Consider the following 72089-nt stretch of genomic DNA (forward strand, 5'->3'; position numbering starts at 1 on the left):
GCAGCCCACCTCCAGCATTGGAGGTCTGGATCCAGGTTCTGGGTCCTTGAGTCGGCTCATTTCTGCATCATTTACTGGATCTTGTCTGGTAAAATTCTAAGATGTAATACTGTTCACTACTGTTTTTATAGTCTTAACTTACTGCCTCAAAACCATAATGTTCTATTATGTTCATCAGATATTTATCCCCAACTGTAGCTGTTTCTTCCCGTCTTGAACAAGATTTATATCATACACTTTAGTTCAGTCAGTACAGCCCTCTATTCAGTTTCTGTGCTTCCTTTTCTTTCTTTCTTATATGACTTATATGCTGAAATCTGGTAGCTGGTCTAAATATTGCAAACCCTATATAACCTTTGACCAAACAAACTCTAACAACTAAGGAGTAACCAGACTCAAAACCAAGGTTGGAGATTCAGTTAACTGATGTTATGTAAGAACAGATTATATAGTTGTCTGGGAGAAATCCTTCCACATTGTCTTACTTCCCAAGTTATGTATCAGCCTTGTGTATAGATGATTATTCTGTCATTTTTTCTTACACCACTTGATAAATAGCTTTCAATCTTCAGTACATAGTGAGTGATGACATCTTGACATAAAATCATCAATCAGATTTTTTCTGTATTCTGACAAATATATTCCATCACTTTAAAAGCCTATTTTATTATCAAGGAAATAAAAATGAGAGGCAAATATATGTAGAGAATATGCCTTTCAGCATTCTTAATGAAATATTGGAAACAATTTAATTGTCCTATATAGTTAAATTATGATATAATCGTATGATGGAATTACCATGCAGTTGTTGAAGAAAACATATAGTCAAAGTACATGTATTGACTGCAAGGAAGTTGAAAAGTGAAAAAAAAAATAGTTTTGAAACATTTTGGTAAAACTATGATTCCCATTTTGGTAAAAAAAATGCTTCTGCACTCATAAAAAATTCAAGAAAGACATTCTCTTTGAACACAACACAAAATATTAATCGCAGTTATCACTGAGATTACTAATGACTTTTATATCTTCTGTCATATCCATATTTTCTAATATCTCTACTATGAACATGTTTAATCATGTAACAATATTTTTAACTCTTCTCTGAACTGGTGAACCATCAAGTGATAGTGTTTTCATGTTATCTGTGGACTGTAATAGTTTGTATTTTCAATTCTAGTCCCATCCTTAGTTATAATTTAGTTGCATTGACTTCAAAATTAAGGACTCACATATTTAGGGAAAAAAGAGACAGGTTAAATATATACCATATTTTGTAAAACTATTCACATTGGAAAATATGGTAAATGGCTATTTCAGAAGGAGAGTGTTGTACACTAATATGTGAAGAGTGGTTTGTTCTGGTTGTTATTATTTTGAGTGACTTTTTTCTTTGCTTCCCTTTCTTTTCTTATTTTTCAAAATATGCTACCCTTAAAAGGCTTTTAAAAGCAGAAGACAAATGAAATGTTATTGGTATTATAATGTGCCATTATTCCATGGAATTCTAAAAATGCTAGCATAAACAGAGTAGCCTGGGACAAGGAGCTTCCCAGCCTGCCCTTTTCCTGCAGGGTACTCAGTTACACACCATTAACTGACTCACAGTAAAAGACCTGATAGTAAAGGCAACTCAATTGTAAACCACTTGGCTGCGGGGACCACATCTTAGACAACTGAGGACCACTGAGTGCTCTGCATAGAGTAAGGGCACAGTATTTTTGTTGAAAGAAATAATAAAGACCTCAATAGCCTTACTGAGAAGTTTCAGGAGATTGACATTCACCTGGACCCACTGTTATCAAAAAATCACTTATGTATTCATTCTTTCCCCCCTAGTCTTCAACCCACCTCAATTAACTAGAACAGGCAACCAGTCCCCTGTAAGTTGCCCAGTTCCTACCCCTACCTCCACTCTGCCAATGTCTCCTGTATATCCAGAGCTTCTCTATTCCGCCCAAGACTGACTATCAGAGAAGGCTCAGCCCTCTATCTCCAATATATGATTGGGGCCTGTCTCACTCACAGGGACCCCTCAAGCTTTTCCAAACAATAAACCTCTTCTCAAGTTCCAGAATGTAACCTCAACAACCTATAGATATAAATAATTACATAAGTACCATGATGTCCTGTTCTGCTTCCTACCACCCATATTTTTAGGATCAGGCTATTATAAAACATATGCCTCTTCTAGAGAGACTAATAACATGGCACCCCTATAAAACTATATTTCACAAATATTTATTCAGCACGTTTTAGTGGTAGCAGGATTAATGCCAGCAAGGAATAATTTTTGTGAAGCTGCCATTGTTTTCTTAATTTCTTCTTGAGGGAACTGCCTATGTCAATAGGAATAAGACTTAGCAGTATTCTGAAAATAATACCCATATTTTTTTTTTATAAAGTGATGAACTTTTTGGCATCCTCTATAAGAAGTCAGACTTCAGGACCTCCATGAAAAAGGTACAGCTGACATAAAGAAATAAGATCCTGAAATAAAATGGCAAGACAGGAAAGAAACCAGATAAGAGGGTTGCAGAGAAAGTAAATACTCAATAACACTTATAATTAACTTTGGGAGAAGAAAAGATCAGAATTCACATTATAAAAACTTGAGACCGTGAGGGAAAGGACAAATTTGAGACATGGTCTCAAAGCACAGAGAAAAATGATAAAGAAATGAAAACCAAGGAAAATAGAGAACAGAGATCTAACCTAAGAATTATATTTTTCTCTCAGGAAGAAACTAAAACAATTGGAAAAAATCAAACCTATAATTAAGCAATCCTCTAAATTTTAAAAAGAGTCTTGGGGTCTCAGATTAAAACAGTTCACCTCATTCCAGGGAAAGCCAACTGAAAGAAATTCATCATTAGACGCAGCCTGGTAAATTTTTTAAATTAAAACAATAAAGAAAAAAAAATCTTATAAACTTCCAGTCTGATGGAGGTAAAGGGAGAAGGGAAAGTAACACAGATTGGTCTCATTTTTTAAAATTTCTTCTACAGTGCTAAATGAAAAAAAGAAATATCTACAGCTTTTGAACAAGAACAAATTTTATAACCAACCAAGTTGCTTTTCATGCGGAAGACAACAAAATGACATTCACAGATATGCACAGATTTTAAAAATATTTCACAAACATCCTTGCTCAAAAAACTCATAGAATATATGCTGGCCAAGAATAAGTCAACATAATAAACACTAATATCAGGAAATCATATATAGTAAGATTGATGAGTCCTTTCTGGAATTAAATTCCAAATTCAGGAATTTAGTTGGATTATCTGTACTCAGGAGGATTCTGCCCTCTAGGGGTAAAGCTTGATGAGTCTCTCTCTGAGTTCCTCTTCATTCATTTATTAAACAAATAATTTGTAAGCACCTCCTTTGTGCCAGACACTGTGTTGGGCTCTAAGACTATAGCAGTAAATCAGATAGTTGTAATCACTTCCTTAAAAAAACCTGCAGTCTAGTGTTTCACTTCTGTTCCATTCTCAGTAGAAAAGATCATTCTTGGGTCACATTCTTCATACTACATTAAGCAAGAATCTCTTCTCATATCTGCTGTCCACTTAAAATAAAAATAGGTGTTATCATGTTCCAGCAATGTTAGGATAGTTAAGTTATTTTATACTTGGGACACTGTGCCAGAAGAATTATTCTATGAAAGATCTTTGGTTTCCCCTCCACAGAAGCAGAACTGCACAGAGCAAAATAACAGTCATTTTCCTTGCCAGGAAACTCAAATAATGATTTTCTCCCACTTTAAAGATCATATTTAATGAACAGAGTCATTTGAACTTTTTAACTGGAAAAAAATGCAGATATTATTTGTCACAAAACACATTTTCATATTGCCTTACATCCAAGAGTCAGGTTGGTTTTTGTGTTGACTATACCTTAAAATTAACTCTTATAGCAACTAAGTACATGAAAATGTTATGGAGTTTATAGAGGGCCTTAACTGACCTTGGTTTCAGCAGGAAGGGCAACCAGTTGGACAAGGAAGAGTTCAAAGAGGTGGCCCCTTCAGGGGAGATGGGGCAGCAGCTTGCGGCTGGATTTCCAGGAGAAGGCAAGGGGCCCAGCGAGGCAGACGGAACATAGTACCAGGGCATCTGAAACGGTGACTGGGGCCTGCCAGCCACCATCACCCTGGAGATGTGCTACACCGTGGCCGACTCACAAGACTGCCAACAGGCGAGAGAAGAGGCTGACACAAGACAAGGTTGCTAGAAAGAGGGATGAAGCAGAAGTGAAGTCCTGGGAGCCTGGGGCAGAAGGGGCAGAAGAAGTGGTGTCTTCAGACAAATCTGGGACCCAGAGATCCGCGGTAGGAATCCCGCCCACAGCCCAGCAGGGCAACTGGTGACCATCCTCCGTGAGGGAGGTAGGGAGGTAGTTTAGAAACCGTCTTCTTTGTCAACCTGATTGGCGCATTAGGAACGGGGTCAAGGCTTCTGGAAAGGAGACGCACTGGTGGTGCAGAGGGAAATAGGAGAGCAAGGGCACGGGAAATAGGCAGGACTTGCAGAAGAGGCTCTAACCAGCACGGGCGCTGACAAAGTCATTTCAGGACATGCAGTTCTAGGTGGCAGTCTGAGTAGTTATGAACCTTGGACTCTAAGAATGAGAATCAAGGCGTTAAAAATCTCACAAAAGAAAGAATGGGGGGGGGAAGCCATCAGCGCAAGAGAAATGTCATCAAATTTCTGGGAAATGAAAGAAGAGAAGGACAAGTGTTGTCTGATGAAGCCCTAACCAAAAATACACAGAAAAGAGGCTGCACACAATGAGAAAGACAGACTGCCCCACGCACCCCAGAAAAGATTGTGCCTCACAAATATCAAGTAGCATGGAGGTGAGAATGGCATGCAGGACCTAAAACAGAAGAATTAATTGAAAATCTGTATATGAAACAAGGCACATACACACACAATACCCTGGAGCTCAGAACCCCTCTCACCAACTCCTTACCCCTACCCCCAGCCACAAAACAAAAAAGGAAGGAAAGAAGGAAAGGACGGAGGGAGGGAGGAAGGAAACAGAGAGGAGAGGAGAGGGGAGAGGAGGAGAGGAGGGGAGAGGAGTGGGGAAGGGAAGGGAGGCGGGGAGGGGAGGGAAGGGGAGATCTTTTAAAAAGATTGCAGGGCACGTCTAAGCAGAACCAGGTTGGATAGTGAGTATGGCCACCCTCAGAGCCAAGCCATGCACATGCTGATATTTGGAGGTGCCCAGTAGGCAGCAGGTCTAGAGAGAAATCAGTCAATCAAAGGATGGGGGCTCCAGGAAACAAATCCCAGGAGGAAAAATGTGGGGAAGGTGCCGTAGAGTTCCCACAATGCTTGGATATTATAGACACTTAAGAAACAATAAAGGCAGATATCATGACGTTGGAAGATAAAAATATACCAGGAGGTGTCAGTTTATTTATCTCTTGTAAAAATAAAATACAGTGTGTGTGTGTGAAAAAAAAAAAAAAGTATACCAGGAGGGAAATAAAATCATAGAACACAGCTAGGTTAGAGATTAGTCAATAATCTGAACTTTTCCATTTCAAATTGTAGGATCAATATACTGACAAAAGACTTAACTGGGACCATAGACCAGAGTGTTTATAGGATTAATCCTGACCATTTACAAAGCAAAATTACAGTTGACAAGAGTTGGAAGATGAAAAGGGGAGAGGAGAGGTGAAGTGTCTCTAGTACCCTTACCTTCCAAATGAGAGTTCTAGAGATTCTTTGACAGTTGTGGGAACAAAAAATGAAAATGTAAATATATTGTTTAAAGGTACATAGGTAACCTGAGAGGAACTAAGAAGAGCAACGTATGAACACTGAGAGGAGGGAGAAGAGAAGATGAAAGGAAAGTGGGGTAGATGAGCTTGATCACCACCTATTACAGCACAGAACCAATAGAAAACCTTGAAATGAATAAATGAGGAAAGAGTAGTATGTATACATAGTAGTATTACAAGTATTACATACAAATATATATATTTGATGGATGAAACTTCCTGGAAAAATTTAAATGGAAAATGATAAAAATGTTTAAGGCTTTAAGGCTATTTAAGGCTTTTGACACCCACCCCAATGAAGAATGGAACAGGCTGGGAAGTGAGAGGATAAGGACTTCTTCTTTTCCTTATACTTCCACATTTTTTGACTTTTTTACCTGGTGCATTTATTGCTTTGATAAAAAATAAAGAAATGTTTCTTTAATAAAAAGAAGTCATTTGTGTAGTAATAAGTTAGTTAGTTCTAGAAATAGGGGAGTAGCAGGAATGGAAAGGAGGGGGCAGATGTGATAGACATAATGAAGGAAGAATTATTTGGACTTGATTGATAATTAGTTTAACATGAAAGACATAGAAAGGGAGGATATAAAAATAGTCCCAAAGTTTTGAGACTGAATAATTAGAAGAATTTTAGAGCTACTACCCAAAACAGGGAATTTGGGAGGGCAAACTTGTCTGTGGGATGTGTGATGAATATAGCTTTAGACATTTGTGTATGAAAAGACAACGGTTTAAAAAAGTGAATTTAAATTTTTAAAATATTCCTTCATTTCAAGTATCAAAACCCAGAAGACAAATTCATTCTGCAGAAGGGAATTTTTTTTTCTCTATGTGCACCTCTGGCTGTATCTTTAAATGCTGTCAGGTTGAAAAATGAAGAGAAATATACATCATCCATAGAAAATATCCAAAGACTTTACAGGGGAAGGTGACGTGTTCCGTGCTCCATTGCAGGGTTGGGAGCAGGAGAGCAGGTGAGACTTAACTACCAAACATCTCAGGGGGAAAAGACAAACCAGTGCTTCAGAAAACACTGAACACCCTAAACCAGGGAAAACAAGATGATTCTAAGCCACCAAGTGACAGATGAGTAACCAAGTAGGGTATTAAATTTTAAATTCACTTTTTGTCTGAGTGTTGCGGGGAGGAAGATTGTGTAGGAACACCCTCTGCTGCTGAAAAATCAACAAGTTCCATTAAGTAGAAGTGCAGTTTTATGTGATGGAAGTAAATTTATGCCAACAGCACCACCCACTGTCACAAGATAGACTGCCACAGACTTGGTGGGAGATTCTTCAAAGCGCATGTGTACATACCCATGTTCAAGGCGGGAAAAACCTCCTCAGAGGTTTTTGATCATTAAAATTAAGTATACATTCAAAATCCGGTCATAAAATGTTTTTCCCCATTTATGTCAGCTAAATTAACTAAGGGTATATATCATTTGGAAGTTTCACTTATACGTAGGATGTAGAGCATCATTCCTACCCTAATAAAGGGAAAATACTGTGTATACCACAAAAACATTTTTTGGAAACCATCTGTGGTTGGCAGAAAAATGCCCCCACTCCCACTCAAAAAAAAAAAAAAATCCATGTCTTAATCCCGGGAATCTGTGAGTACATGACTTCATATGGCTAAAAGGTATTTGCAGATGTGACTTTGAAATGGAAAGAGCCCCTGGACTACCCAGGCAAGACCAGTGTAAACAACAAAGGTCCTTAAAAAAGTCGGAGACAGAGAAGATGTGAGGTCAGAAAGCAGAAATTGCAGTGAATTAATTGTTGGCTTTGGAGATGCAGGAAGGGCCCAAGAGCTAAGGAATCCAGGCATCCTCTAGAAGCTGGAATAGACAAGGAGATGGGTTCTCCTCTAGAGCCTCCAGATTGGAGCACAGTCCTGCCAATGCCTTTATTTTAGCCCAGTGAGAATGCTTTTGAATTTCCAACCCCTTGAACTGTCAGATAATAATTTGTGTTATTTTAAGCCACTGAGTTTGTGATGAATACGTGATGTCTATATATTAAAAATCAGATAGTGGCACTCCCCTGGCGGTCCAGTGGTTAAGACTCCATGCTTCCAATGCAGGGGGCACAGGTTCAATCTCCCTGGTTGGGGAACTAAGATCCTGTATGCCACAAGGCATGGCCAAAAAAATAAAAATAAAAAAAATAAATATCAGATAGATAGATATTTGAATTTGTAGTTTAAAAGTTTCCAAAAAAAAAAAGCTCATGACAGGCTTCACTGGAAAATGTACCAAACATACAAGGAAATTTTTCATACCAGTTCTACACAGACTTGCACAAGATAGAATAGAAATACTTCCCAACTCATTTTATGACAGTAGCATTACTCTGATACCAAAACTAGACAAAAACATATTTCAGTAAAAGAAAACTGCAGACCAGTGTCTCTCATAAACATAGAAACAAAAATTCTCAAAAATATATTAGCAAAACCAATCCAGTAATATAGAAAAGTGATAAAGCATTATGACAAAGTGCAGTTCATCCTGGGAATGCAAGATTGTTCAAGATTTGAAAATCAGTTGATGTAATTCACCTTATCAATAGAAAAAGAAGAAAACCCAAGAGTCTGGTTCAAGATGGCAACATAGGAGGATCCTGAATTTACCCTCTCTAACAGACACACCAAATCTACAGCTACATAGGGAACAATTTCCTCTGTAGGGTTAAAAGAAAAACACACCTAGCTGAGTGACTCCTACACATCAAACAAATGAGGAAAAACCCCACAGTGAAGCAGGTAGGAGAGGCTGAGACACAATCTCACCATAAACCCCACCCCAGAGCGACAACCCACAATGGGGACGGAACTCAAAACCCCAAGCTTCTCCCTGAGGAGCTAAGGGTTTGAACCATATACCAGGCACACCGATTTTTAACACCTACCCCTGACAAACCCTCAACATATCTGGCTTTTGAAAACCAGTAGGGCTCATATCCATGAGACCTACAAGACTACAGCAAACTGAGAAACAGTTCTTAACAGACTGGCACAGATCACCCACCCAGGGCCCAGCACAGAGGCAGCCAACTGAAGAGTGCCCACACTTTCTGTGAAAGAGACTTGTGTGAATATCTTAAAGTGTCAGCCTGAGGGGCAGGCATCTAACTGAAGACACCTCTAAAGGCCTCCTGAAATATTCTCCAAAGATAGAGGCCAGCAGGCACCATATCTCGCTCTCCCTGTGCCTCGCTCCAGGCCACTGGTATCTCCAGAAAAGAGCTTACACACTCATCTGGTGCTCCAAGTGTTGCGGCTGCTGCCCAGATGTGTCCACATCTAAATCGCCTGCTCTGGCGGCCAGCGCAGCTCACATTCACAGGTCCCGTGGAACTGTAACAAATGGAGAAAGAGCTCCTAACTGGCTACCTCCAGCGCACAGCAGAGATGCAAAAGACTGAGGCACCCAGTCTCTCTGTGAAAGAGGCCTGTTATACCTTCCTGGCTGCATCCTGAGGGGCAGGTTTCTAATTGAACACTCAGCTTAGGGCTAACTGTAATTCTCTCCAGAGACCCTGGAGGGCAGGCACTATCTTCGTGCTCTCCCTCTGCAACGCTCCAGGTTACCGGTATCTCCCACAGGGGAGCTTGGGCACATATCTGGTGCCCCAGTTTTTAGTCTGGTGCCCTGGTTTTTGTGGCTGCCGCCCAGGGGACACCCCTTGATCCCTTGGCTCTGGTGGTCAGCCGCTGCTTGCCTACCTGAGGCTGTAACAAATGTGGGGATAGTTCTTGGCCGACTGCCACTCTCAGGGCACTTCACAGACAGCAGACAAAAACACACCCCCAGTCTTTCTGTGTAAGAGACCTATTTGCTTATCTTGGAGCTTTGATAAGAGGGCAGGCTTCTGGTTTGGCACAATTATAGGGACCTGTAGAGGTGCTCTCTGGGGAAGGATGCCCGTGGGTGCCACCTTTGCACACTCACTCTGCCTCACTCCAGACTGCCAGTCTCTCCCAGGAAGGAGCTGGTGCACTTGGATGATGCAACAATTTTTGCAGCTACTGCTCAGGAGACATCTCGTGGTTACCTGGCTCTGGTGGCCAGCGGGGCTTGCACTCGTATGTCCCACAGGACTCTTACAAACAAATAATCCTTGACTGGTTACCCCTACTCAGGGCACAGCACAGAGACAGCAGACTGAAAGGAAGAAGTAAAACTGTCATTTTTTTGCAGATGACATGATACTAAAGAGAAAACCCTAAAGACTCCACCAAAAAACTGCTAGAATAAATGAATTCAGTAAAGTTACAGGATAAAAAAAAATAATATACATAAACCTGTTGCACTTCTATACACTTATAACAAACTATCAGGAAGAGAAATTAAGAAAACAATTCCATTTACTATTGCATCAAGAAGAATAAAATACTTAGGAATAAATTTAACCAAGGAGGTGAAAAACCTCTACACTGAAAACTATAAGACATTGATGAAAGAAATTCAAGAAGACACAATAAATGGAAAGATATTCCATGTTCATAGATTAGAATAATTAATATTGTTAAAATGTCCATATTACCCAAAGCAATCCACAGATTCAATGCAATCCCTATCAAAATTTCAATGGTATTTTTCACAGAAATAGAACAAACAATCCTAAAATTTGTATGTAACCACAAAAGACGCCGAATGGCCAAAGCAATCTGGAGAAAGAAAAACAAAGTTGGAGGCAACATGCTTTCTGATTTCAAACTGTATTACACAGTTACAGTAACCAAAACAGTCCGGTATTGGCATAAAAACAGACACATAGATCAACACAATAGAATCGAGACCAGAAATAAACCTAGGGATATATGGTCAATTAATGTTTGACAAAGGAGCCAAGAATATACAACGGGAAAAGAACAGTCTCTCCAATAAATAGTGCTGGGAAATTTACAGCCACATGTAAAAAAATGAAACTGGACCACTAAACTACACCATACACAAAAATTAACTCAGAACGGATTAAAGATTTGAATGTAAGACCTGAAACCACAAAACTCCTAGAAGAAAACATAGGTGGTCAGCTCCTTGACATCAGTCTTGGTGATGATTTTTTGGACACCAAAAGCAAAAGCAACAATAGCAAATATAAACATGTGGGGTTACATCAATCTAAAAGCTTCTGCACAGCAAAGGAAACCATCAACAAAATTAAAAGGCAACTTACAGAATGGGAGAAAATATTTGCAAATCATACGTCTGATAAGGGGTTAATATCCAAAATATATAAAGAATTCAAATAATAATAACAAAAAATAATCCAATGAAAAAATGGGCAGAGGGTCTGAATAGACATTTTCCTATAAAAGACATATGGATGGCCAAAACAGGTACATGATAAGGTGCTCAACATCACTAATCAGGAAAATGTAAATCAAAACCACAATGAGATGTCATCTTGCCCCTGTTAGAATGGCTATTATGAAAAAGACAAGAAATAACAAATGTTGACGAGAATGTGGAGAAAAGGGAACCCTTGTGTACTGTTGGTGGGAATGTAAATTTGTACAGCCCCCATGGAAAATAGCATGGAGGGTCCTCAAAAAATTAAAAATAAACTACCATATGATCCAGCAGTTCCACTTCTAGGTACTTATCCAAAGAAAATGAGGACACTAACTCAAAAAGATATAGGCACCCCCATGTTCATTATTTACAGTAGTCAAGATATAGAAGCAACCTAAGTATCCATCAATGAATGAATGGACAAAGAAAAAGTGATAGCTACACACACACACACACACACACACACACACACACACGCACAAAGAGTAGAATATTATTCATCCGTAAAAATGAACGTCTTGTCATTTGGGACAACGTGGATGGATCTTGAGGGAATTATGCTCAGTGAAGTAAGTCAGAGAGAGACAAATACTGCACGATCTCATTTACATGTACAATCTAAAAAGCAAACAAACAAATACTATTAGAAAAAGGGGTCAGATTTGTGGTTCTCAGAAGCAGGGGTGGGGAGTGGGGAATTGGAAGAAAGTGGACAAAAGGTACAAACTTCCAGTTATGAGATAAGTAAGTCCTGGGGATGTAACGTTCAACGTAACTATAGTTAACACTGCTGTCTGGCCTTTTGGAACTTGTTAGGAGAGAACCCTAAGAGTTCTCATCACCAGGAGAAACATTTTCTTCTTTCTTTTTTTTAATTTATATGAGATGATAGACATTAGCTAAACTTACTGTGATAATCATTTTTCAATATACATAAGTCAAGCCATTATGCTGTACGCCTTAAACCTATCAGTGTTGTATGTCAATTATATCTCAGTATGCGGGGTTGGGGGCAGTACAGGCAGTTGATTCTCCACTTGGCTCTGCATTACAATTGCCTATGGAGCTTTTGAAAAAAAAAAAAATAGCATGTCATATATACATACACATAATTTTCAAAGCTCTCATGGTTATTCTGATGACCAGCCAAGCTTGTGAAAAGAACAATATCACTAATTAAGAGTTTTCAGTAGGAGAGTAGTCCATTTATTCAAATGTCTTATTAATAGCAATCACTTGCTTTTAAAAAAACACATTTATAAGGGAGTAAGTGAAAAAAGGAAATTGACACCAATTCAAGAAGCAGTTTGAAAGCAGAAAACTGAAAGGTAAATATTAGAAGAGAGAAAGAAGCCGCTTCTCTCTTTTTGCCTCTATATCGCCTGCTTTTTTATCTCAAAGAAGGTAGTAGATGAAAACAGGAAAAACAAGTTGATAATAGGAAAGTGAAAAGTAACACTCTGAAATTTTAGGTTAGGTTTTAAAATCAGCTTTTCTACTAAGCAACTAGCATAAGCATTGCTTTAATTGATGCCCACATAAACATGCCACCAATAAATCAGAGACCCCCTTCAACTCTTCCCTCATTCCACACTGCACAGCCAATTCATTTTGCATGTTGTATTTCAAGCTTTTCACCCAAAAGCCAACTATAAATTCAGTTGTCAACTGACAACACTGTCAACTGACTAGCTTGAAAAAAACATATCATTGTTAAGTAGGTAAATTAAATAAGTTTTCTTTAGACATACACCCACACGTAATTCAGGAGGAAGGTAATGTTTATTATTCATTAATCCTTTGAATGCAACCACCATAATTTTTTCAGGTTTAATTTAGTAGCAAACTTGATTAATAACATTTCCAGGAGTTCACAATTTCAAGGCTAAGGTTCCGGTTAAGGTAATGCGGTTATAAATTTAATATAAATGAAGTTTTTAAAAAAGGCTGAAAGCAGTCTGACCTCTTAAAGGAAAATATAAATGATCCAGACTTTTAGTCTTAGTAACATAAGTACACTTCAGGACTACGACAGTGAAAGAGAAGGATTTTAAGTGAAGATCAGAAAGGAGCACCGCTATTTTCTTCTACAACATATATGTTTTGGTCATAGCATGCTAGCATGAATAAGGCCACGTGCCAGGCTCTGGCGTGCAGGAAGTGCAGTGAGATGCACTGCAGGAAGGCAGTGGTGACGGCGGCAGGCACGGTGCGGGGTCTCTCCCCAGGCGCACATCAGTCATCTTCTCCACAGAGCAGCAGGAGGGCTTTCTTATAGTCCCCAGATGTGTCCCCCTGAAACCCAAATGTACTCCGTTAACCCCCATGACTCACAGAAGCCACAGAAAATAAAAAACCAAGACATATCTGGCAGCAGATTTTATTCACATGACGTTTCTCCCAAGTGGGTAATCTCTCTGTGAGTGCCTTTCGCATCAGGAATGTTTTACAGAGAATTTCCTACTGATGCAACTGATGTTTAACTTTCTAATTTTACCCCTTAAAAGCACAGTTCTACCTAAGACAGTGAAGTACGTTCTTCCCTCTAGTAACACAGAGAACAGGGAAGCTTTTACAACCATGTTCAAGTCAAGGTTTCTAAACAAACTCTAAGTCTCTCATCACAGCAGTCCCTAACCTTTTTGGCACCAGGGACTGTTTTCATGGAAGACAATTTTTCCAAGGACTGGGGGGACAGGGGATGGTTTCGGGATGATTCAAGGGCATTACATTTATTGTGTACTTTATTTCTATTATTATTACATCAGCTCCAACTCAGATCATCAGGCATTACATCCCGGGAGTTGGGGACCCCTGTCCTATCACAGAGCATATGGCTGGCTACGGGGGGCAATGCTGGGACCGCCTGCCTGGTATGGCTTTGCCTCGAAGACGGAAGGGAAAGGTACTTGTTGCCTCTGCTGTGTCATGCACAGATGTGTGGGATAAGTTAACGTTTCAAGCTATGAGTCACTGGGAGAACCCTCTAGTACCCTTCAGCCCAGCACACCACGCACACACAAAGTTCAACGCTGTCCCAACTGAGATGCTGCTTTGCACACAGCCCACATTCCCCTTTATCAAAGAGAAAGACCAAGACAGAGAGACAAAAAAAGATAGACAGAAAGACAGACAGAGACAGGAAGGAAGGAGGGAAGGATGGAAAGGAGGCAGGGAGGAAAAGAAAGAATGAGGAAGTCAAAAGGCCTTAAGCCAAATTTAATTACAGGCCACAGCGTCCCTTGCTTTTAAAAGGATGAAAATGACAGTAATACTTAAGCTGTTTACTTACTCCTGAAATGACCTGGTCGGTTCTTTCCTGAACTATGAACCAATACCAGAGATAAGGGGATAACAGACAACAAAGAAAGGAAAGACCGATATGAAAGAAAGGAGAAACTAATAAAGACAGCTTGAACTGATAAAAGACAGGAAGAACAAACGTATTATTATCATGGACAAGACTGGGTTCAGTGAGTCGTCTGTCACCACTACTAAATAACGCGTCTAAGCTCACCAGGAGCCTCGGCCTCACCGAGAGCCGATCTTTCACTCAGGAGCCATCACCCCTACTTCAGGGGACATTACGCCAAACTTTGTAACTCACAGCTCTAAGCACATCCTTAAAATTCTAAACTTAACACAGGAATGAGGCTCTCCCACCCATGTCTTGCAAGCTATGCACTGGTCTGCTGTGGATTTCTAAACATAATTTAAAGAAAGGTTCTACTACCTTAATCATGGAATAAAGAGAGGTGGCAAAATTCTTCCTAAACTCCTTCTTAATGTTACACAGATCGATCTCACTTCTGGAAACCACAACTCTGATAAGGGTATGATCATCTGTCCCAGCTCCCTTTAAAAAAGAACAAAAGAGAGGCACAGTGTTTAAAAATGTCAATTATAGCATCAAACTCCCCTGAGTTGGGGTGAGTCAATAAAGTAAAACAATTTAGTAGAACTGAACTACCTGTTTTAAGGAGGAAAAAACCCTCAAAGTCTATCATCTAAAACACACTAGAGAGATAAATTAATTAGATAGAAGATTCAAGGCATGCACTTACCTTCATAGCATAGTAGAGGGTTTCTGCAAGGTAGGCAGGTATACTGCGAATGGATTTCACTACGAAAATAAGTAATATAATGGTCAAACGCTATTCTGACGTGAAAAGGATAAAGTAATTAAAATCAAAGCTGCCTTACGCTTATAGCTCTACTTAAATACAGTACGAAAGTAACACAGGCTCAAGAGCTGCTCATTTGCAAGCTGCTCTGATCTCCTGACTACAGAGAATCTCCATAGATACCGGCTTGAGTTTTCCTTAGAGTTCTGAGTTCTACACAGAAAGGCACGTCGGACAGGGGCTGCAAGTTTTTCAGTGCCCCTTTCTTCTATGAGCACCTTTTTGCTGTAACAGTTTTGGCAGCCTGGGCTGTTAAGCCACAACCTTCTTCATCCCCAGTAAATTATACAAACCTCCTGGGAGTTTTCATTCCAATATATTCAAGCAAATAATGCAAGATTACTACCCCATCTAATCTGACAAATCTTAGACTATCTGTCTGGAACCTTAATATAGGTATTCCCTCTGTATTCTATTGATATAACATCCACGGTTCACACAGAGCAGCATGAGACTCACCCATTTTGGTAGAAACATCCAGATGAACTGGTAACAGAAAAGAGCATCTTCCCTGAACACGCACCTGTCTATTGTGTGTTAGGGCTCCTCAGAACTCAGCCTGCTCAGCTTCAGAAACTATCATAAAAATTCCTTAATATGCAAAAATAACAAATCCTTGGTTGGGGGTGGTGTGTTCTTTTCCAGTGCTTATGAAAACAGCCACCAGTAACTAAAACTGTCATAACTTTTATGTGTATTCTATTATGAAGGGGCCATCTAAAAGACTTCTATTAAAATTCATTAACTGTGGACTCAAAGGAAAGGTCACTGTTAGTGCTGGTTCGTGCACACATTTAGCGTATTCTCCAGAAGACGGAGAGCACAAAAACTTCAGCTCAACACCAAATACTCAGAACAGACAGCAGACAGAGGTTCACTCCAAACCCATACGAAAACTGGGACCACAGGGAACTCACAACCTAGATGCTCCCTGGAATTTGGTGAGTACGTAATACGACAATAAACTGCACAAACTCGTTTCTCCAATTTTTCCAGGTTATTCTGAATATTTAGCTAAAATAAAATTCTAAACTATTTACTCAGAAAAATAACCGCTATCACACATCTTCCATTATATCAAAGATACTTATTCTAAATCAGATTCCAATTTCTCAGTCTGCTTCAAAACTGTGAGGATGGTATTCTAAAGAAAAATAAAATTCCACAGATATCAGAAGTAACATTTACAAGCCTCTGAGATAACAATGCCCACATTTCAGGTTCACAATGAAACAGTAATACTTTTAATGCAGCTTCAAAATGATTTTTAAACAATTCTCTTAATGTTTCCATAAGATTAAATGAAATAACCAGATATTTCACGTATTTCCAATATCAAGACAGATTTTGAATTGGAAATTTAGGAGTTTGCTTCACCCAAATATCATGATAAGCTCTTTTTTTATAAAGAAATAGGTGGTTATTTTCAGATACAGCTTCAACTGAATAAAATACTTTAACTCTTAACACCATGAATATTACATACATTATAAAATTACCTACCGACAGCAAGGAGCAGTTGTTCCAAATTACCAGAAGTCTCTCGGTCAATGGTTTCTTCAATTTGAAATCCTGATATAGTCATGTATTTGTCAAACACTAGAAAACAGGAAAACAATTTCTTAATCACATAAGAATCACTCTTTCCAGAAAGATACTTCGTCTAACCAGGTACTGTCCTACCAAACACAAATCTCCCCTTTCTCCTTGCTGACAGACCTTGATTTTGTTCAGAGCCTCAACGTGCCAAGCCCAAAACAATGGACTATAAATGTTCTTTGTTCACTCATTTCCCAGCCCCTCCTTACTGGTTATAACCAATGAGATCTAAAGGGAAATCTGTGGGAGAGGATTCTGAAAAATCTTTCTCTTTCCTTATTAAAAGTAATAGACAGATATGGTGAGTTTACCCCTTTCTTTTCTTCTTGCTGTGAAAATGGTTGGTATGTTTGGAGCAACAGCAGTCATCATGTGACAATGAGGTACCAAAGATGAGAAAGAGAACCAAAGCACTAAGGACAGCGGAGAAGAAAAACAGAAAGAGCCTAGGTCCTGCCAAATCAGCCAAGGAATCTTACCTACAGAAAGCCCAATGTTAAAGCCACTATTAGTAGGGTTTTCTGTCACTTGCCAGTGAACTTATTCCCACTTGATGCCACAAGTACTGATGAATACCCAGAAGTGAGCTCTTAGGTACCACTATCTAAGAGGAAATACTTGTAGTGAGCTATAGCTCAGTGATTTGTCACTATGAGTAACAATCTAGAGGCCTATCTCCCTCATCACCCTGATAGCAAAGAGTGGACTAAGGATCTCTAAGTTTTGTAAAAGCTACAATAGCAGCAGAGAATTATGAGATTTCTCAAGGTCACCAAAAGGAAGAAATTTAAAAACTGATCCATTCAGTAAGAGCCTGTTATGCAGCAGGTATTTGGCATACTGACTCTTGTACTTTCAAAATTAATCAAAGTACCTGTATCATACATTTTTATCACTCACCCCTTCTCAAATGAGACACACTTCGTGTTCCAAAGATAGTAATAAACTTTTCTTCATCTGTTCCCCATTTAAGTTCTCCAGCCTGAAACAAAGCCTGTGAAAATTTCAACCTCAGTTAATAAATTGTTCTCCCATCTCATTTCCAGGTTCTTAATCACACTTGTGTTTTATTCCCTGAATATTAATTTGCCTGATTCATCACCTTATATTTTTCAATTCTGATGTTTCCTACTCTGAAACTCAGCTCACTAAGTTTGGGGCTACTTGGGAGCTTGCCACTAAACTGTGTCAAAGCAATAAAGCAGAGCAATGGTGCCAGGTTAAATGTTCCCAAAATGTCTACCGTGACTTCCAATCATTCAGGAGCAATGATATGGTTGGTGGAAAGTTCTGATTATCTCACTGCTGATACATCCATTTACAGACTGGGAAAGTTTAACTAGGAGCTAAGGGGTCTGTGTTTTCTGTTTTGCTTGCTCTGTAGCTGTTCAGTAATACATGATGAAACTCCACATTCTCTCTTTACAACTGAAATTTAACCAATGCTAGCTACAAAAAGTTTTCCCATTTGTAAGAGATCACAACGAATTTTTTAAACACTGTGAGTATAGCACAGTGCCTGGCATACAGCAGGCACTTAACATATACTTGTTGAATAGTTTGAGTGTCTACATTTACTTTTTTACATGGAAAAGAATACATGTTTTCCAATGTCCGTATCATTGCTGAAAAAATTATATACAAACATCATCATTAAATCTGAGTCCACTTATTGGGTTGTAGATTATTTATTAAAACCCAAAGAATCAATCTTTAAAATGTCTATACTACCCTTTTAATCGTTTCAAGGTAAGTACACCTATTAAAGCAAGCCAAATGCAATCTGCTGAGACGACTACTCGGAGCTGCCTTTATGGCCACAAGTGGCAAAACAAATGATACGAGGTGATCAAACCACGTGTTTGGATGTAGAAATTTTGATCACAGTATGTTTAAGAATGTAGACTACGCTACTACAGATCTATTTTGTATTACACTTCCAGAGAATCATCTTTACACTCAATTTTGAAGTTAATTTATTTTAATGATAAAAATAAACAACATCAATCCTGGTCACGTGAGCATGCGCTTCAAAACTAAAAAGAGTGTTACTACGAAAGTCATGCAAGTACCTAAACCTTACAACTATATCAGGGTGCTGTAGACCTCTCTTAAGATAACTTTTTTAATCTAATTACAAAAATTACACATGTTCATTGATAAATTTTATAAAACAGAGACAAAACATAAATAAGGAAATTTAAATTACCAGGAGTATCAACATCCCAAAGATACCGGCTACTACCTCTAGTATGTTCTCCACATACGGATAAGAGATGCGTACACATTAACGCCTAAACGCGGTGAAGGGCTCATCCTCTACGATACCGCAAGCGCTGCTGAAGCCTCCTTTCTTATCAATTGTTCTATATTTCTAGGGATGTTCTCTAGTAGCTGTAGCAGTTGTATGGAAAAACCTGGTGAGATGGCTATTTTTAACTATAATCTCTTAATTTTCTTGGAAGAATTACGTCTGGGATCATTACCTAGTCTAAAGCTACTACTAACTAAATCATATGCAATAATAATGACGGTATCATCATATAGAGCAATACTTAAAAGTTTTTTGTTTTGTCTTGTCTTAACGTCAGGCTTAAATGAGGATGCCCAGTATCCAAGGAGCTCTTCTGGATGCGGGACCCTCACACCTCCCCACCCGCCCCGCTCCCTCACAGGGGGCTTGACACTTTAGCCCAAGCAGTTTGATAACCTCTGGTTCAGTGCAAAGTACCGAGGCTTTGGAATCAAACTAGAACTGGTCCTGCCCTATCTGTGAGTCTTAGATGAGTTACTTAATCTCTTCCTGAGCCTCAGCGTCTTCACCTACACAGTAGGAATAATATTTCTATGGAGTTATTAATGGAGATTATATAACTCACATAACAAATGCACTGAACAGTGTCAGGCAATCAATAGCAGGTACTCAATAAACATTGATTCCCTTCTCCCTCCTTCCTTTAAGAGTTCAACTTTCTCTCCAGAGAAAGCATAAAACAAGGATTTGGTAGGGGAGAAAGTAAAATCAGTTCAACGCATTAAAAATGTTAACAAGTTAAGTGAATTAACTACAAAATGTTCAATTCCCAGGTGAATGACTCACTGAGGCTTATCAAGTCCCTGAAATAGCAGGAATCCTCTTAGTGCCAGGTAGCAGTAGGGAACAAAATTCAGATGCTTAGAGCAGGGCCCCTAGTCGTCGTGGATGGCGCTCAGTTAAGAGATCTGAGGTTCCCATTAGCGATAACAGTCCAGGCAGCCTCGCTACAAGGTATAAATGGGTGTGTTCCCTTTTCATAACGCTGAAAGGGTAATTGTTTTCAACAGGCTGAATTAATTAATAGCATTTTTATGAATCAAAGATCAACAGCCAGTCTGTATTCTGTGTTGTCCCTGGTCACTGAAAAGGTAAAGAAAGCCTGGATACTATTTCAGCGGTATTTTAAAGTAACTTCATAAGTCAGTTTTCAGATGTACAAAGTTTCCCCTTCAGGGCTCTGAATGGTCACGTCCCCTGCAGCAGAGGAAAGTGACGCCTATACAGCCTCAGTACTCAAAGTGTGGCCCCAGGACCGGCACGGGCATCACCTGAGGGCTCGTTAGAAATGCAGATCCCAGGCCCCTCCCAGACCTACTGAGTCAGAATCTGCAGTTTAAGGAGATCCCCAGAGGACTTATAGGCACATTAAAGTCTGAGAAGCACGCTCTACAGTGAGTGCTCCAAGCAGAGAAATCAGTGAAGACGAGGTAACAATGTACTGTTCCCGTTCAGTAGCCTCACGCTGCAGCAGCGCTCTCATCACACCACCTGCTGTGCCGGGAACTCTGCCCACCGCCCGCTAACGCAGGCCTCACTGCAGTCATCTGACACTACTAAAGCTGCTCCTTTCGCCGTGACCACGACCCCTGAAAAGCATCCAGAAGTCCCACTCCTGACAGCAGGAGTGTGAGAACCTGCACATCTACAGACCCACAGACAATGCAAGCCTGGAAAGCAACAAGCGCATCTCAGCAACGAGCAAGGTCACTAACAGCTTGGGAGTACAGGTTTGTAAGGCTGCTCTGGCCCTGTTCCCTCAAGTAGGCAGGGTTAAGCTGGATCTGTCCTTCCAATCTATACTTAATAAGCCCGTTTTACGGTAGCAGAAAGGAGAGAGAGGAGCTAACAGGGAAGAACGCCAAGACTGTTGTCTATGAAAGAGGAAGGGCTTTGGGGTCAGATAGGCCCAGGTGGAAATTCCAGCCCCATTCCCACTCAGTGGGGGCCATGGGCTTGTTTCTCGAACCCCTGAGCTTCAGTTTCCTTATCTAGAAAACGGAAATGATCCCCTCTATGTTAGAGTTATGCACTGGGTCACTCATCAGTGACTCATGGTTACTAAGTGCTAACCATGTGCCAGGGGCAAAGGATACAAACTGAACTGACAGCTCAGAGGGCCCTGCGCGGGCAGCCAAGTAAATAGGCAGCTTTGGTATTAGGTGGCAAGAACTGTGACAGGAAGCTTGAGATGCTATAGTCTCCCCTGTAAGGAGCACCTGACACACACCTGGGGGTCAGGCAGGGAGACCTGAAGAGCAGCGAATTTGAGGACTGACCCCTGAAGAGGAATTAGGTGAATGAGCGGAGAAGGGGCGGGAGGAGAAAGAGAGGGCAAGTAAGAGAGAGAGAGAGACGGAGGCATAAGAAAGCAAGGGACAGATAACGAAGTAGCTTATAAACCACATTCAGGGGCTTGAACTTTATCCTGCGGACAGTCAGACCCACTGAAGGGTTTTAAGGTTTTAAACAGAGATGGGACACAACAGGTTTGCACTTTATAAGGGATAGTGAGGCGAGTGCCAAACACCGCACAGCCAGCCCTCAGCAAACATGCATTTCCTTTCCTTTTCTCTCTCCAGCCACACAGAGATGACAGCGTCCCAACACCATTACGAAATCAACCCACCCAAAATTAGAATAATGTTCTCCTCTTTCCTATTAGCAAAGTCAGATCACACATCCAATGGTTACTTCATAGAGAACAGACAACTGGAGGAGTGAACATAGCTTTTCCCCTTTCAATGGTGCATGACTAGCAATCAAAATTTTACATTTTATTACAGGCATACCTCTTTTTATTGTGCTTTGCAGGTACTTCGTTTTTCACAAACTGAAGGTTTGTAAACCCTGTGTCAAGCAAGTCTATCAGTACCGTTTTTCCAACAGTATTTGCTCACTTTGTGTCTCTGGGTCACATTTTGGTAATTCTCACAATATTTCACACTTTTTCATTATTATTAAATTTGTGATCAGTGATCTTTGATGTTACTATTGTAATTGATTTGGCATTTTTTTAGCAATAAAGTATTTTTTATTTAAGGGAGGTACATTGTTTTTTAGATATAATGCTATTGCACAGTTACTAAAGTACAGTGTAAACATAACTTCTATATGCACTGGGAAACCAAAATAATTCATGTAACTTGCTTTATGGTGATAGTCACTTTAGTGTGGGGGTCTAGAACCAAAACCCACAATATCTCCAAGGTATGCCTATATTTGAAACATGTGACCAGAGAGACAGGACTACGATATGTGATTCTGGGAACCCAAGTAATTCCTTTATTACCATTTTCCAGTTTTCAGGTCTCATGTTTCAAATTTCCTAACACTTATTTCCTACATTTGACTACTTTATAAACCATACTGAGACTATAATGGAATTTAAAAGCCACTTAAGTACAAAATTTCATTAGGGAGTGACTAAAGAGCAACTGACAAAAGAACAATCCTGTTTAGAAGTCTATCAAAGGAAAGGTGGAGGAACTTTCAAATTCTACAATAACGTGTCATCTATTATGTAATAAAACACCATTTACCACTAAAATATTTTTTCTTCTTTATCCTTTCCTGCCAAGTGACATTGGCAGTAGAATCCATAACACCTGGTTTTCTTGTAAAATTCTCTATTTTGAGAATGTCCCATAATCTAAAGGAAAATAACATATCCAGGTGGAACTCATTATTTACATGTAATTTATTTTATTTCACTTCAGCCTTGGGATAAAACATTTTGTTGGCCAGATCAAAATGAGAGACATCTACTTACATGGGTCTTATGATTTGGACGACCCATTAGACTATTCTTAGATGCTATTACAACATATTATGATTTGCCATTAGCATGGACTCTTTTTTTCATTTATGTCATAATAAAGTCATCACATATTAAGTCGCACTCACCTGAGCATCTTGTTCAACCTGTGGTTCATCAATTCCAGCATCAGGGTCTCTATTAGCCTAGAAGAGATAATATGTCACGTTATTGGATTACATGAATATTTTTGTTCTAAAGGAAAAAACGGTTCCACCTAATGGTTATGCACATAAAGCTTTTTCTCTTAGGAATAATATGCATTAATTAAGATCTTATCAATCCTACAATATTTTTACATTATCACACAAACACTGTCCAAAACCAACCTGACCCTCTTGATTTTAAAATCTATGAATAAAAGAGGACAGTGATATCCAAAAAAAAAAAAAAAAAAAAAAACTATGAGTTACCTACTACGAGTTCAGGTCAGATATTCTGAAACACAAACACACACTGGCACCACACAGCCAGAATCAAGCAAGTACCAGAAATAATTAAAAGAATTTTAAGTGACTTTACTTAACTAGATTCAGACCAGTCCGGCTTCAGATTTTTTAAGCCACAAATAGCCTCCACCCAGTACCTGAAGGAGGACCACCAACATCCTCTGGTAGTACCCCGAAGTGTCCCCCACCACATCATCTTCCAGGCTCGAGCCATATTCTGCAACAGAATAATTTCACACTTATTTACAGCTTCTTTCAACTAGAAAAGGATATCTTGCCCCATTAATCCAATGGAAGAGACACAAAGGAAGAAATATTTGATTAGCATAATAGTTCATGCTTCTCTGAGCGCTCTGAAGACTGAAGGCAAATATTTTAAGTGGTGAGTGGCTGGAAGAAAAGAAATTAAAGTCTCCCAAAAGCACTCAGTTCAAATCGTGACTCGGCCATTTAGAAATGCTCTCAACCAACGTAGTTATTAATCTGTAGATACATGATGGTACTGGAAAGTCTCTAAACTACAGTCAATCTCAATTTTAAACTTTGCTTCCCTTTCTTTCAAATGTTTTACATGATTCATCTACAAAGGTCTTCCACTCTCAAATATTCTAAGTTTTTCTTTTCTTTGGGGCATGGCCATTCCTTCCCCTAATAAGAGTTTTTTCCTCTGCAACAAATAAAGTTAACTCTGAGAGACAGCAGTGATATTTTAAAATATGCCTTTCTCCCCTCCATTTCCAACTATTCGACATAAAGCCACAGCAAAGGGGAAAACCAGGATCTGCAAGAGTCTACAGGCACTTTTCACCGTCTCTCAACCAGCTTCCATTGAAGGAAAGGAGGTATTACTCTAAGGCATTTAAACATTTCATCATTATTTGAAAGGAGACAAACTTTAAAAGCTTGACACTTCTAAAGATACAAAAGAGATACATATTTATTTCAATCAGTTGCTCAAATACAAAACCTTGAAGGAATTTTTTATTCCTTCCTCTACTCCAACACCTATGTATAATCAACCATCAAATCCATTTAAATATTTCTCCTCTCTCTGATTCGCCTCATACCTCCCACCAACCTAGGCTGAGCCATAACTGCCCGGCTTACCTCTCCCAACACAGCTACCTAATCAGCCTCTTAATTCAAACCTTCTTCCTCCCTCAATTGTCCCTTCAATACTCTACTATCCATTCAGGAGCTTACAATGCTTTTGAACCAAGTCCAAACTTCTAATCCAGTCATACAAAACCATCTGTAACAGAGCCTAACTGCACTTATTCAGTTTATCTCCACAATGGGCATGCACATTCCCTCCGCTACAGTCACGTTCTCTCTGTTCCCTCAACATACTTTTCTCAAACTGGTCTCCATGCCATGGCAGACAGTGGGTGCACCTTGACCAAAAATGCCTTCTTCACCCGCTCGAAACCTATCTAGTCTTGAAACCCTGGCTCAGTGTCTGACCTCACTGTGAAGAAGCCTCTCCTGACATCCAAAGCCAAAATGACCTCTCTTTTCTGAATGAATTCTTTCATTAAACATGTTTGATGTTTGAATTTTACTATCCTGTAACTCTTGTAGTTTTTTCTAAGTCATGTCATCCCTAAATAGATTGCAGACTCCTTGAGGACAGGAGCTTTGTTATGTGCACCTTCTGCATCATTCATGACAGCCAGTAGGCTGCTGGACACACAGCTAGTGCACAATAGCAGCACGGCTGACTGGACGGACCACACACAGTTACTATACCTCTTGTGGCACCCCATCTGTCATCCGGCAGCACAAAGGCTCATTCATCAATGTCGACATCCCCAGAAGGAGATATTTGAATATTATATCACGTAAAACTCAAGCGTGATCACCTGCAGCTGAGATACATGTATCACCTCTGCCTTAGTGGTTGGGTCCTATCCAACTACAAAAAGAGGAGCAGGAAAGAAAGATTCCAGCACTTCAAAAGGTAATTGTTTAGCTGCCATGAATTTCACACCGTTCTAACTTGCTGGGTTACAGGGTCATTTCTAAGATTAACCAACTAATGCCAAGATAGGGACCCATTTTCCCAGCTGCAGGCACTAGGCTTGGAGGTCTGCTGACTGAGCTGACGATCTGGACAGTCTGACCCTCCTCAGTCACGCAGAGGGCAGAGTCTTTTACAGAAAATCTGATGAGAAAAGAACTCCCTACCTTTACTTTTTATTACATTTTCTTGGTTCCATTAACAGGATATGCTTCAGATTGAAATATAGATTTTTTTTTTCACGCAAAAAAAATTTAAAAATCCAAAAGAAAAGACACCAAAAAGAAAAGTCAAAATGCAGAGTAGTCAAGCACTCCCCTTAGCTAAAATGACATACATTTACTCAGACATTATTGACTCTGATTTGGACAAGGTTTCTTTTCCTTTTTAGTAATTCTTAACTTCTACTAACATAAAACTGAAATTTTTAAGGAAGAAAAACCACTTACATCTTCAATTTAATGTGAAAGAGACAACCTGTATATCCCAACACTGACTGTAAATCCTATATGAAAATAAGTCCCATCCTCATCAGAAGTTTCTTACAAATACTAAAGTAGTTATAGGTATAGAAAAAGGCAGCCTTTTCCCTACTGAAAGAGAAACTAGCTTGAATGGTTGCTTATTTGTTTACTCATTCCTTCACTCATCCAGAAATCACGTATGGCCTGCCCTCCTATAACTCCAAAGAACTGCATTCACTTTAGAGAAATGACAAAGTGACAGCGGAAGTGAAGGGAGACGTAATTCGAAACAGTTACCTTCTTCATAAACTTGTTTTATGGCTCTCAGTTCTCCAGGTGTCCTTGAAGCAATAATTTCTGTCAGGACTTTTTCATTTGTCCCAGCTCCCTGTTTGGAGATTTATTTTTAATAGAAAAAAACGTGTTAATAAGATTAAAAAGAAAGTGATTTTCCCAGAACAGATGTTACCCCAACTGCATAAATACATATATATTATCCAACATAACATTCACTTCCTATATGAGTTCTATTAGTTATAGAAATACGAAATTTCAAATTAGTTTTCTTTCCAAAGACAATTTTATCCTTTTTTGCCTAATGAAAAAAAATGTTTATTGTATGAATGTGTCTACATATATGACATATAACAGATTACATAAATTTGTAATTTTATCAGTTTAATTCTAAATAGTTTTAAAGGGAAACATTTTAATGAAACAGGAAATAATAAAAAGGCTGAAATAGTAAAAATGGAAAACTTTACATAAATGTACATGGAGGCACACTGATACTTAAACAATATGTACCTCGAAACATAAACAACCCTGCCCTCAAATTAAGTTCTCTATGGATCACAGGGAAATTCTGCAACACAGGTAACAATAAATATAGCATGGCTTAGTTGTTAGGAATCAGTTATTGGATCAGCATAAAGGAATTGGGACTTGCTTTCTGGATTTTTAAAGAATAATTGTAGTTGGTTTTCCTTTTTCTGATTATAAGTCATATCTACACTACTAAATTAGAAGATACAAGCAATGACATAGCTGAACTTAATTTTAAAAGATAGCATATTTAAGCCTTAATTTCCTTATATTTCTGTTGCTTTACCAAAAAAATCAAACACTGAAAGAACTAGGTTTATGCTCGGGCAGAATTTTAGCCCCTGCTAATACTTCAGAAGGCTGCAAAAATGCCCATTTCCAGTAACCTAAGATTTTATTTATTCCAAAGAATCACTGTAGGAAAATGAAGACGCACAGAAAGGTTCCTAACTTGATAAACCCTCTCCTCCCTCCACCTGAGCTACATCATCTCCTTGTTGTTAATTTCAGTTTGTCCATTCAAAACCTAACTACTAGTGACTGAGTTATTCCCTGTCCCCTAAGTCTAAACAAATGATTCAATGTAATCACATTTATACAACATTGCAAACACCAGGCAAGGGAATATACATTTAGTTACTTGCTACAATGAAATTATATCAAGTTTACCAGCTGCTTCATTTTAGTATTTAGAAGTACAGGAAAGAAGGAAAGGGTATTAGAAAATCTTTCTTATCTCAAAATTCTCTCCAAAGCTTCATCTTTTATGCTAAAACGATTAACAATATTATTGTTCCCTAATCAGGCAACTTTCTAAACTAAAAGATAAAACACCTAATCTGTAACATTTTTAAAACATATCTCAAAATTAGAAAACAAGCATGAAAATAAAGTACAAAAGGCTGTAAAATACACTAAAATTTTAAAAAACCACTACTACTGAGTTAACTATAGAAAAAGATTAAATGACACACTTGTCATTTTCTCCCTCCTTTTCTTATTGCCTCCTACGCAGTTTCGTCCTTCAAGAAACCCTCAGTGAAATAATTCAATTTGTTTTAATATAAAAATACCATAACCTGCTGTATAAAAAAAATAAATAAAATTAAATTAAAAAAAAAAGAACTAGCTGTTAGAACAGCTAATTGTCATGTATAATGACTGTAATAAACTGATGTGATGATTTATATGTTCCAAAAAAAAATAAAATAAAATAAAATAAATTAAATAAAAATAAATAAATAAAAGTAAAAATACCATAAAGTAATTACCAACACGAAATAATATTATACACGTGACAGGAATATTCCTCACACTCATCCTTTCACCTTAAGAGCATGCTTCAGTTCATAGGCATCGTAAAGCCGAGAGGGTTTCATCAGAGCCACAATTAATTTTTCAAATTTTCCAGTCAGTTCTGATTTCAGGTCATCCAGAAGGTCCTAACTCACAGAAAATATAAATTGGTTAACCATGCAGAAATTTTAAGGAGATTCTTCTTAAATGTGAATGATAGCCCTTTGCTCTAATGAATTCTTTACATTGCTATCTCCAAGTAGACGACACATGAGCTAAACAATACCCTGTGGCTTTTAATAATGTACTTTTGACATCTGACCTTAAGCTAAAGCAAAGCCACTCATGTGTCAAGGTATTTGTTTTTAAGATGTTTTTCTTAATCTCAGAGTTTTCAAAAAATGAATACTTTTCATAAAAAATATTTATTTTAAAATATTTTAAAATAAGCCTAAAATATTTTAAAAATACTCTTCTGAGAAACATGTCTATCTCAAAAAAAAAATTTCCCCAAAATATCATAATGCATTTTTACAAAAGACAAAATTTGGCCTATCACACCTAAACAAAACAATGTTTTCTTTTCTCTCCATATCTAATAATATTCTAATACATACATAATAGATTATGTTCATTACTATGCCCCTGACTACTTCAGGACAGCTGCTATTATGGTGAACTTGCATAATTATAAAGATAAAAGCAGTATTTCTCATCCATTTCAGTTTCAGCACACAGGCAACTAGAATTTGTGTTTAAAATACTTGCTTTTTTTTTTTTTTCTTTGCATTTGTTTCTCGAAATAATGAACAAAAATTTTCAGAATAACAAAACTACATTTAAGTTTTTCACGTCTGTACTAATTCATTTAGTAACAAATTTAATTTTTACTTTGAATTGTTAATCAAATAAGAACATTTAAATCAATGAATTAAAAACTCATTTATTAAAATACCACTCCAAAAGGAACCAAGACTGTGACTGTGTCAGAGCAAAACATATTGCAATACAGGTTTACACCTGGAAAATGATACAACAATCCTGAGTGGGAAACACAGAAGGAAAGAAGGGCAGTTATCCCCATGGGATCTTTCAGCACCTATACAGTGTCAAGTGAGGAAAAACAATCATATGAGGATAAGCTGAGTGAGCATTTTAACCAACAGCTGATAACTAAGAAACAAACTAGAAAAGAAAAAAGGAGGATTAGGAAAGTCAGAATCATAAGATTCATGATATTTACAAAAGAATATTAGTAGATTTCAAACTAGTCTCAAAAGTGAAAGCTGCTCTCACATTCTACCTTGGGATGAAGTACAGTCTTACCCTGCCAAATAGAGTTTTAAAAGCCGCAGCGATCTCCTGGCGCTGAGCATTACTGCGGGATGTCAGCAGAGTCAGGATGCTCTCCTCATCGGTGCCTGCAATTACGTTCCAACCATTACATCCGGGCTCCCACATGCCCACTCTCTCAACAACCTTTGTATCCAGCTCCCCAGTCACTTTAATTCCTTGCCTCATAAAATATACTTTATTAAATAATTTATTAAACTATAAAATTTACAATATCAATATGTTATTTTTCCAACAATACGTACTACCCCTACACATTGTGAAGGAGATGCAAACATTCTCCTGACTTTTTAAAAACTGAGTGCACCCAGCTTTTCTTGCAACAAATAGCTACTCAATTAACAGCTCTTCACAAGGCATGATGTGTTGGGTGTTCCAGGGGGTTGAGAAAGGAGAAAAGATATAGACCCTGGTTTCAAGTTACGAACAATTTAGGGTAAAAAAATACAAAATTCTTTGTGTGAGGTAAGGCAGAATGTGACAAGGGCCTCAGGAGAGGTCCAGGCGTTAAATGGGGTTCAGAGGAGGTGCTCGTAGCTGAAAGGCAGAGGAAGACAGTTTGGGAAAAAGCTTCATGGAGAAGGTGACACCCACCCCAAACAGTCTTGAAGGATGAAAAGATTTTGACAGGCAGTGATGTAAGGAAGAAAGACAGGCTTTTAGAATCCAGGAAAAGCTCAACAGTAGGGAAATACAGAGCTTTCCTGAACGGCAGATCACCTGGCACGGCTGGATCAGAGCACACGCCAGGCAGTAATGTGCGCTGGGGCCGACGAGGTGGGCTGGAGAACCAGGGAGGGCCTTACAAGGCCAGAAAGCCTGCACCTCCTGCTACAACAGGAGATCTCACAAGATGTTCAGAATGGAGAGTGATGGGGTCAGAGCCAAGTCTGAGGAAGATGGATGCCTTCACACGGACACTGGTATAGAAGGAGCCTGAGGACAGGAAGATTAATTATAGGTGGAAGTCCTCATGATGAGAGGTTTTTAAACTGCAGAAAAGGAAAGCAGCGACAGAGAAGACAGCGGGATGTAAGAAACTTACAGAACTGGATATCTGATGGGACACTGAGAGCAAAAGCCTGCACAGCTGATCACCCTCAGGAATGTCTGTTTATCTACTCAGTCAGCTACCATACGGGTAAAGCTGAAAAGCTAAAAAAACAAAGAGGTTGAATTTAACTCCTGTTTGGTTCTAGAGACTAAATACTAGGGGTGGTCAGTCATTATTTTTGTTCCTTTAATGTTTCTCTCTATATACGTTCAGCTCAAAATATTCTAAAGTTAATCTTACTGTAAAACAATGACTTCTTGTTCAGAAAAACAAATGTCACATTTTTTTTTAGAACAAAAAGAAGGCTGAATTTACCCAGGCCCTTCATGGCGTTCCGAAGAGTTTCTGCATCGGCCCGCTCATCAAACCCAGGGAAGTCAGTCACAGTGCCTCTGAGCGCCTGACACGGGAAAAACAGCAATATTATTCACAGCATGACTAATACGACAGACAACACCAACAGTAAGCCGCTTGCTCTGTTTCATGTTCAGACTTTACATAAATTTATCATTTGATAAGATATATCAATACAACCCCATGTGAAATGGGAAACAGACCATTACAATGTGGATTAGCAGTGCACCAATTCAGCGCACGAGCTCTCCTGGCCCACCTGCGATACCATTAGCAGGAAGGCTGGCTTCCAAGGCCCTCTTCCTTCAGGCATCGCCCCCGTGATCAAGCTCCACCAGCACCTCCTGGTTCACGGAGGGCACTTCCTTGCAGGCTTCATTCCCGTTAAGCCTCTCGCCACTTTGATCTGGGAGCATGCTGAGCCTGCATTACAACTTGAGGCCTTTTGTGGCGCATGTATACCACGGAATATTACTCAGCCATAAAAAGGAGCATCACTGAGCTACCTGTAGTGAGGTGGATGGACCTAGAGGCTGTCATACAGAGTGAAGTAAGTCAGAAAGAGGAAAACAAATACGGTATGCTAACACATATATATGGAATCTTAAAAAAAAAAAAAAAAAGGTCATGAAGAGCCTAGGGGCAAGACGGGAATAAAGACGCAGACCTACTAGAGAAGGGACTTCAGGATACGGAGAGGGGGAAGGGTAAGCTGGGACAAAGTGAGAGAGTGGCATGGACATAGATACACCACCAAACGTAAAATAGCTAGTGGGAAGCAGCCGCATAGCACAGGGAGATCAGCTCGGTGCTTTGTGACCACCTAGAGGGGTGGGATAGGGAGGGTGGGAGGGAGGGAGACGCAAGAGGGAGGAGATATGGGGACATATGTAGATGTATAACTGATTCACTTTGTTATAAAGCAGAAACTAACACACCATTGTAAAGCAATTATGCTCCAACAAAGATGTTAAAAACAAAAACAAAAACAAAAACTTGAGGCCTTACCCTAGGCACTGAACACTAAGCAATGCTCTTAATAAATCTAGTCCTGTTTCCTTATACTTACTTAGGGATTTTAAGATAACCTGGCAAAACCTGAAAAGATATTCAGTAGCTCATGTGCCAGAAGAATACAAATTTCTGAATTTAGAACTTTTAAAGATATATTAGAAGATACTGTTTGTAAGAGTTCCTATTTTATGTTATCATATATAATACTTTTAATCATCCAAATATTTTAATACCTCCAAAAAATGTTTGTAATATCATTAGATCTTTAGAATCAGAAGGCTTTATTATTACTGAGCCATAAATTTTTATCTTATGATAAAGGGAGGCTCCCAGGATTTATTTTTACCAATAAATGTTCTTGAAGTACCTCACAACTCCTGTCAAGGTTCCAGCCAAAACTGAGAAATAAACAGCTATAAGGGTTGGGGACTGAGAATACTTGTCTGGTTTACGATCACTTCTGTTTTATTATGAATGCATGGAAGCACGATCACCTACAAGGAAAAAAATTTCTCTTCCACCTTAACATCCAAGTGCTGCATTTGCCTACAATATCTTAACACCAACCACATTAAAAAAAAAAAAAAAAAAGACAACAAAGAGACACATCCATGGGGAAGAACTTCCATGGGACATGCACCAGAGGTCAGCTCAGAGACCTCTCTTCAGTGGCACTGAATCTCGCCTCCTGAAAAAGCAGCACTCAGGGATGCAGGAGACAGACTCTCTCCTTGACCAAACTTCAGGCAGGCTCCTCAGAGCCCTCTTTTTGACTAGGACTGGTCTCTAGCCTGCCAAGCCCAGCTGTAGCAAGAATCCTGCTAAAGTCAGTTTAGAGAGAATCCCGCAAACCTTCATATCTGTTCAAGTTCCTCATCCTCCATCTTTGACGTATAAATCCATGGGCTGCCTTTAGCAAGAATCCCTCTACCCTTAATGTCTCCTCTTAGTAGCTTCCCATCCACTGACCCCCTTCATCCTGCTCACTGGTTGTAAGTTCCCAGCTGCCTTTGCTATATCTGGACTTGAACCCAATCTCTTCTCTTCTATTGCAATAAGCATGACCTTTACTGCAATAGTTTTGAAAGTCTTCTTTACCATTTAACAAGTGTGAGAATAATTTTTTCTTTAACAATAGTCTCCTCTTGTTCAAGGAAAGAAGAAAGACTCTTCTTTCCTCTGAACAGAGTCAGCCTTGAGAGAACCTACAGGAAAACCTTAGTGTTGTAATTATGTGGCCAAAAGCATACAACCCAAGAGAAGAGGTGTTTCCCAGTTTCATCTCCCAGCCCCAGTGTTGACTGGTAGCAGCTTTCATCCCCCCAAGCCATCCCCCCAACACAAAGCCAAACAAAAGATAGTGGCCAAGCAGGAAAAGGAGGGGCAGGGAAGCCTCACTTATCTCATGGGGAGGTCATGAACATAAGCCAGAGCTCTTCATTCTACTAAGTGGGAAAATGCGATACTGTGATTTACAATAAGAAACATATATATTTGGTCTTTGTCCCCATTTCCTGCACAGACCTCCTAAAACCCTTGGAATTCCCGGATGATAAGAGTGATAAATTTCATAACGATAAGAGCTTGATATTCATAGCAAACCCCCTTCAATCACACCTGACTTTGTTAATGAGGCGACTTTTAGGAAGCATCTAAGGATGGGGGTTTGGGGGCTGGTTGCCCGGGGAACCAACCATGCGATTAGAGGGTTGGAACTTTCAGTCCCGTACCCGCAACCCCACCTCAGGGAAGAGAGAGGGGCTGGAGATGGAGTTCAATCACCAATGGCCAATGATTTAGTCAGTCATGCCTATGTAATGAAGCCTCCATAAAATCCAAAAGGACACGGTTTGGAGACCTTCCAGGCTGGTGAACACGTGGAGTTGTAGGGACACTGGTTCACTCGGAGTGGGCACTGAAGCTCCAGGCCCCTTCCCACACACCTTGCCCTATGCATCTCTTCCATCTGGCTGATCCTGAGTTGTATCCTTTTATAATAAACCAGTCATCTAGTAAGTAAAATGCTTCTCTGAGATCTGTGAGCCAATGATGGGGTCATTGGAAACTCCAATCTACAGCCAGTCAGTCAGAATCACAGATGACAATCTGGCCTTGCAACTGGCGTCTGAAATGGGGGTGCGGGTATGAAGAGGGGTGGTCTTGCAGAACTGAGCCCTTAAACCTGTGGGAGCTGATGCTATCTCCAGCAGACAATGGCAGAACTGAGCTGAATAGCAAGACACCCATCTGGTACAGGAGAACTGCTTGTTGGTGTGTGGAAACCACACCCCACATTAGAGGTGGGTTCAGAACCCTTTTAGAAATCCACCCAAAGCCAGGCTAGCCTCCATTTCCACCCTATCTAAAAAGCACAGATGCATAAGGGCCAATAAACTCCCTGCCATTTGTTCTATAGCTTGACCATATGAAAGTGAATGGTTGAATACTGGCAGCTTCAAATGGTTCAACATAATTAAAAGGAGCAAAAGGTTGGGAGAGAAACTGGTAAGATTTGAGGAGATGGCCCTTCAAAATTGGTATGGGTTAGGAAAGTTATTTCTCTCAAGTCAAACTGCAGTTCCTCTCTGTTCGGTAAGACCACTTCAAACTGATGAGGACGACACCATCAATATCATCATAAAAATGAACAAATACCATGGGTTCTCTCACTGTGAGAACTTGGATGACTTAGTTCACCTGTCTGCTTATCTAGTCACTCAACAGCCATTTTCTGAATGCCTTCCACTGCCTATTGTACTAATCACTAGGAAAAAGTCAAGATCTCTTAAGTCAAGAGAAAATGATAGGCATGTAAATAGTCAAGCGCAGTAGAGTATACACACACAGAGGTTTCATCAGGGTAATATGAGCACACAAAGGAGGGACTGAGACAGGAAGAGTGGAGAGAAAAGAAATCAGAAAAACTTCCCCAAGATGTCTTGAAAGTTGCCTGTAATTTTGCCAGGCTGGCTCAGGAAAGTAGAAAAGGGCAGGCAGCTATTTCAGTATGAATTAAAAACATGGAAGAAGTAAACAATGCGGTGCTTTGGACAAAGGGTTAAGTATTTCAACAGACTGGAACAAGCAGTCAAATTGGATAGAAAAACAAACAAGGGAAAGGTCACAGTGGGGAGCGAGGACGGCTGGAAGCCAGGCTGAGAAGAGCAGCCTTCACCCCGTTGGCAAAGGAAGCCCTTGGAGGGCATTTAAGCAAGCATGCAAGGAACAAGGTTGACTCTGCACAGTAATATTACTAGGGCAGCAGTGGGGACAAGAGGACAGAATTGTGCACGTGTGGAGACAGAAAGACTGTTTGAAAGACTACTAAACGTAAGAAGGTTAAAAAAGACCTGATCTAAGTCAGGAGCAGTGGAAATGGAAAGGAAAAGGCAGACAGGAACAGGGCCAAGGCAGAAGGAAACCATTTAGGATGATTCATTTTTTGGATAAGGAACAGGATGGCTGGTTTTGCATTTCTCCACATACTGAAAGAGAAGCAGGCTTGTCAGTTACTAGGGCACATAAGTGGTAACTAGAGCTGTGTGAGGAGGCTTCAGGAAAGGCAATATTAATGGAATGGAAAGAAGAGCTGGAGAAGGGAAGGTCACCTACAATCGGAATGGCAGCTAATATCAGCTCAGGGTGGCAATGAGCTCAGAGCTTCACATGGACCATCTCAGCGAAACCCCATTTTACAGATAAAGAAACACACTGGCTTAGAAAGGTTTGGCGAATCACCCAGGTGACCAGCAAGCAAGCAAGTAGCAGAGCTGGCACTTGAACACAGGCCATGGGACTGTGGGCTCTTAACTATGATTCTACGCAGCCTCCCAAAGGCAAAAAGAAAATCCAAAGAAGGTGATGGAATGGAAGACAAAGGAGAAAAATGTTCCAAGGAAAGGAAGAAAAGGCAGTGCCTAAACCATAGGGCAGTCAAGTAAGATGGAAGATGGAAAAGGGGCCACTGGATTTGGCAGCTAGGAGGTCTCTGGTGGCGGTAAAAGCCTGACTGGAGGACGCTAAAGAGTGAATTGAGAGGCAGCGCATCTCTGTGAACTCCCATTTTACAAACAGGCTTTTTTTTTATACTTAAAAAAATACACACACTTTAAAAATACTTTTTCCAGCTTATAGGCTCTGAAGAAGTTTCTAGTAGATAGAGAAACAGCGAAGAGGTTAAGAACAGGGGAGACAGAAGGAATTTGCCTTAAAAAGAAGAGACATCTGACCCCTGAGCCTGAAGGAAACGAGGTGAACAATGGAAAGAAGAGACGTATCCTTGAGTCTCAGCTACTGTGAAGAAGACATAACTGCTGGTTGTATTTTTGAGAGCTTTCTAAAGATTGGGAAACACTCTTGCTACATTTCCATTTGAACAGTCATCATGAAAGCTAGCAAAGCCACAGAGCGGTAGTAAGGGACCAGATGTGAATCACAGGACATGACTCACACAGAGAGAACCCTTGTTTGGACATCCTGTCCAAGCTCCATCCCCACCCACACAAAACCATCTACTGGGCAAATGGGACTCTGCATGGCTCACAGAGGGCTTCCCCTGCTTCCCATCTTTGCCACCGGCCTCAAGTTCAACATGTACACCTTCCCCAGATGAATTCCAACCGTAAGCAGCTACTGTTCCCCTCACGCACCCTCAGTTCATCCCCATCTACCTCAATCCTCTGCCACCAGTGCCGCACCAAGGGAATTATTATATATGCTCAGACAGTACGTGGCCAAAACATATAATTCGGTCTGTTAACTCTCAGCTTCAAAATTATCCATTCTTTTAGCTCTATAATTTTGTTGGCTTTTTTCACTTGCTTGCTCTAAATGAAAAAGTTATTTACCTTCAAAGACTAGTTATGCCAAAATAAAACGAATAAAATTAAACCAAAACACAAGTGAAGAGTTGCTTTTGTAGACACAGAATTTAAATGCACAGGAAAATAATACAGAAATAACACTTCAAATTTAGAGATGAGAAAACATTCACCTGGTCTGGGACATTTTAAGAGGAGAATTAAACCCTCTTTAAATTTGTCATCCAGTTCAATGAAATCAACACCTAAACAGCTACCCAACATTCCACATAGTACTAACTAAGAGCCAGAAATCATTAAGCAAAACACTGCAGCTGAGCAACTGTACAATGGTTTTTACCCACGGTTCTTCTGAGGCTCAGGTTTCGCAAAAAGCCTTTCCCCCACTCCCCCAAGAAAGGGTGGGGTGGGGAGGCCAAGGGCAGAGTTCTGCCTTCCCTCTCCAGTCACAGCAGTTCAGGTCTTATCTGACGGACACAGTACAGAACAGGCCCATTAATATTTCCTTTGATAATGGGTCCCACTGGTCAGCAAAGAAAAAAAAATTGAAAATCACTGTACTAAGAAAGAAATGAGATGAGCAAGAAAAGAGGAAAAAGCCAGGGCAACATGATTATGATTTGAGATGCAAAGTAAATTAAATATCAGAAAAAACTAGAACCTCCAAGAGGACTGAGGGGCACAAACACATACCATGAGGGGTCAGAAATAAGGTCTCAAGTCCTAATCTTCACTGTTGCTCAATCCCATCAAAAGAGGTGAAAATTATAGTTCAAAGCCTCAACTTCGAACTGGTCTATAACTTTTGCTAAGTTTCACATAACTTCCTTTCCCTTTCATGCTCCTTCTTATTTTTGCTTCTTTCTATTTTGTCTAATCATCCAACTACCTTTGACCTCTCAAAGTCAGGTGTAAGGAAACAAAGCATCACTATAAAATAGTTTACATTATGTGCACAGTGGTAGAAAAGTTTTTAGTAACTTAATAAAGGTTTTGTCAACATAATTTAGATTTTTGTTGTGTTTCTTTAATGCTCCTATGGCTACCTCCCTGCTAGTATAAGAATGCCTTCCCTTGGCAAATACTAATAAAGTGGAAAGTTTAACTGTCCATGAATAATGGTGATACCTTTGAGTCAGTAAAGTGGGCAAATGTATTAACCTCCGAAGAAGGGGCTATTTTACCTAGTTGTTGAATTGGCCATTTTGCACATAGCACGTGAAAAGCTATTTCACTAACCAATTCATTCACATCGATGCTTCAGAAAACAATCAAGTTTACAGATTTCTCATATTAGAGAAGAGTGTGCATGGATTCACAACTTTACTTCCTTTTGCATCTAAACAAGAGACAGAAATCTAACGAACTTGGCTGGTCCTAGAAAAAGGGAAGAAATAAGTTAGCTTCAAATCTTTAGTTGTAGGAAGAGATAAATAATACATAATCAAATGGATGACCTATAGAGATGAAAATAGATTTAAAGATCACATACACCCTGCTGTGTACTAGATAGCTCCACCTAAATGTTTTATAAAGAACTCAAATTCAACAAATCCACCAACTCTGCTTTTCTCCCACCTCCAACCTGCATTCCTTTCTCAGAGAAAAACACAATCAACCACTCCATCAAGGAAGCCGCTCACATTTACCTTAACCTGGCCCTTCACCAACTCCCACTCACTCATGCATCCAATTTGCCCACTCACTCCTACAGTCCCCTCCTATCTAAAGTCCCAGCTACTGCCTAGTTTAAGCCCTTAAGATTCACTGGGATTACAGCAAGAGATGCCCAAGTAGTCTTCCAATGTCCCGCTTCCCTCTCCCCTCCTCAACTCCCACACCACCATCCCGCCTCTGCAGCCCCCAGAAGCACAATATCACATTGGCCCCGGGGCTATCTTTGTTAAATACAAATCTGACCATGGCATACCCCAACTAATGACTCTCTGGTAGCTCTCCATTACCTACAAAATGGCACATATTCTTTAGCTCCGGCTCCCGTCTGCCTTTCCGGCACCCCTTTCCAAGGCAGGGCTCCATCTCCCCAACTGACTGCAGCTTCACGCCAGCAAGACCAGACTGCCTGCAGCTGCTGGCCCTGCCAAACTCCTTTACAGCCCCAGGCATGTAGTTTTGCTCCTGTTGCCTCTACGTATCATGCCTTTCCTCCTTTGTCCCATATGACTAACGTCGGCTAAGTTACCTCAATTTCCTCTTCTGTGAAACTGAAATAGTAATATTTATTTCCGAAACTGTATTACGACCACTAAATAATGCATAAAAAGGACTTGGCAATGCACCTGTCGTATCAATAAATCTTAGCTCCATTTCCCTTTTTATTTCCCATGTCTAATAATACCTGACACGCAGTAGGAACTCAAAAGCTTCAAACGTTCATGAATGTATGCATGAATGGCAAAGTAAAGAGAACAGTTAGGAACTGGAGTCCAAAGAAAATGACACCAACTGGAATATGTATTCCTTTCAATTAATCAATGGCTTACAGATGTAAATATTATACAAACCAATAAACTGAAAGATGGGTCCATAAAACACAAAGAAAAGGTCTTAGGAGCACTAATTTGGTAAACAAACAAACAAACAAAATCAACTGATACATTTGTGAAGTTTTAGACTAGCATACAGGTTATATGAATAGAATTTATTTCAGAAGTGGACCTCAGACTAACTTGCCACCTGTGTCCAAGGGGCACTAGCTCAAGACAAGAGAATTAAGGTTTACTGAACACCACTGAATCGCTCAGTGGCTTGCAAAGCAGCCAAGCAGCTTGTGATGTAGTTCTTTCTCAGCATCCAAAATGAAGACCATAGTCAAGGAATCAGGAACGGAGAAAGACTAACCCAAAGCAGCATAGGCCACGGGTAAACAGGTGACCTGATCTAAGAACCCCCAAGGGAATCACTACAGAGAGATGCGGCCGTAAAGTGAATGGCATGAAAAGAGGCACTCAACATCCAGTCAACTCCTCTGGAACGAACCTCCCCTCAAATTTCCTTATTTACATTGGTCCTGCTTGCTCAGCACAGGGCCCTTGTGAATTATCATAGTGCGATGATTTCAAGCCAACCAAAAAAATTTCTATTCAAATTTTGTACAGCTTAAATATGTATCAGGCTGATAACTATGATGTTCATGAAGTTTCTGGTCAAAAATTATGTACCCTGCTTTTGCTTCATGACATTCCTGATGCTCTGAATATATTGACTCTTTGTAAACAACACTATAAATTAAACTGAGTTCAGACCGCCCAAAATGTAATTTTTTTAAAGTTTCATTATCCTAAAGAAAATTAAAGACATAAAAGCCTTAAATTGAATTAAAATGTATTAAATGGATCATTTGTCTATGAAATATAGCCAACTCTTGATTTTTCCAAAGAACACAGAACTACACGATGTACTTTCAAATACTTAAACAAATTAGAATATCTATGAAATAATTTGGCTCTAGCTAAATACTGAGATTAAAAAAAAAAAACAAAAACCTGTGTAAGCAAGTAAAGCCATAGGAGAGAAATAGGTCAGGAGCCTATTTAAGAAATCCAAATCCCAAATACTGTAAGTCAGATTAAAGAAATGACCCTAAAACCTAATGAAAAATTCACACTTACATAATCAGAAGTTGATTGTTGAGAGAAAAAAGATGAAGGGATTCAAAAATATTTACTATATATAGGTAACTCAGGCAATTTTAACAGCTCTTTGGCTATTCCTTAGTAAATATCTTCAACTAGCTTGTACCCAAATTTAACATAGTAGATTTTATTACTGATCCAATAATCATAATAATTTAGTACTCATTTAGCCTTTTATGCTAAAATAACATGGATGCTGTGGTTTCAAACCAGATAAATACAAAACCATTCAAATGAATAGTTTCAAACCTATAAAAAAGTAAATACTGTCCAGGAACTGTTTACATGCAGGTACATTTGTCATTTATATTCTCGTATGTCATGGAGAAGATACAGTTAACCAGTGTGCTCTCTTTGAGAAAAACTGGGAAGCCTCAGGTTAGACTATTTCTCTCCAAATAACAACAGTTAACTGGTTGAATCCCACATATTTCAATACTAATGGATGAGGATTAGGACCAGAAGGAGAAGGGCAGAGCTCAAGTAGTGGTACCCCACAAATGCCTCCAGCTCTGAATGTATTTACCTAACATGATAAGTCACTTTTTATGTTGTTCCCAATATTTGCCCAGTATTGCCAGGCAGGTTAAGAATCTGCCTGCCAATGCAAGGGACACGGGTTCGATCCCTGGTCCGGGAAGATCCCACATGCCGCAGAGCAACTAAGTCCGTGCGCCACAACTACTGAGCCTGTGCTCTAGAGCCCGTGAGCCACAACTACTGAGCCCACGTGCCACAACTACTGAAGCCCACGTGCCTAGAGCCCACGCACCGCCACAACTAGAGAAAGCACGGTGCATAGCAACGAAGACCCAACGCAGCCAAAAAATAAATTTAAAAAATTAAAAAAAAAAAAAAAGCAGCATTGACATGAAGTACATTCATTATAATATAATTTATAATTTACTTACAAATATATTAATATAAATATTCATGAGTGTAAAATATCCCTAATAATATTTGTTTACATAAAAAAAGAAACTCCAATGTATCTGTCAAAGATCAATCAATGCTTTCTTGTCAAATTCGTAATAAGACAGTCGTGCCCGTGATCTACATATGCGATAATTGATTCCTGGATATCTGCAGACTGTTATCTGCAGGGTGGTCCCAATGTTAAGTAAGAAGAGAAAACCACTGGTATGGAAGATGTAGCTCATAAACATGAAGAATCACTGCTGTGGGAGGCTACATTTTCACTTTTCATTAAATAAGAGACATTAATATTTAACAACATATTTTAAATTGCCAGAATGTGCACCTCTAAGACTCAGCCATGATGCCATTACTCTACAGATGGCCAGAGAGTGGAAGCCCATACTGCACGTCAACAAAAGGTACTACCATGGAAACTGTTTGAAACCCAACACTGAAGTACTTCTGCTTTTCTACAATTACACTGGGGTCCAAAGGAAATTTTAGACAGTAAAAGTGCAATTCCATAATGTGGGCATTCTGCACACCATCAAATGTGAGTATAAAGCCAACAAAACTTCACCTTAATATTAAATACTTTAACAAAATGTTTTACTTCCATGGTTTCCAAGGATAACTAATAACAAAGCTAGTGTAAAATTCAATACTGTATCTTTCTTAATATTACTTGTAATTTTTATGATAACTAAAAACTGTGACTTGGATAGAAAACAGTCCTGGTTATACTGTAATAGAGGTCATGTACAAAATTCTATAATACAAGCCACCATTCTCCCAGGTTTTGTATATATAAGGGTTTTTACACCATTTTTATTCTTTGAAATTATCAATGTCCACATTTGGGAAAATGTGTTCATTTATGCTATCTTGGGTAGAGTCTACATAATTAAAGGAACTGACTGAAAAGCTTCAGAAATCACTGGGTAAATTTACAAAAGAGACAAGAGAAACAGCCAAAAGAGCTAGGATACAGAGAATTATTCTTTAATGCTTACGAAATCATCATTTACATCACCACACCAGCATATCAAGATAGGAAAAATAATGCTCAGCAAAGTTAATTCCATATAAAAGTATCCTTTATATGGTGAAGAATCTAAACCAAAGTTTCCACTTGAAGTAATATGAGACTTGGTTTATTGCTATTAATACTTAAGTGCAAAAGAGGAAGTAAGAATGGAAGTACTGTATAAATTTAATAAAATTACCAACTCCTCTTAATCCTCCCATCTTCTCTTGGAAAGGATCATGAAACCTTATTCAATTTTGATAAGTCAATCTGATTTTTTTTAAAAAGTGAACTATACATGAAAGAGGGCATTGTTTGAGCAGTTGAAACACTTGTTTAAAAAAAGTTTCTGGACTCTGACAAGCCAGTTAGATCGATGAGATCTTGTAAAATTAGTTTCGGGGTGGAGCTGTCGTAAGCACCGATATTTTCTTCACAAAAGATTGTACAACACGGTCAATTTTTAAAGAGTGCTATATAGATTAAACGATTTTCTCCTCCCCACATTTTTGATAAACGTTAAGAACAGCAAAGAAAGCCGTTATTAGGTAATCAAATTCTGAAACAGTCCCAAGGCAGATTCAATTCAGAACTCGTTCCGCGAGTTCGCTACTTAGGAAAAGCAGCTCTTCGGTTTAAACTTTTTGCTTGGGGGGAGAAAAAAAAAATCAGTGCCAACGACGAACAGTTCCTTTTAGTTAAATTGGGTTGAGCGACTGGAAAAAGCTCCACTACAACTCTACTGGAAAAAGCCAACGCCCACCCATAGTATTCAAATACAGGAAACTTGGCGAAATAAATAAATAAAGCCAAGAAAAGAAAAAAAGAAATGCGTTCGCGTCACATGACCACAAGGAGCTGTACTTGCTCTGGTTCTAATTTCAGCCACTCTCTGGAATTTTAGGAAGGCTCCCTTTTACACATTCACTCACGGCTCCCTTTTACACATTCACTCACGGCTCCCTTTTACACATTCACTCACGGCTCCCTTTTACACATTCACTCACGAAGAGGGAGCGCCCCCCAAATCCGGCCACGTCACCGGCGTCTGCGCCAGCTGCGCTGCAGCGCCGGGTGGGAGCAGGTTCGGGTGGGCGCTCCCTAGGAAGGGGAGCAAAGGGGAAACAGAAAGGTGTAAGAAATTCCCGAAGGCAGATTCAGTTTACTCCTAAACTCTTCTGGCTTTCCAACAAATTCTAGAACTCCTGAACAGTTTAGAAAGTTGGTAAATCCGAGTGCTGCGCGGGGGCGCACGGCCTTACCTGTGCCATGGCGACTGCCCAGGTCAGGAGAAGGTGATTGATGCAGGACTGCAAGAGAAGAGAGAGACGGCGGGTTCAGCGAGTCGGACTTCTCCGCCGCGGCGCCCAGACAGCCCCCCGGGCGCCGCCGCAGACCCGCCCTCTCCGCAGCTCCCGGGACAGCCCTCCGCCGAGCGTCCGCGCCACCCCGGCGCCCCCGCTGCCCTCGGCGGGCTAGGCGAGCGCTCACTCACCCAGACCCGTACCTCCGGGAGAGCGGCGGCGCAGAGAGCAGGCAGAGACGCGGGCGGAGAACGCTCCAGACAGCTGCTTTCTGCGGGTTCCAGGCAACGGAAACGGCAACGGCCCCGCCCCGCCCCCGCCCCCGCCCCCGCCGGCCCATCCCTGCGCGCCGCCGACACGCCCCTGCCCGGGCTTCAGTGCGCCTGCGTGGAGTCCGGCCGGTCTGAGTCCTCGCAGCCTGGGCTGGGTGCGGCTCCCCGAGGGCCCCGGGGACAGCCTGGCCTTCGCGCAGCGGGAGGGCGTGGGGAGCTGTCCAGGACTCCGTGTTTGGGATCGCTGGGGCCTCCCTCCCCTCCGTGGCCGCAGGAACGCGGACCTCACCCGGTGCTCGGCCTTAACGGTGCAGGAGCGTGAAGACCAGACAGTCTCTGCGGGCAAGGACAGCGCGTCTTTGACCACGGTCTAGAATTCCCAAGTTTATTTTTAAGTTTGTTTAAAAAAAATAAAAAGTGTCAATCGTTGCTTCCTAGATGGCCTTCTCTTAAATGTATATATAGCTCGTTGGTGACTTCCTTGGGAAATTTAAAAACCTCCGCCTGGGGTCGGTTCCTATTTTCAGAACCAGCCTAGAACTTTCAAATAACTTAAATTTGAGCCATTCCCTATTATTAGTTAAACTTAAAATACATGAGTATGAGAGAGAGAAAGACGGAGACACAGACACTACAGGAGGTTGTACTAGGCTGGTGCAGAGAACGCAAAGACAGAAAGACAGTGCCCTTCTCAGATTTACTAGCGTGGCGAGAGGGGAGGCACCGGGCGGGCGCCGGGAGGCGGGAGGACAGAAGCCGGCAGCCCTAGACGCAGTAAGATATTCTAGGATGAGAAGCGCAAAGTGCTGTGGAGAGTCAAGGTAAGACATAAGAATCTAGTCTGCTAGAATAAAGAATAAAGAAGAGCTTTTGTCATAAATTAAATGTAGAACGAATGTGTTCTTTGTATAGATAGAACTTCTCATTTGCTTTCACGTATGAGCCACATGCTTAATCAGGCCTTGACAAAGTCACAGCAGAGTGATTGTTTGCTGGAGAGAGAGGCAAAATTGCAAAGCATGTGGAGCTCGCCACACACACACACACACACACACACACACACACACACACTCCCCTTTCAGCTTGCCTTTCCTCTTCCCTGGAAGCCTCTTCCCAAGCAGCTGGCATCTCTACGTGGCCTCAGGCTCCCTACTTTGAGCATTTCTCCCAGAGCACTGTTGACAGGCAAAGGAGTCTGAAGGCAGCCCTTTCCTCTGCATCTTTTTCTCCTCACTTATGCTTATCATTTTCTCTCTGACCTTCACCAAGAGTAGCTCCTTCAGTGTGGCCTGGAGCATTCTTTTCCCCTCACACATCCACTTACTTGAAGTCCTTTTCTTCATCGTCTCTCTCAGTTTCTACTCTCAGAGTAATGGAATGACACCAGAACTCAGCAATCCTATGTTTAACGATGTTGTTGATTTTATAGGAAAATGATGCCCATCACAGGTTAACGACTTGCTGTGTCCTGCAGCTAAATAGTGATAGAGGGCTTCCCTGGTGGCGGAGTGGTTGGGAGTCTGCCTGCCAACGCAGGGGACACGGGTTCGAGCCCTGGTCCAAGAGGATCCCCCATGCTGCGGAGCAACTAGGTCCGCGAGCCACAGCTACTGAGCCCGCATGCCACAACTACTGAAGCCCGCTCGCCTAGAGCTGGTGCTCCGCAACGGAAGAGGCCACCACAATGAGAAGCCCGCGCACCGCAACGAAGAGTAGCCCCCACTCGCCGCAGCTGGAGAGGGCCCGTGCGCAGCAACAAAGACCCAACGCAGCCAAAAATAATAAATTAAAAAAAAAATTTTTTTTAATAAAAAATAAATAAATAGTGATAGAATCAATGAATTATTAGACTCAGTGTTTTGATATACATACCCCAGTTGGTATTTCTTTCACTTCCAGTTACATGGACTTATTCAGTTCCTACTGTGGACCGGGTGCAGTTCTAGGCACTGGGGATAGGGTGATGCAGTAAGTGAAACAAAGTCCCTGCCCTCATAAGTCATACATTCTGGTGGAGGGGACAGATAATAAAAAATACCTATTATGTCCAGTATGAAGTTTTCTATAAAAAAATAAAGTGGAGCTGGGGAATCAGGCTGAGGGGAGCACTGTTTTGCAAAGGTGGTCTGAAGCTGTGGAGAAGGCCTGCACAAGAGTCTACTCCCATTAATATTACAGATAGAGCATGAATACAAATACTACAATGGGAGACAAACTGGAGATCATAAACGAGATGCATAAAATGGAATCAAAATGCAACTGGTTTCAGAAGAGAGACAGCTAATATTTTGTCAAGGGATTTAAAAAATTGATGAATGTGTCATTTGAATTAGGCTTCGAGGGAGGATATTTTGTCAGGAAATGAAGAGGCAGAAAGGGTGATCTGGTTAAGTGAACAGCAAAACCAAAAGAAGGAAAGTGCCTTTCTGTGTGTGTGAATTGAATTTCTAAAATGGCTGGAGTGCAAAGTGCGTAAAAACTACCACCTAAAGACTCTGCTTTGAATGGTATATTTAATTGATGGATTTTGAATGAGTGGTGTTTTTTAACTACTGGGTGTTATAAATGATGGGCACTCAGAAAATCTCCTTTATTATGTCTTAAAAACAGTATCTGTCATCTATCCCAAAAGTCCCTGCTCAGTGTCCAAAAGGCATCCTCAGGCTCTCCACCAGATTCTTCAGTTAACTCTTTCATCCTCCTAATTTAAACTTTCTCTTTCTTGAGTTTAAAATTAAAGTCTTCTTAGTGCGTTGTCTTTATGTTGCATTAATTTTAAGTATTTTGTGATAATTTTGGTTTGTTTGCTGTACAGTTCTTGTGTACAAACAATGGATTTCAGCTATTTTCTGATGAGATAATCAGGTATCAGTTTACAGCCTAAAATTTTCTTTTCATTGGGGAAATGTACCAAATCTCAGATAACTAATTTACAAACCCATTTTTGTTTTTGTTTTTCTTTTTTTTTTCTTGGCCAAGCTGTGCAGCTTGTGGAATCTTAGTTCCCCGACCAGGGATAGAACCCACGTCCCCTGCAATGCAAGCGTGGAGTCCCAACCCCTGCACCGCCAGGGAAGCCCCCAAACACATTTTGGAACCTCAATTTATTTGTAAACCGGAGATTTTCCTGATTTCCCTCTTTACCTCAATTATTTGGATCATTTAGGAACTAGCCAATTTATTCTAAACAGGTCTAGCTTCCTTGTGTTGTAATTTCTACATGTCTCAAATCTAATATTTTCATCATATATTCATTGACCTGCTGTTTCCCTTAATTATACTGATGCATAATGAGAAAAACAAAATGAGTATTAGGCTTTGTATAAGTAAGACAATATTCCCTAATTCTAGAAGTGTTAGTCTTGTTTTTTAGAATATAAAATTCTCAATTAGTCTTCTTTTTAAATTAATATCATTTAATAAATATAGTTGTTACAAATTATGATTACTTAAAGAAGAAGAAAAGAAGACAAGATAGTGAATTGCAAGAAATTAAGGGTTAAATGAGCTAATTTGTAAAACTGCCTAGCAATTATAAGAGGATTGGTTTCATTCCTCCACAGTTCTTCCTCCTTTGCAAAACCCTCACTACCATTCTCAGCTCCTAACCTGATGATTCAGCCCCTACTCTCACATTTAAAACAAATTAATCTCTGATGGTCCCACTGCCCCGTGCGACAGGACCTGTCCTATCACCAGCCAATCCCTCAGGCCCGGCAGGCCCCAACTCTCCAGGGCCAAGCTGATGCTTCCTGGTTCTCTCCTATCCTTCCTCTACTAGAGTCTCCCATCAGTGGCCCCTATCAAGTACAGCTAAATGAGACTCCCACCCTCTATACTCCTCTCCATATGCAGGCCCCCACGGTCCCCATCTGATGTGGCCAAAGACTCCAGAAGCACCGTTTGGAATTTAATTCAAGCCGTCTATGTGGCCTCATCTCATCCATCCCTGAACCTCCCAGGGTGAGAAGGTGAGGCCTCATTCTTCTGCAGATCCTGCCCTGTCCATTTTCACCATCACTTCTACCTCCCAGAAGTAATACTGGAGCGTAGCCAGCATTCTAGTGGCCCCCCGCACCAACCTTGCCCTTTAGACTTAAAGTGGTTGTAATGTCCTTTGGAGAAATAGGTCCAGATTTACTTTCAGAAACTCATCCTGAGCCAACAGTGTGAAATTAGGAGGAGACTTTAATCTCCCCTCACTGAGGTCCACATGCTCACCAGAAATTAAAAGCAGAGACTCCTCAGGAGATTTTTATCTTTAGAAGTCCTGCCACTGTTTTTATTCAAAACAATATTTGTGTTTATCCAGTAAAACGTAAGTCAGCTTCCCTAGCAGGAGACTGGAATATAGATCTTGGGTAAATAATTAGGTTAAAAAAAGGTTCTGATAGGAATCTTTCAGGCAGGATTTTTAAGCTTGATTAAGATCTTCAGAGCAATTAGTAAAAAGAAACCCAAAACTACTCAGCCTGTTTATAAAAGGACAAGCATCCTGTCTCTCTTGTTCATTGCTGAGTCCCCAACACCTAGCACAGTGCCCTTAGTAACACTCAGTACCTGCTCGTAGCAGCGCAGTGAATGTTTTGAATGGATGCGTGAATGGCTGAATGAATCCATTGTGGTGTGGGTTATTAACTGCAAACCGTTGATATTCAAAATGACTAGGAAGATATGAAAAAAAGTTAAAAGGAAACCTTGTAAGAGAGAATTTTGCCAGTGGAATAGATGTAGTCCCAGACAGGGATTCTGAATTCTGGGGAGGACTCATCCCTGGGTGGGTAAAGTTTTGCTTTATGATCTTAGTAGTGTGTGACCTTGGACAATGATTTGATTTTTCCTAATTTGGGGTGGTGGCTAGGATTAGATGAGCTCACTTGTTTAATGCCTAAAAATAACAGGAAGACTGGTTTCAATTTCCCATCCCTCTTTCTCCTTCCAAAAACTCTCACCACGAAACCCCACCCTCATCTCTCCCATGCTGATCATTCAGTCCCCACCCATCCCACTTAAAAACCCAGATTAAGTCCTTCTGCATCCACTGCCCCACTGCAGCAGGCTTTACCCACCAACAGCCAGCTTCTCAGCACTGGTGCCCTAACCCCAGCCCACTCCCAGTTCTGGGGCCAGTTGATGGTCCTCTCAGCATTGGTTTCTTTATCTGAAGTTTATCTTCATTCATTCAACAGCTTTATCGTGTGTCATACCCTGTCATAGGCACTAAGGATACAGTGATTTAAAAAAAAAAAAGATAGAATTTGTCTAATTACAGTGCTCGGTCTAGCAGATTAAATGAGATGACACAGCAGAATTCTGTTAACCTTAGGGTAGGAGGTCAGAGTAGGAAGTAGGCTTAAACAAGGAAAGCCTTTGCCGGGTGGGTGTGTACGTGTGGCGGTGGAGGGGTGGGAGAAGGAGGGCAGGAGGGTGGTGTCCTTCCCAGAAGTCAGCCTAACAGGGATATCAAGGCACGTGATGGATGGAAGTAGTGTTATTTTTTTCCCCTTTATGCAACCTTATTATTTGGATGAGAGGGAATGAGGGTTCACTCTCTCACACCCTGAACACTGCCATTCTCTATACGGTTCCTCCTCTAAAACCTTACTAATTCCCACCCCCGGCAGCTCCCTCCTTTCCTCCATGTTCTCCTGGCATTCCAGCCACATCTGCTAGTACTCTCAGACTTCACCCACCCCTAGGCTCCCTTCCCACCCAGACCACCATCCATCCTTTCTCCTGCTTCGTTTCTTCTCTATCCTACCTATGGCCTATAGAGTAAGTCATTTCCCCACCGTCTTGTCACTTTCCTCCAGTCTACTCTCTTCACACATCCAGCTGACCGCTACCCCACCATCATCTGCCCCTATATGCAGGCTGCTGAGCACAGTTGGACACAACAGAATCATACCATAGATTGGCCATGAAACAGATTTGGAGTCATCTGTCTCAACTGGGCCCTTGGCGTTTCTTAGTGACCCTTTAATATGTCCCTGCGCAGCTCTTTTTCCATCCCTCATCATATTTATTTTAATCTTCACTGCTCTCCTTAAGATTCTAGCCCTCATCCTTTCTCCCAGCAGATGACATTAATTCCTACTCAGCCAGTCTCCTTGCCCTGAATTCTCACCCTACACCTACAAACTCATCTTCACCCACGCCCATTCTTACCTCCTTCTTTCTCACTCAGAGGGTGAGAGGACCCTCTTCCTACCCAAGGTTTAAGGTTCATCCTCCAGGATAATGATCTTATTCTCATCTGTATTTAAATCTTTTCCTTTCACTAGCTTCTTCTCAGGCTAAATTAACAAAGCTGTTTAAGTCGGGACTTTCTTAGTTTCAAGTGACAGAAACCCAACTCAAGCTAGTTTAGGTAAAAAGAAAGAGAGCTAAGAGCGTGTCACCAGTCATACTTCAAGGTCTTGGGAAGTGAGTGCTAACTTCAACTTTATGGAAGCAGGATCCTTCCTTCCCACATTAATTTCATAGAAGTTAAAAAAGAAAAACAGGGGCTTCCCTGGTGGCGCAGTGGTTGAAAATCTGCCTGCCAATGCAGGGGACACGGGTTCGAACCCTGGTCTGGGAAGATCCCACATGCCGCGGAGCAACTCGGCCCCTGAGGCACAATTACTGAGCCTGCGCGTCTGGAGCCTGTGCTCGGCAACGAGAGGCCGCGATGAAGAGTGGCCCCCGCTTGCCACAACTAGAGAAAGCCCTCGCACAGAAACGAAGACCCAACACAGCCATATATACATACATACATACATACATAAATAAAAAGAATGTAAGCAGACAAGAATAGCATTAAAAAAATAAAATTAAAAAAAATTAAAAAAAAAAGAAAAACAAAAACAGAAATGCCAGTAAAGGGAAGGTATGACTGATCACACACTCTTAGCTCTCTCTGTCTCATTTTCCTCTCTCAGAGACCAGCTTTCTTCTTGTGGCAAAAACATGGCTACAAGATATAATAGTTCAGCATGAAATAGAGTCCTAGGTCCTCCTCCAGGGATACACATAACAGTCTAATATATATCTTTGAGTTCTGCAGGAAATAAAGCACCCAGCCAGGTGGAAGATGGAATGATGATGTTGACATTTTCTGACTTCAATCAAGTAAAGCTTGGACTCCGTCAACCTTTGCCCCAATTCTACCCTGAATTCTCCTCTGCTCAAGCCCCTTCGTTAATTTGCATGTACCCTTAGCTTAAAACTTCCCCAATTTTGCTATCCTGGGAGATGCTGCTTTGGGAAAGATCCCCGGTGTTCTCCTTACTTGCTGCAAGTAATAATAAATCTTTCCTTCTCCGGCTCTTTGGCTTGATTGTGTCTTTTGGCTCAATACCCACCAAGAGGCAAACCCAGTTTTCTGGTAACAGCCTTTCCACCTTCTACCCACTGTCAGTAGTACCTGCCCCCACCCCGCCCCTGTTGTGAGAAATAAAAATGTCTCCCAACATTGGCAAGAGTCCCCTGCAGGGCAAAATTGTCCCCAGTTGAGAACCACTAACCTATATGAGGGGTTCCTTGCTGAGCCGCAGCTCCATGTTCATTCGTTACTGTGTCACCCAGCCTGCAGCAGGCCCTGCCACAACAAAGGACACTTCCAAATCCTCATCTTCAGCTCAGACCTCTCTCCTGCACTCTAGGCTCACATAGCTCCCTGCTTGCTTCTCATGTCTCAGCCAGGATGGGCCACAGGTAACTCACAAGCAACATGCCCAAACCAAACTTACCATTCTTCCTTCAAGACCAGCTTCTTCCACATTCCCTGTCCTGGTTAAAGACATCACTGTTAACCAGTCACTGATGCAGAATCCCAGCAATACTTCTGGATCCTTCACTTTCCCTCGCCAGCCCCTCGCACCACCACATCTAAGGTGGTAGATTCTAATAACACCCCTCCTTGTCTTGTTCCGGCTCCCTTCTACCCATTTGCTTTGCAATCATTTTCTACTGGCCTCTTAATTTCCCCTCTCTCTAATTTGTCTTCTAAATATGAATCTGATTGTGTTACTCCATGCTTAAAATCAACAGATTTTTTGTACATCCAAATTGCTTGCGGGAAATATTCAGAATTCTTTAGCAAGATGTACTATGGCCTTCCTGAGTTTTTCCTCCAACTTTACTGCACTCTCTACTTTCTCGCTAATGAACCACATAAAAGTTCGTATTTTGCATTTACCTCCTCCGCCTGCCTCAAACACCCACCCCTACATTCTTTCAGTTTCCCTGGTGAGCTCCTGTTCCTCCTTCAAGGCCCGTCGCTAAGCATCTTCTTCTCAATTTTCTCTTAAGGCTCCTCTCTGGCCACGTGTGCCGACACCTTGACAGCAATCTCACGACAGACCCTGAGCTCATCCACCCGGCTAAGCTGCTCCTGAACTCCAGACCCACACAAATGATGAAATAAAAAGTGTTTACTGTTTTAAGTCACCAAGTTAGTTTTGGGGTACTTTGTGACAGAGCAATAGAAAACCAGTTCAAACAGTTTACCTGCAGAGGTCAACATGAACGAAATTCCAGACCCAAGTTTCAAGTGTGGGGTGCTGAGTCCTTCTAACTCAAGCCTCCAGGGGTCTTTAAACAACACCCGGGAACTGTCTTTTATTTCTCCAGTTTCTTTTTGAAACACGGTAAAACTAATTACATTTTTAGCGGATTAACTACTCAATGTTCATACAGTAATATGCAGAGTAACAGTTCAAAATTCTATTATTATTATTTAATATGGCCTTAAAGACTCAGGATGGGAGTTGAGGAAACATCAAGACATTTCTTTTTCTTTTTTTTTTTTCTTTTTTTTGGCCGTGCTGCATGGCTTGCAGGATCTTTGTTCCCCAACCAGGGATTGAACCCCGGGCCCTTGGCAGTGAGAGCGTGGAGTCCTAACCACTGGACTGCCAGGGAATTCCCAGAAGCCAGCTGACTCAGGAACCTGGGGAGTAGGGCCGCAAGGATCTTGACATTCAAGCTTCTATTTTTCCAATAATAGAAGAGTCTATAAGATACAGAGACTCTAATTCCAGTGTGTTAGATAATCAGCTAGGGATGTAATTTTTTTTAATTGAAGTACAGGTGCTATACAGTATTATATAAGTTACAGGTGTACAATATAGTGATTCACAATTTTTAAAGGTTATACTCCATTTATAGTTATTATAAAATATTGACTATATTCTGCGTGTTGTACAATATATCCTTGTAGGTTATTTTATACCTAATAGTTTGTACCTCTTAATCCCCTACCCTCTTGCTCCTCCCACTTTCCTCACTTGTAACTACTAGTTTGTTCTCAGTTAGGGGTGTAATTTTGATTTTATAAAGAACACTCTCCACTATAAAGAAAAGTTCTAAATCTTTCTACACAGTTAGTTTACACTAGTGTGTAGGAACAGCTGAAATGTCTATCACAATGAGAATAGATAAATAAATTGCAGTATATTCATATAATGGGATGGTATTCAGCAGTAAGAAAAGAACACAACAGGAATAATCTCAAAAACGTGTTGAACAAAAGAAAAAGAAGCAAGACACAAGAAGGATAGATTCTATCTGATCCCATTTTTATGAAGTTCAGGAACATGAAAACTAAGCTAAGGTGATAGAAATCAAGAGTAGTTTTTTGTAGGAGTGAAGTTAACTAAAAGAGGAGCAAAAGAATTTCCTGGGAAGGATGGAAAGGTTCTCTATCTTGATTTGGATTATAACTACTTGGGTGTAGATATTTATCAAAAATCACAATTTATTTATATTCATTTTACTATATGTAAATTTTACCTCAATCTAAAAAAAGACAACATAAAAAAAGAAAAGAAAGTAAAAACCAAATCATGTTTCCCCTTTGGATGGATAACCTCTCTTTTAGAAGGTGTAAACAGGGAATTCAGAACACCAAATAGAAAGAGCTTTCACATCACACAAGTGAAAGAAAGTAAATATTTCCAAATATTTTCCAAAAATTACCTTTGAGAAAAGTAAACCCCAGCCCCTGAGCCATGATAAATACCCACTGATTCATAGCACAAGCCCTGCCTTGTCTCTCAAGCTGGCTCGGAAGGGAAAATCAACATCCACCTCTCCTCACTTGGGACGCTGCTCTGCTCATGAAGCACACGTTGCAGGAAGGGGACCCGCCATGCAGCAGAAAGGCCGGCAGGCAGAGCAAAGGAGTCAGGGCAGTGGGCAGGAATTAGAGGGCTCTGCGGGTGACTCAGCGTGCAGGAATCCCACAAGGACAGAGGAAGAGGGGTTTGGGCTTAGAAAGGAGACTAAGAAGGAAAAAACATATTGACCAGGCCTTCACAGTTGCAAACTGGGACTGCCTGAGAGACAGGTGGGATCGGCTGATGCAACAGGAAGGGAGCGCTGGACACGCTTAGCGGAGACTGGAGAAGGCCGGGGGCTGCGACACGAGGGGAAAGCAATTAGGAACAAGGGCTCCTCCCTCCCCTCTGCCGTGGGGAAGGGGAGAAGGCAAAAACAGTATAGCTCGCTGAGACAGAAAGGCATCATGTTAGGGGAAAACCCCTTTGTAAAGAATTTGAGCTCCTGCCAATTACATACTGACACCAGATTCCTCACTAGGTCTCCAGGGTCCTTCCCTGGCCCTGATGCTCAGCCCTCTTTATGCTTCACCTTTTCCTGAGGATGAGATCCAGACTCACAGAACTTGGTTTTATAAGGTCTTCACTATTTCCCCCAACACACATACCACAAATGCCCCTAACTTTCTTAGGGAAACACAGCTCCACCCCTCCTCCAGCACTGCCAATGTTTCCCTTGGGTTGTAGACTGCATGCCATCACTCCCTCCCAACTCTTCCCTAACCACCCAGCAATCTGCCTTTCTATGGGTTCCCCAACACCAAGTACCTTCCTCTATGGTAAGCCTTGCCTCAGGGTATTGTGGCTGCCTATTTATCTTCTTTTTAAGTATGAAATATCTCAAATTATAGAAAAGTAAAAAAGGATACTTTGTTCCCAATTAAACCTTGTTACAATTCATACCTTAATTAAACAGATTTTAAAATAAAGAAAATGTTGTAGACATAGAATAATATTACTATCGTTACTCTCCCTTACATATTTATGTATCTAATGAAAAACAATGTGTAGTATTTCTTGATATGTTTCCATTTTAATGTAATTAGTAACATGCTACACGTGCTTTTTAGCAATTGTTTCACTCTACTTTGTTTTGACCTTACATTAACAAAGAAATTAGGACCACGAATAACAGATCATAAGAGGAAAACTAATGCATTTGACTACCTTAAAATTTAAAACTCTGTTGTCTGCTCATATTTAAAAATAAAGCAGTTTTTAAAAACTGCCTGGAATAGACTGGTATACATCCCTGTAGGTGATCTGACTAGGTTTTTGTTTGTTTTTTTTTTTTTAACTTTTAAATTTTATTTTATTTTTTTATACAGCAGGTCTGACTAGGTTTTACATTGTTTCTTGTTTGTTCCTTTGCTTTTGTTTTTAGCTAGCTTCCCACAGATGACTCAACCACACTCTTACCAGGAAAGTATAAAAAAATGTTTGGCTGCCCGTTCATTTCTTTTACAGACCAGCAACGAATCCTCCCATTGCCAGCAACACCTGCAGCCCTCCTCTAATATTTCTAAATGTTTCTGAGATCTGTAGTTCAAATCAGCCTTCTTCTTAGCTTTCCTTACTGCCAGCTTTGGTTTCAATTATTAAGTCAGTTTTGCCACTAGTCCCCCTGCTTTCTAGTTTCCAACATTCCATTGCTGCCATATACTCTACTTACAAGTATTTCATTTTTTGTCTTTATACGTTCATGGTTTTTTAAAAAACTCTTTACTGTTGCTTTTATATAGTTTTGGGAGGGAGGGTGAGTAAACGTGTTTACTCTGCCATATTTTAACCAGAAGTCTTGAAATTGCCTCTTTCTTGTCTGTGTTCCCCGTTCAGTCTGGTGGTAGCTGAGCCGAGGACTGTGTCTCATGTATCATGATAGTCTGGTGTCTCGCATATTGCCTGGCGTAGATGAGGCGCTCAGTAAGAAAGTAAGTGGTTATGGAATGAATACACACATAGCACGGTAATTTTTCTGAAATAGTAACCAATGTTTTGCTTTGTTTTTCTCTCCAGTATTTCATTTTCCCTTTTTCAGCTAGACTAATCAGTTATTACGGCTTCAGGGAATGCATGGGACAACAGAAAGCAAACTCTGCCAGGATTTTGAGTTTCAAATGTTTCGGTCGTTAGGACAATTCAAAGGGCTTGCGGCATAAACAAAATATTGGGGCAAAGCATTGTGAAGCATACCTCTATCTCTCCCATAAAACTGGAAGATTGATCCAAAAGAGAGTCAGAGGTCAGCTCCAGGGAGGCATCAAAGTCCTATAGAAAAAATAGACAGTGTGTCTAGACAGTTGGGATCATTTCATCCCACTGGAATGGTTCAGGAGCCCCGGAAAGTTTCCTTTGCATTCATGGATGAAAACAAGGTAAACAGAGAGAGCCAGTGGATCTAAAGGAGCCTCACAGATAAGAATGAAGGTCAAGAAATGCCAGACTAGACCACTGAGTGGGGAGACAGGATGGTGCCATGTCAGTGAATACATCATGAACAGATGATGCCCATGTGGTAGATACATCGTGGACAGATGACACTGAGATCCCTCCCATCCCTGATGCTTTGACACTATGTAAGTCCCTCATTATTTAAACACAATCCTAGGGAAATCCCCAAATTGAATGAGATTAGTTTCTGCCACCCAAGTAAAATGGAAGCTCAAGATTGAAAGTAATTTGAGTTACAAAAAAAATAAAATAAAATTATCTGTACATCAGAAACTAACACAAAATTGTAAATCTACTATACTTCAGTTTAAAAAAATTATATTTCCCCAATATTTCTATTGGTCAGTTGAAATTCATGTATAGTACACAAATATGGTGATTATTGACCACCAGATATTCATTTATAAATTCATGAAAAAATTCATGAGTATTTACACAACAGATGATCAAATATGTTAATATAGCAACATCCTAAATTAAAGTACAGATTTATACTTGTGAATGACAAATCATCCATAAAATCAAGCATGTAGGTAGATTGCTTGGCTAAACTGTTTCTATTATTTGTTAATCTTAACAGAATAAATGAGAAAATACAGAAGCATCTGTCAGGAATGTATGTCAGGACTTTTGCTTTCAGCTGAGATGAAGGCCAATGCTCTCTCTGAGAATGACTAGAAAAGCTGGATAAAATACGCAGAACAGTACCTGTTTGAACGCATTGAAGAACTGCTGGGGAAGCTCAGACTTGAGCAATAAGATTCTGGAGAAGGATGAAACTTGGACAGGAGTGCTGGCATTCTGCAATTGATTTTTCTTTGGGGGCACTTGCCAGTTCTGAGTACCTGGCAAGGGGCCAAGAATCTAAGCCAGAGATTTGGGCAGGAGATCACCAAGGGGCAGATAAGGCAGCAGAATTGTCGGCAGTTTGGGGGACTGGAGAGAAAAATCAGAATCTTGTGAGGCTGGGATGCCAGTGAGAAGGGTGGCTGGAAAACCGAGTCTGACACTTGACCTGTTTTCCCAAGTTCTGACACTACATGGACCAAGATGTTAAGAAACTAAATAGAAAGTCTCTATAAAGTAGAACAGAGATTTTGCAAACTCAAAAGACTCACAGGAGGACAGGGCCACAGTGAGCACCCCAGGTCCTCAGGTGGAACCCCAGGAGGGTGTTTTAGTTGGGTCGGGTTGTGTGACTTAAACAACAAACATTTATTTCTCACAGTTCTGGAGCCTGGAAAGTCCAAGGTTAAGACTCTGGCAGACACCGCAATGAGAAGCCCGCACACCACAATAAGGAGTAGCCCCTGCTCGCTGCAACTAGAGAAAACCCATGTGCAGCAACAAAGACCCAACACGGCCAAAAATATTAATTAATTAATTAATTAATTAATTAATTAAAAAAAGACTCTGGCAGATGCAGTGTCTGGCCAGAGCCAACTTCCTTGTTCATAGATGACCATCTTTTTGCTGTGTCCTCCCTTGTCAGAAGGGATGAGGGAGCTCTGCAGGGTCTCTTTTATAAGGGCACTAATCACATTCATCAGGGCTCCACTGTCATGACCAAATCACCTCTCAAGGCTGTACCTCCTATTGCCATCACATTAGGGGGTTAGGGTTTCAACTTATGAATTTGGGGGGGACATAATCATTCAGTCTATAGCAGAAGACTACTCTCTAGGAACAGGGACAGATCAGAGATGTAAAGGAGTCTCACAAAAACTGTAATGCACTATATGTCATTCTGGAAAAGGCAAAACTATGAAGACAATAGAAAGATCAGTAGTTGCCAGGAGTTAGGGGTAGGGAGGGATGAATAAGTGGAACACAAGGGATTTTTTAGGGCAGTGAAACTACTCTGTATGATACTATAATGATGGATACATGTCATTATACATTTGTCAAAGCCTGTAGAATGTACAATACCAAGAGTTAACCCTAACATAAACTCTGGACTTTGGGTGATAATGACGTGTCAATGTAAAATCATCCCTGGTTAAAAAAAAAAAAAAAAAAGTACCATTCTAGGACAAAAAAGATGTGGTACATATATACAATGGAATACTACTCAGCCATAAAAAAGACTGAAATAATGCCACTGACAGCAACATGGATGGACCTAGAGTTTATCATACTAAGTGAAGTAAGTCAGAAAGAGAAAGACAAATACCATATGATATCACTTATCTGTGGAATCTAAAATATGGCACAAATGAACTTATCTACAAAACAGACTCACAGACATAGAGAACAGATTTGTGGTTGCCAAGGGGGTGGGGGTGGGGGAGGAGTGGACGGGAAGTTTGGGATGAGCAGATGCAAACTATTATATGTAGAATGGGTAACAACAAGGTCCTACTGTGTAGCATAGGGAACTATATACGATACCCTGTGATAAACCACAGTGGAAAAGAATATGAAAAAGTATATATATATACACGTATATATATGTGTGTGTGTATATATATATATATATACGTGTTTATATATATATGTATGTATATATATAACTGAATCACTTTGCTGTACGGTAGAAAGTAGTGCAACATTGTAAGTCAACTGTACTTCAATAAAATAAATTTTTAAAAAAATGTATCACTCTGGTGAGGGACGTTGATAATGAAGGAGGCTATGCAAGTGTGCGGGCAAGAGGCAAATGGGAACTCAGTACTTCCTGCTCAGTTTTTCTGTGAACTTAAAACTGCTCTAAAAAATAAAGTCTAAAAATAAAAATCTGTAATGCAGCCTGCAGTTGGTTCTACCTCTGATTGGATTAAAGTGATCAGCTCCCTAGGAGAAGAGGTAAAGCCTCTCTGGAGGAAGATTTTACCCCGAAGCCCTATAATTTTTAAAATACTATGTCTGGATCAAATTGGATCAAAATTTCCCAGGCATTCCAGGACACAGAAACAAGTACTAAAAACCATAAAGAGAAAGATAGTAATTGAACTCTACTTAATGCTCTGTGGTGACCTAACTGGGAAGGAAATCCAAAAAAAGAGGGGATATATTTGTACATATAGCTGATTCACTGTGCTGTACAGTAGAAACTAACACAACATTGTAAAGCAACTGTACTCCAATAAAAATTAATTTTAAAAATTGCTGCAGCCACTGTGGAAAACAGTATGGAGGTTCCTCAAAAAACTGAAAATAGAGTTGCCATATGATCCAGAAATCTCACTCCTGGGCATATATCCAGACAAAACTATAATTTGAAAGGATCCATGCACTCCTATGTTCATAGCAGCACTATTTACAATAGCCAAGACATGGAAACAACCTAAATGTCCATTGACAGGTGAATGGATAAAGAAGATGTGGGACATATATACAATGGTTTACTACCCAGCCTTAAAAAAGAATGAAATAATGCCATTTGCAGCAACATGGATGGACCTAGAGATTATCATACTAAGTGAAGTAAGTCCGAAAAAGATAAATACCATATATTACTTACATGTGGAATCCAAAATATGACACAAATGAACTTATCTATGAAACAGAAACAGACTCACAGACATAGAGAACAAACTTGTGGTTGCCAAGGGGGGTGGAGGGGAATGGGTTGGAAGTTTGGCATTAGTAGATGCTAACTATTATACATAGAATGGATAAACAACAGGGTCTTACTGTACAGCACAGTGTTCAATATCCTGTGATAAACCACAATGGAAAAGAATATGACAAAGAATGTATACATATGTATATCTGAATCACTTTGCTTTACAGCAGAAATTAACACAACATTGTAAATCAAAAAGCAAACAAAGATAGAAAGACACATTGATCCAGATATTTTGCTTATCAAAAAACAGTTAAATTAAGTATGATTAATATGCTCAAGAAAAATAGATGAAAAGAATGTATATTATTAGTTAAAACTATACATATGAACTGTGGAGTGCAACACTGTGCAGCTTGCAGGATTTTAGTTCCCTGACCAGGGACTGAACCCCAGGCTACTGCAGTGAAAGTGCTGAGTCCTAACCACTGGACAGCCAGGGAATTCCCATTATTCATGTCTGTATTTTCTGTATCTCTCCTTAACATATATAATCTCCATGAGGACAGGAGTTTGCTTTCTTCATTGCTGAATTCCCAGTGCCTAATAAAATGCCTGAACATAGTAGATGCTCAATAAATAGTTGTTGAATTAAAGAAAAAACTGTAGCTGGAATTTACCAAACTCTTTTTATGTGTGTGTGTATGTGACCAAACCAAGAACATTCTATAAGGGAAAGATTTTTATAACTCCACAACTTGCCTTCATAACTATGAGCCCTATTGTCACTTTCATCACCATCAATTTTTCCTGTTGTTAATAATTTGTCTCACCTTTTCCAAAATTACGTGGCTACAAACGTGAATGATTATTTTGTACCAAGCATTGTTCTAAGTGATTCTTTGATTTCTCACAGCAATCCTGTGAAAAAAGTACTATTATTGCTCTCACTTTACAAATGAGGAAACTGAGGTCCAAGGTAGTTAAACAAGTGTTTATGGTCACATGCCTAGTAAATGGCAGAGCTAGAATTTGAACTCAGATGGTCCGACTCCAGAGCCCTCACTTTTAATTACAACACTATATAGAGTATGCGTCTTGTACAACTACAGTAGCCATAGATAGTATATGTTTTGGTTAAAATGATGTAGAATCCTGACAGGTCAAATTATTTAGGTCACCAAAATGTTCTTCTGTTTTCTCATAGCCCCAAACCATGAGAATGTGAGAGTTCCAATTTAACCTAAACTAAATAGAGATGTATTTTTGAATCCACGCTGCCCAATAATGTCTGTCTAAAGTACAAAAGACCAAGAAGAAATGTGTCTAATTTTAAGTAGAAGAAAAATAGAAAATAAAAACAAGTATGTGAAATTTGACCAAAAATAGTACCCAATACTAACCACCACCTAAGTTATTTTTGTAAACCTTTGCCTGGACATGCTCTAATTATTATTATTGCAACCTGTGAATTCTTAGCTGCAGAACTACAGTTAATTCACTTATCCCACCTGTGGGTAGATAACTTTGACAGAAAATCCCACCACGTACATAGGTCTCCACTCTTTCCAGCAGTACTCCCTGAAGAAGCCAAGTCTTCATTCTCTGATACACGCTGCTCTTATTGATAGACACACATACCTGGTTTTCCATCTTACCAGGTAAGCATTGAAGAAGTGTATTTGAAAGGAAGGTGGACTGCCCACAGGAAATCCCTCCCTGTCTCCCGCACTCCTTTTCCCAACAATGTCTTTTCACTGACAGAAAAATCTACCATTAGATTTGATTTCTCCAAATCTTCTATACAGATAAACATTTGTCATCATTTTCATGGTAGTATGAATTAATGAAATGACTCAATCTCGGGACAGCTAGCTGTGATCAGGGGCATAAAGAAGTTAGAGTTTTGACTGGGATGCAGTAAGCACAAGTCATGACAATTTTGAACACAAACTACAGGGTTGTTGTCATTTTCTTAATCACTCAAAATGAAAACAATAATGTAATGCACCTCATAGAACTGAAGTGAAGACCGCATGAGATTAATGAGCATAAATATGCTTAAGATAATATTACGCACACAGTAGGGGGTTAACAAATGATGACTTTTATAATTAATTATAATGATTTTGGAGATAATGGAGAAATGTTTTAAATCAAATATATTTTAAAAGAATTGGCAAGATGGTTATGGCAGTAGGTCTGAATAAAGTTTAATGAAAGAATAAAATTAACCCCTCCATTCACCGTCCAAGATCATTTTTGCTGCTTTGGATGATGTATGAAAGACTAGGAAGCATCTTGTGATCTAACTGTTTAGCATACAGACCTAACTATTCATAGCTTTACAAATCTATTTAATATATTTAAGAAATTCTGCGGAATCAAAATGTCAAGTTTCTCTCTCCATTTATTGAGTGGCTCATCATCTCTCCATACGTCTATTTGCTTGTGAACAAAATACTCACCTAACATAATGCCCACCCACACAAGGTTAGGTGCACTCTTGTTTTTCTCATGTGAAAATTATCTTCCTAACAGTATCCACAGGATGTGCCCATTGAGCTATTGAGCTATATTTCCCAATAATAGTAGTGGATTGCACATATAAACTCCAGCATTTTCTCATTGAGTTCCTTTTGTGACCAGAAACCTGTTAAGAGATTTTATAGGTGCCATTTGGATGCAGATCAAAAATAAGCTGTCTCCCCAGACGCAAGAACTCAGGAGCTGCCTCGTTAGTGCTTTGCTCTAACCAACCTTCTCAGGGTAATTTCCCCCGGGGCTAGTTTTCTGGTTAGCCTTGTGGAGGATTTGTTTACTCAGTCACCTGAGAAGTGTGTATATTTATGAATTAGTATGACTGGAGAAAATGATCTGAAGAGGCAGAAGCCTCTGTTCAAATTAGGAGACCATGCGGGGTGACAGGCCTGGCTGGAGTCCTCGATGAATCATCGATCATTGGTTAGTGGCCCTACCGCTTGCCTGCTGTTTGATCTTACGTCATTCACAGGCATCTTCCCTTTTCTCAAAAGATAAACAATACCTGTAGAGTGGAGGTTTTCTAAAATCCCTTTCTATTAATCTTACCTACAGAAGAGAAAATTGAAATTGAAGATTTTTTGTTTCTTATTAAGAGAAGCCACTTTCAAAGGCTGAGATGATAGCTACCTGTGTGGAGATAAAAGATTTTAATAAAATTAAATTACACAGACTAGTGGAAATAAAATCAAAGTCAACTAATTTTCTCAAGAATCACTCTCAAGTGTACCTTCAATGTCAAATGAATTGTCCACACAAATACAGTCAACTGATTTTTACAAAGGCAATTCAAAGGATAGTTTTTAAACAGTGCTGTAACTATTGGACATCCATATGCAAAAATAAATAAAACTAGAAAAAGACCTTATACATTTCACAAAAATTAACTCCAAATGGATCATAGGAGGTAGCGCATAACTCCTTATTCCTTATGTGTGGGCTACAAATAGCAACTTCTTTCCAAAGAGTACAGTATGGAAAGGGGGAAAAAAAGAATAACTTCATGGTGGAAAAACTTGACAAATACTACCTCAGCTAAGTGATCCAGATTAACAACAGCTATGTCACGTGGATAGCATATACTCCTGATACAATTGCTGAGAACTGTGCTTTGCCTCTTTGATCATCTTCCATAAAACCCATAATCCCACTCTAATCATAAGGAAAAATCAGACAAGTCCCAATTGAGAGACCCAGAAAATACTTGGCCAATGGGAGTTCCTTGGTGGCCTCATGGTTAGGATTCCTGGTTTTTCCTGGCTTTCACTGCCATGGCCCAGGTTCAATCCCTGGTCGGGGAACTGAGATCCTGCAAGCCACACCACGTGGCCAAAAAAAACCCAAAAGTTGGAAAAAAATAACACCTGGCCAATACTTCTCATAATTGTCACCAAAAACAAGGAAAGTCTAAGAAACTGTCATAGCCAAGACACGATGACTAAATGTAATGTTATATCCTGGGTGGAACCCTGGAACAGAAAAAGGACATTAGATAAAAACAAAGGAAATCTGAATAAAGAAAGGACTTTGGTTAATAATAATAATAATAATAATAATAATAATAATGCATCAATATTAGTTCATAATTGTGTTATATGTATCATACTAATGTAAAATGTTAATAATAGGAGAAATTGGGTGTGGGGTATATGGTACTCTCTGTACTATCCTTGCAATTTTTTGTAAATCTTAAACTATTCTAAATTAAAAGTTAATTTAAAAGAATTATATGAACTTTTTGTGTATTTTCGGCAAAATGTTCACACCAATAATATTGCTTTGAATTTTTTTCCTCTCTCCTTCCTTCATAGGGAATGATACAGCTGCTGCATAATACAATCCCACACTTTACTATTACTTGGTCCTTTGAGGATCTTTCCATTTTGGAAATAAGTTGCGCCCATAGAACTACATCTTTGAAGGTAAAATACCACCAACCGAAAACAAGGGGAAGAACAACTCACTTTGTGTGAGTATTTTACCCACAAAACAGTAACAACCACAAACTATCAGGTTACTAGTAAGAAAAAAACATCCTTAGGAGCCCCACTGGTTTCGGGATGATCTTATTTTGTAAAATTAAATTATATGGAGTGTGCCAAAAGAGGCAAAAACTACAGCAGGCTGGATTCTTTATAGCACTGTTTGTTAGTTAATCCTGCCTTATACTTTGATTTGCTGCCTATTAAAATGTTTCCCGGGAATGTGGTCTGGCACATGCCCTGCTATGCTGAGGGTTCAGAAATTTGCATTTTGGTCCTAATTTACCCAACAACAACTGAACCTCCATTTTTTTCCACGTATAAATGTGGAGCTGGGTTGAGCTGGCCTCTAAGGCCTCTTCCTGTTTTGTGACTGTAGACATAAGAGTAACTTATTACCTCTGACTGACACAGTATCATGGATTTGTTTTCCAGGTTACCTGGCCTCACCTGGCACACAGCGGGGTCCTGAGGGATGAGAGTGTAGGATGGGTCAGAAAAAAAAAATAGCAGAAGTTTAATGTAGAAAAGGAGTCTTAGAAGGGATCTGATTCCTGGTATTTGAAGAACGGTCATGTAGGAAGGGATAGCAGGCGTGTTTGGCAGAATTCCAGAGAACCCAGGGCCAACAGACGTGGAGGAGTGGCCTACATATGACCCAGTGTAACCCTTGAGGGGTGGTGGCCTCAGTCACAGAAGTCCCAGAGGAGAGGGGCTCCCTCGAGCAGTAATGACTCCTGGGAGGCTGAGGAGGCAAGTTCCCGCTCACCTGGTTGGGTGGTTTTTAGAATTGTCTTGCTTCCCTTCCCCACCTCATCCCTTTCCTCCCAATGCGCCCACCTCCACCCAGGTTCTGATACCCAGCCCTGCAATGGTTTCTACTACAAATATTTTGTGTCTGTCAAGTGTTTGGTGCAGAGAAAAAAGAGGAGCGGCACGGGTCCAGATCACTTAAAAGCCCCTTGCCATGCTGAACAGAAAGCATTTCTGTAGCTACAACAGAAAGCGTCAGCTCCGCATGGCTTCCCCCCTCAGCAGTCGTCCTGTTCCCTCAGCAGCCCGTCTTCTTTCCAAGTCACCATCATATCCCTGTGTAATATCTCCCTTCACAACACAACACATTGTTTCATAATGAAGGCAATTTCACCACGCTTGGAATTAGCTCTTATTGGTGTTTTTAAATGCTTAAAATTCCTACATATTTTAACCCAGCTACCTAGGAGATCTATGTAAGAAGTCTCCCTTAAATTCACAACTTCCTCTTTTTTTTTTTTTTTTTTTTTTTGCAGGGAAAGGCCTGTATTGCCAAACTGCAACAATGGAATCCAGAGAAGCTCATTTCTCCGCTCATTTGGAAACCCCGAGGCACTGAGTACGCATACCGATTTTCCATCCCTTAAGTGATGTATTGGTTGAAAGCCACAATGCATTATAGACGGGCGTTCCTGTAACAATGGCTTTTTCTCCAAGACCACAGTTCTCTTCCAGGACATCACTGAAAATGAGAAGAGCACAAACATATGCTCGGTGGGGCCGCCTTCCAGAGGAGTCCTGCTTTTCACATTTTCCCTAACAACTCAGAAAACAAGCACTCTCAGAGGAAGGACATAATCTGAAACGTTTCTTTCTAATTCCCTCCTGCTCAGAACAAACCTTGAGATCACCATTTTGCAGCCTACCATGGAAAACACAGTCTTATCATAGAATGTACACGTCAAAGTACAGCACTTTTTTATTTCTATAGCACAAGTTGAGTACCTGCTTCACAGTTTATCAGTTCCATTGATAATGAGAACAATATAAGCAACTGTCTAGCTTCTGAGTCACATGATATTTGATTATTGTTCTTTTCCCAGACAAAGATACCAAGTAGTAAAATTAAGGGCCCAGTGACTAATGACAAGCTACATTATCTCTAAGTAGGTTTCAGACTAAGTTTATCAGGGGTTACCTGTGTCTGACCAGCCACCCCAGCTGCCAAGTACTCACTGCTGTGGCAGGCTGTTTCTCTATTTAATCCCCTCCAGGGGCCCTTTCTCAGGAGGGTATAACCAAGAGAACCCACCACGGCCACTAGGGTGCTTCCCCTGTATGTAACATCGACCTCTGTTGTTGTTCTTATCCCATTTCATGGAAATCATCTGTTCACATATCTGTCCTGCACACTAGATTGTGAACTCTTTGAGGACTTATGTCTTATTTATCTCCAGAGTTTCAGTGCCTAGAGCAAAATAACTGTTCAATGTGTGTTTGTTGAGCCAGTGAACAAAACAAAGAACGGCCATCAGTTAGGCCCAGTGGTTAAAAAGATGCACTCTGGTGGCAGATGTCTGTGGTTTTCAGTTCTGGCTGCCCCACTTTTCAACTGTGAGACATGACACAATTAACCCATCTGTGCCTCAGTTAATCTGTTAAGTAGGGTTAATAATAGAACTCCCTGCATAGGTTTGTTGAGTAGTGTGTATGAAGCATGTAGGAAAATGCAGGCACACTAATGTTTAATACTTGTTCACTGTGGTTGATATCGTCATTAATATGATTATTATTACTAGGCAACAATAATACCGCTACTAATATTGGAATAATTCCTGACACGGGTTCATGGTTCTTTACGTCAGAGCCTTTGACAGTAAGGAGGCAAGCCAGATATATTCCACATGGTGGACGGACAGCTGAGTGATGTTTGAAATGCACTATGTCATCTGTGAACAAAATGTAGCTAATATTGGGCAAGTACTTCCTATGAGCCAGGCATGTATTAGATGTCTTATATATGTGACCTCTTTTTTTTTCAATAGAGTTAGAAGTTTTAGCTTCACAACAAAATTGAGGGGAAGGTACAGAGATTTCCAATTTACCCCCTGCTCCCACACATGCGTAGCCTCCCCAATTATCAACATCCCCAGCTAGAGTGGTACATTTCTTACAACTGATGAACCTGCACTGACACATCACAATCACCTAAAGACTATAGCTTACACTTGGGTTCACTCTTGGTGTTGTACATTCTGTGGGTTTGGACAAATGTTTCCATCATTATAGTATTATACAGAGTAGTTTCACTGTGCTAAAAATCCATTGTTATGTGACCTCTTTTCATTTCCAAAACAACTATGAGAACAATTATTCTTCCTCCCATTTTTAAAAGATGAGAAAAATGAGGCTTGGAGAGGTTAAACAATTTACTAAAGATTATACATTAACCAGTGGATTATCTGGCCCCAGAGCCCATGAGCTTTCTGTTCCTGGTTGCTTCCCAATGGAACAAGCAGAGAGCAGACGAATCACAGGAGTATGATTAATGCTCCCTAGAGCAGCGTCCAATTTATGAGGACATAAGCCAGTGTCACCAGGCCTCTTCAGCCTGTGGTGCTGATGAGGTCCCATGAACAGTAACATACAAATCATGGTGGTTCTTAGGCCTCCTTCCAGCCCTGAATGAAGCCCCTTGGATATATCTCTGGGAGTTGAAGTACACAATTCTTTGAAAAAAATATTTTAATGAAAATCATTATTAAATTATTACGCAGTCATAATCAAATAATAACGCACAACATTCCCCCAAGGTGTGTGAACTACACTCTGCCCAGCTACAGAACTCGAAGGATGGACTTCATATATTCTAACCCATGGTCAGCCACAGCTCATTTCCCAAAGAGGCATTGATGTAACTGGGTGTTTTTAAACCACAACATTGTTTTTAAATCACTACAACCATCAAGTTGTAAATACTATTATCTTCATCTTAGGGGTGAAGAAACGGCATTTTTGAGAGTTAAATGCCTTGTCTAAAGTACTATAGTTAATAAGGAGCGGAATAGGATTGAAACTCAGATTTGCAGCTTCCACACTGACTCTCTGACAACGAGCTCTTAGCCAGTTACTGTGGAAAAGCTTTGTGACAGGCACTGTGCCAAGGGCTAGAGGTGGAAAAGTGAGTAAGACATAGTTCCTACCCTTGTTGGGGAGACTGACCTATGAATAATTATAATAATATGTAAATATGGTGGTAGAAGATATACCTAAAATACCACTGGAACACATGGAATTCTTTAAAAGGATGTGACATTTGAGCTGGGTGTTGGAGGGTGAGTAGGAGTTTGCCCAGAAAGGGAAGTACGTTGTAAGCAGACGGCAAGCCTTGTGCGTGGAGTGTGCGGGAATCAGGTGGAGTGATTTCTTGATTCACGCTGCATTTTAAAAGGTGAGACATTTTAAATTATGTTATTCATGACACAATACGAATAAAACTTGCAAAAGTGTCCTTTAAACATGTCTACTCGGTAAGTCCTAAAATATATGTAACTAATTAAAAAGTCACTTAAGACTGGTGTATTTTAGGTCTATTATCTTGCCTTTTTTGTCCTTAATTTAGCTCAGTGATTCTTGGTTGGGGCCATTTTGAACCCAGGGGCCATTTGGGAATGTCTGAGAACAGTTTTGGATGTTACAGCTTGGTGGAGGAGGGAGGTGCGACTGGAGTCTAGTGAACAGAGGCCAAAGATACTGCTGAACATCCTGCAGTGCACAGGCTAACCCCTACAGCAAAGAATTATCCTGCCCCAAATGTCAGCTGTGCTGAGGTTGAGAATCCCTGCTTTTCTGCTTGGGAAGCCATGATTCTGTCTCAGACTACCAGCCAAGTGCAGGGCAAGAGCCTCGCTGAACCAAACCACAGACGTTGCAATTTCAGAGGAATCAGCACCAGAGCTCATGAGCCCTCTCTTGCTTCACAACCTGGCGGAAAGCCTGCTCTGCATTACCTGGGTAAAGAGAGGGCACGGAGAAGACACACAAAAGCGGGCGGGTCAGGGGTCCTGAGAACCCATGGTATCGCTTAAAAATCAATTCACTAATGGTTACCTAATAAACAGAACCACCAAGCTAAGTGCTAAAGGCCCTGGCTCTTCCTGTGAAGTGACACAAGAGCCAACAATTTTTTTTTCTGTGTTGTTCTGTCTTTCCTTTGTTTACTTAATAATGGCAACAGTCCACGTTACTGAGCACTCACCGGGTACCCAGCACTGTGCCAACTGCTTTTTGTGAACTCTCTAACTGAACCTTTCCCCAGGGCACTATTATTTCCAGAGTGTACATTTTCTCCTGCTAGAGATTTATCCTTGTTATGAGAGGAAATACTGAAGACATTCCACAAAGAGGGCAGTTATACCGCCCAAGAAACAACATGTGGGTATCAGTTTTCACATGACGAGGCCGGAGAGAAAACCCAGTCATCAGACCAGCAAAGTTCAATGAGCGGTTACTGAGGACCTCTACCTGTCACGTTGCTGCCGTTTGCTCAGAAGGCTCTTACCCTTAAGGAGCTTGCGGAGAAAAAAATGTATTTATGTCAGCTTCTATTCCATCAAAGTTCACATTTAGATATCCTTATAATAGATGAACCACTTACATTCCTCAATGATTTCAGGCAAGCAAAGTGTTATCCTATAAGCAAAGACATGACGTTTCAGGGAACTTGGCTTACTCCAGGCCCAGTGCTGGGGTTCAAGTGGGAGGAGTTTAGTTGTAAGACTTGCGTTGTTTGAGAGCCTTATTTAGGGCAAAAGGAGGCTAGAGTAGAGGAGAACAACCTAGAAGGAAAGCATAATGGCCTTACCCAAAGTCCCCTCTGCAGACTAGTCTCAGCCCTATAGAGCCCTGATTTTCAAATGTTTTTGTCCTTGACTCCAGTAAGAAATGTGTTTTACCTGCTCCCAGCTAAAGTGTCATAAAACACTATTTACACTTTCTATATGTGACCCGCTGATATTTTCTGTTCCGATTCCACTTCACTTTCTTTAATTCTCATCTTGAGCTAGCAGGTGAGCACACGTCCTGCTTTGTCCAGGGCAGTTCCAGTTGACGCCTCTTGTCCCCACGTAGTTATTGATAACTCCCTCCTTACTCACTAAATTGGTTTCACAGCCCATCAGCTCCCGTTTGGAAAAATCCTGCTATAGAGAAAGAAGCCTCAAGCAACAGGTGAAGGAACTGTTTTCACAAAGAGAAAGAGCTGCCTCAGGGCAGAGATGGTAAAAAAGAAACAGCTTAGCAGGGGGCTGCCTTCTCTCAATTTCTAACCCAAGGTCTGGGGCGTCCGAGACCCACCCTTTTCTCAGGGCTCAGGAAGCCAGGACTGCGGTGAGATGTCGCCCCCAAGTGGTTTCTTATGGGGCAAGAGAAGAATCATTGCCTTCACCCAGAGACTCATTGAGAAACTAAAGAAATCTAGGGAAGGGACTTGGGGCCTATAATGTGCAGGTTGGGACAATAACCCAGTAACACTGAGTTATTTCTGACAATGCTTAACCCCAGGGTTTGAAGAAATTAGTTACCATTAATTTTCATAACTATCTAACCAAAATATGCTAGAAATAAATGATAGTTGCTTAACAAAGTTGCTTATTCTTTTTTTTTTTTTTTTAAAGAATTTATTTATTTATGACTGTGTTGAGTCTTCGTTTCTGTGCGAGGGCTTTCTCTAGTTGCGGCAAGTGGGGACCACTCTTCATCGCGGTGCGGTGCGCGGGCCTCTCACCATCGCGGCCTCTCTTGTTGCGGAGCACAGGCTCCAGACGCGCAGGCTCAGTAATTGTGGCTCACGGGCCCAGTTGCTCCGCGGCATGTGGGATCTTCCCAGACCAGGGCTCGAACCCGTGTCCCCGGCATTGGCAGGCAGATTCTCAACCACTGCGCCACCAGGGAAGCCCAAGTTGCTTATTCTTAATAAGCTACTCAAAAGCAAAATAACAAAAACCCCAAATTTTGTTTCCTCCAACTTTAAAAAAAAAATTTGCTCAGAGGTACAAACTTTCCAATAGCTATCCTGTGAATAACATTTAAATTTGAAATGAACAGCATTAAAAAAAGTAAAATTTAAAAAAAATATTATCTCCTATGGAAAAGGAAACTTTTCATTACTTCAAACTGCTTCAGATATTCATTTATTTAACTCCTTCACCCCATTTCTCTGTCTTAAAATATATTTGAAATGAGTGAAATCATACAGAATTTGTTATGATGCAGTAATTCAGGAGGAAATATCTGATCCACATTTTCCCCAAATATTGTATTCTTATCAAGAAAAGAGTCGTTTTCACCACATTTTTAAAAAGTGATTTCACATTTCTGCTTGAAGTTACTAATAACAAAATATGTCAATCCTTTGTCTCCTGAAAATATTTGTTTTAAAATTCCCATTGCCGCTTCCCTCTCCTCAAAAGTCTTATTTAAGAAAACAGAAAAGCATTCTCAAAGTCGGTTGGTAACAAATGGAATTTCCAGGTTGGTTTTAGTTGCTGCTGCTGTCTGGGCATGGCTCTAGCAGGGCCTCAGCATAAGCCCAGCGATGGATATTCACACATCCTTCTCATGTACTGTGCTCAGCTGTGGGCTCCAGACAACAGACAGCTTCCGGCTCTTTTTAGCTTTCCAGGCTAGAGTCCAAAAACAACTTGTTAAAATAGGCGTTTTCAGAAAGATAGAAATGAAAGAGCTATAGTCCTGATCAAATGCTTTGAAACGTCTTGTATACCCTTGGGTCCCTCCTCTAGAATACCAGGCTTGCTTTGGAAATGATGAGCTGGACCTTTATTGTCAACATTCCGAAGGGATGCAAGGATGCACGTTCTATGATACTCCACTGGCATAAGCCTA

General features: G+C 40.3%; 1 protein-coding gene across 2 annotated transcripts; it reads right to left on the minus strand.

Annotated features, from left to right (window-relative positions):
- Nucleotides 1–12871: 12871 nt before the first annotated feature.
- On the minus strand, nt 12872–43902 carry ANXA5 (annexin A5). 2 transcript variants are annotated; one of them, XM_059923524.1, is made up of 13 exons: nt 43780–43902; nt 43535–43582; nt 30799–30883; nt 29403–29497; nt 28109–28222; nt 26253–26343; nt 23609–23688; nt 23112–23168; nt 17792–17885; nt 16796–16891; nt 15173–15231; nt 14842–14964; nt 12872–13403 (listed from the first exon to the last, which is right to left on the minus strand). In XM_059923524.1, exons 2-13 carry the CDS (start codon nt 43541–43543, stop codon nt 13344–13346), a joined length of 963 nt encoding a protein of 320 aa, XP_059779507.1. In that variant the 5' UTR covers nt 43544–43582; nt 43780–43902; the 3' UTR covers nt 12872–13343. The 2 variants fall into 2 exon arrangements, with proteins under 2 accessions (XP_059779507.1, XP_059779508.1); XM_059923525.1 differs by having other exon boundaries at nt 43768–43902.
- Between the last annotated feature and the right edge of the window lie 28187 nt (nt 43903–72089).

The sequence above is a fragment of the Balaenoptera ricei genome, chromosome 5 (assembly GCF_028023285.1).
Source record: "Balaenoptera ricei isolate mBalRic1 chromosome 5, mBalRic1.hap2, whole genome shotgun sequence".
Classification (NCBI taxonomy): Eukaryota; Metazoa; Chordata; class Mammalia; order Artiodactyla; family Balaenopteridae; genus Balaenoptera; species Balaenoptera ricei.

Coding starts and splice junctions, on each gene's coding strand:
- ANXA5 (XM_059923524.1), bottom strand. Junction 28,223..29,402: donor TTAAAACTCTATTTGGCAGG/GTAAGACTGTAC, acceptor TCTGTGAGTTAG/GACCTTCTGGATGACCTGAA. Junction 14,965..15,172: donor CCCTCTACTATGCTATGAAG/GTAAGTGCATGC, acceptor TCTTTTTTAAAG/GGAGCTGGGACAGATGATCA.